General features: G+C 37.9%; 3 protein-coding genes across 39 annotated transcripts in view; 2 read left to right on the top strand and 1 right to left on the bottom strand.

Moving 5' to 3' along the window:
- Positions 1–8,813, top strand: part of LOC114358868 (nucleolysin TIA-1) — a 13,437-nt gene extending 4,624 nt beyond the window's left edge. The window contains exons 2-6 of one of the 2 annotated variants that reach the window (XM_028313008.1): positions 2,299–2,479; positions 3,100–3,229; positions 4,700–4,878; positions 5,799–5,931; positions 6,743–8,813. In XM_028313008.1, the coding sequence (XP_028168809.1) occupies positions 2,299–2,479; positions 3,100–3,229; positions 4,700–4,878; positions 5,799–5,931; positions 6,743–6,784 (665 nt within the window). In that variant the 3' untranslated portion in view covers positions 6,785–8,813. Of the gene's footprint in view, positions 1–2,298; positions 2,480–3,099; positions 3,230–4,699; positions 4,879–5,798; positions 5,932–6,739 lie in introns of both variants that reach the window. The other variant, XM_028313006.1, reaches the window with a different exon arrangement.
- A 6,884-nt stretch (positions 8,814–15,697) lies between these two features.
- LOC114358867 (nucleolar protein dao-5) lies at positions 15,698–59,557 on the bottom strand. 36 transcript variants are annotated; one of them, XM_028312968.1, is made up of 21 exons: positions 59,126–59,556; positions 53,037–53,203; positions 51,853–51,963; positions 48,518–48,631; positions 47,114–47,170; positions 46,455–46,517; positions 42,329–42,379; positions 40,319–40,525; positions 38,091–38,182; positions 36,672–36,756; positions 35,573–35,650; positions 35,229–35,320; positions 34,762–34,903; positions 34,199–34,288; positions 30,292–30,427; positions 27,797–27,876; positions 26,928–27,045; positions 22,402–22,530; positions 19,421–19,536; positions 17,001–17,203; positions 15,698–15,844 (listed from the first exon to the last, which is right to left on the bottom strand). In XM_028312968.1, exons 2-21 carry the CDS (start codon positions 53,179–53,181, stop codon positions 15,767–15,769), a joined length of 2,187 nt encoding a protein of 728 aa, XP_028168769.1. In that variant the 5' UTR covers positions 53,182–53,203; positions 59,126–59,556; the 3' UTR covers positions 15,698–15,766. The 36 variants fall into 36 exon arrangements, with proteins under 36 accessions (XP_028168769.1, XP_028168774.1, XP_028168777.1 ...); XM_028312973.1 differs by having other exon boundaries at positions 42,329–42,376; XM_028312976.1 differs by having other exon boundaries at positions 40,319–40,501; positions 42,329–42,376; positions 59,126–59,555.
- Positions 59,558–63,048: 3,491 nt separating this feature from the next.
- On the top strand, positions 63,049–69,764 carry LOC114358866 (ras-related protein Rab-24). The gene is made up of 5 exons (XM_028312966.1): positions 63,049–63,319; positions 64,417–64,505; positions 66,741–66,867; positions 67,758–67,905; positions 69,147–69,764. Exons 1-5 carry the CDS (start codon positions 63,206–63,208, stop codon positions 69,281–69,283), a joined length of 615 nt encoding a protein of 204 aa, XP_028168767.1. The 5' UTR covers positions 63,049–63,205; the 3' UTR covers positions 69,284–69,764.
- Positions 69,765–72,089: the final 2,325 nt, after the last annotated feature.

The raw sequence follows: 72,089 nt of genomic DNA, 5'->3' as shown, positions 1-72,089 counted from the left end.
CTACCTCACTATTTACTACTATCTACTACCTCTCTACCTATTATTATCCTACTTTGTTATTATAAATGCGAAAGTTTGGATGTCTGGATGTCACGATGTCTGGATGTTTGTTACTCTTTCACGCAAAAACTACTAAACGGATTTTGTTGAAACTTTTCAGTATTATTGTTTATAACCCAGATTAACATATAGGCTATAATTAATTACGATATGTGACAAATAAATTTCAATAAATAAATAAGACGTGTCTAAAAACGCCATCTATCGTCATTGGTTAAAATGTACAGCGCTGGACAAACTACTGATTTTGACGTTCGTAAATATTCATGCGGGGGGAAGCCGTGAAACGCCATTTATCAACAATGATAAATCTAACAACAGATTTTACAAAAGGGGTAAAACGAGGTCCACGCGTACGAAGTCGCGGGCAGCCGCTAGTACCATCTTATAAAATTAGTAAGATTAGGATGTGCTTCAAGTTAAACCGACTTTTACCTCGACTAGAACTCAGAAGTAACCAAATGCATCAATTCGACTACCCGTCGTCAAAAACGACGTATTATGCGAACAAATTGATCCAGTCCCCATGAGACTGGCTTACGGGCTAGAGTCGTTTACTGTGTGCTGTAGATATAGGATGTTAGGGCTGGAACGCAAAGGTAAGTAAGGGTTGGTACATAATTTTATTCTTAAACATTACTATGAGGTCTCACAGTGCGCGTGGACGCACAAGGTGACACATGAACCAATCACAGAGCTCTATTCAACGTTGTGCGTTCGATTTGTTGCTTCACTTAAGCAAGCATCGATCGTTTGTGAATACGGGCGATAGTATGGTAGGGCTGAAACGCAAAGGTAAGTAAGGGTTGCTTGCTACAGATCTGTATATCTATATCTAGAAAAGCGAAAGGTCACTGTCTGACTGACTCACTACTCACAAACTCCAAACCTAAGGAGGTAAAACGGAATTCACGCGTACTAAGTCGCGGGCGGCCGCTAATCTATACTTCTATACTAATATTATAAATGCGAAAGTAACTCTGTCTGTCTGTCTGTCTCGCTTTCACGCCTAAACCACTGAACCGATTTTGATGAAAGGCATAGAGATAGTTTGAGTCCCAGGAAAGGACATAGGATAGTTTTTATCCCGGTTTTTGAAACAGGGACGCGCGCGATAAAGTTTTTCTGTGACAGACAAAATTCCACGCGGGCGAAGCCGCGGGCGGAAAGCTAGTAGTCTATTATAAAAGCGAAAGGTCACTGACTGACTCACTCATCACGAAATCTCAGAAACTACAAGTGCTAGGAGTCTCAAATTTTGGATGGGGGTTCTTTTTAGAATGTAGGTGCTCACTAAGACGGGAATTTACAAAATTCAACCCCTAAGGAGGTAAAACGGGAAATCACACGCTGGCAATAATCATTCAAAAGTATTAAATACTCTTTTGTGTCAGCCCTACACTATCGTATGCAGACGATCCTACAGATGCAATTTCCGAAAATCGATCCACACGTGGGAGGTGAGATTGTGACAACTAAGTTTGAGGTTGAAATCAAATAAACTGGAGACGTGTATCCGATCTTACTTCGTTTATTTATTTACTTGCCTCAGAGCAGTTCAGCAAGATGTTCGATTTTAAGATATGTGGTCATTGTCGTATTACACAAAACGTAAAATCAGCTGTTTCAATGGTGTCACTCACGCACGATGCAATTTAGAGTAAAAATGGTACCTTTCCAGAATTCGTAATATCTTTCCTAGCTTCTCTAACACCACGCTAACACCCTGTAGCTCATAAATGAGCTGTAGTGTGCCAGCATCAAGTAGCAAAGAGTCATCATAAGTCATTTAGTTTTCATACACGACCCTCTCTAATTTGCCAGAGGCAAATGGACGATTTTAGGCGAAATACCTACACTTATCTACCCCGAAACGGATCGAAACCGTATCAACTTATGGCGGTCAGTGTTCTTTGTATAAAACTTCGTACTGCAACGAACACTTACTTATCTGCACCGTAACGAAAACGCCTCGCCTCGCGACAAAAGGCGATGCGGTGTTGATCCCTTTCCAGGTTGATAAGTGTGTTATGACCTCTCACCACGCTAGCGATATCAAATGAAATCAAAAATATTTATGCAGTTTAGACCACAAGTGGCACATGAACGTCACTTTACACGTCTCCTTATCTTTTGGGCCCTACCAGCGCTTCGAGACAAACATTATGACAAACATAAATGCTGAGAAACAAACTACGCATTGGTACATAGATATTGACTATAACTTTGTGTTTTCAGTGAACTCCAAGCCGCTTACCTTCGACGAGGTGTACAACCAGAGCTCGCCCACCAACTGCACGGTCTACTGCGGTGGTTTGACCACCGGCCTCACTGAAGAGCTGATGCAGAAGACCTTCCAGCCCTTCGGGACCATCCAGGAGATTAGAGTCTTCAAGGACAAGGGATACGCCTTCATTAGGTACGTGGAATACTTTTCTATTCAGTCTATTATTGTACCTACTTTGCTGCATGACTGAAAACGTCAAAAACCTGCATTGGTCTCACTAGAATAATGATACAAAAGACCTTCTGGCCCTTTGAAACCATCCAGGAGATTATAGTCTTCAAGGATAAGGGATACGCCTTTATTAGGTACGTGGTCTTATTTGGTCTACCTACTGTATAAAGCACCGGTCTCATTAAAAACTATGATGCAAAAGACCTTCGAGCCTTCGAAACTATCCAAGAGATTAGAGTCTTCAAGTATAAGAGATAGGCCTGTATTAGGTCTTTTTGGTCTACTGTATTAAGTACCGGTGTTATTAAAAACTTTCAACCACGAAGACGCGCCCCACCAATTTTTGGTCGAGGGAAACGCGGGGTGCGGGGAGTTTGATCCGAGCAATCCGAGCGGCATTATTTGTAGTGTGCGTGTGCACTCATGGATCATTTAGCGTGTACCGATAACACTCAAACATTATAAAGAATAGTGGGGCGCGTCTTCGTGGATGTATATAATACAGACCTGAACTCTTATAATTGTTGTATCCTCAAACGTTTCATATGCTCAGTTCTGATGAATATCATGCTTCTTTCCAGATTTTCTACAAAAGAGAGCGCCACCCACGCTATAGTGGCAGTCCACAACACAGATGTCAACGGGCAGCCTGTCAAATGCTCGTGGGGAAAGGAATCCGGTGACCCCAACAATGCTCAGGGTCAGGGACAGGTGAGAGTGACCTTTGACTTACTTGACTTAAGGTCCTATGTCCCCTAGATGGGGCAGAGGGCGTCCACAACAGGTCCTCCATTCGGTTTGAGCTTCGCGTTTGATCTCGCTCCAAGTCTTGCCGATTTTCTTCGCCTCGTCTGCTACAGTGCGCCGCCAAGTTTGCCTGTTGTGACCTTTGGTGAACTTTAATACGCTATACTAAGCCAAAATAGCTGAATGGTGAAGGGGTCGGACTGGCCGACTCGTGATCCGAGGAACGCGGGTTCGAACCCCGTTCGACTATGGTGGTGAGCGCACTCGTAACATCGTTCGTTTCAGCCGAAAGACGTCCACTGCTGGACAAAGGCCTCCCCCAAGGATTTCCACGAAGACCGATCCTGCGCCGCTCGCAACCAGGCACCTCCCGCGACCTTCACCAGATCGTCGGTCCACCTAGTGGGTAGGCCCCACGCTACGTCTTCCGGCTCGTGGACACTCGTAACTAAGAATAATTATTTATAGCACTAACTGAGTTAAATGATAGACCTATAAACAATTACTTATTCTTAGTTACTAGAACCTAACAGTTACTTAGAAACACAAATTCCTAAATCCCTTTAACAACTTTAAAATTAAACAAACATGAAATTCTTGATAACAATTAGTTCAAAACGACTTGATCCTTTTTGATGCAAATTCGTCTAATGGAGAAAGAACTTCTCGTGAATTATGATATTTACATTTGACTTTTAAAGAATTTTTGAATATACTTCATTAGTTATGAATTAATTATGCTACTTTAGCAATATTTTAGGAATTCAGAATTTCTATTTTCGGTAACTCTGTAAATTACAATTTTAGTTTCAGTTCTTTGAAACTCACTAGTCAAAGACAATCTACTTGTCTATGCTAATATAAATTTATTAACTTGGCTGTACTTAAATTCAAAAAGTCAAAATTAAGCCATGTTCGCACTAGTCTATCCTTCGACGTCATTTGGCTAAAACGAACGAACTAAATAAAAGCTTTGACTTTGACTTTCATCATCATCAACAGCCCCCTACAGTCCACTGCTGGACTATGAACCTCCTCCACTATAGTGATTGGAGATCGCAATTTAAAAGATTAAAGTTTTTCAGAGAGCGCTGCTGCCCGTTCTCTGTTTGATGTGAGTCCCTAAGTCGCCTCTTACGACACCCGTGGGAAGTGTAGGGGTTGGTGACAAATGTATTCTATTCTGCCGTCACCACACGGCTTTAATTTGGACTCCAGAAAACTCTTAATATTGGTGTAATAACCCCCATGTTGGTACCCGCTGAAAACCAGCTTCGTGACTTGACGACTTGTGTCATGTCACGATTTTCGCTGAGCGGTCGCCTTTTCAGCATGGCTCGGTAATTTAACTACTGTACATTGTATGCACATAAATGTTAATGCTGAATAAAGGTATTCTATTATATTCTTAACCCTCCCAAATTCTATTCACAGCTCGGAGGCACGGCATACAGTCCATTCGGCGCGGCGTACACTGCTGGAGGAGTGCCCCCAACCTCATACTGGTACAACACGTACCCGCAACAGCTGGGAGGCTTCCTGCAAGGGGTACAGGGGGTACAAGGGTACTCGTACGCTGGACAGTTCGCGGGGTACCAGCAGCAGTATATGGGGTAAGTATGAGCGAAATAAAATCATTTTTTATGCATAACAAGGCAGGTATTTGACCATGGTACATATCTGCCCTGTAAGTGCCTATTAACTCTCGCCTTGAAAAGGTCCGGATTATAGTCTTCGGGAAAGACAGCAGCAGGCAGCGAATTCCAGTCCCTAGCTGTTCGCATTATAAAAGAGTCATCGAACCGCTTAGCGTGAGCTGGTGGGATGCCGACAATATAACCTAAGTACGCTAACCTGCGTCTGGTTCCCCGGTGATGGAAGGGGGCTGGTGGAATTAGCCCGTGTAATTCCTTCGCACATTCTCCGAAGTGTAGCCTGTAGAAAACCCTTAGAGATGCTACTTTACGACGGTGGTCAAGTTCCTGGAGCGACGCTTCAACAAGGGTGGGGCTGTCGATTAGTCTTCTGGCACCGAATTGATTTGTGCAAATGTGGGTAACATTGTCCGTTGTCCCATGTGAACGAAGGAACGCGACATGAAGCGACGCGACCCAACGCACCGTAATGCTATCAATACTAACCGTTCGCGCTAAGTTTGCCGCTCCGTGGAATGCGGGTGTCCCGCAACCGCGATTTAACGCAATTATTTAGTGATTAAACGCAATTAAGTGTCTTATTTTACGCAAATACACAATTTTTATCATTATTAATAAATAAATAATATTTTCAATATAGTTTGCTATAGATATAGACGCTTTCCTTCAAGTGACGTCATATCGCCAGCGGCAAACTTATCGCGAACGGATAGTACTTCATGTGACGACATGGCACGCGATTACCGTACGAAAAAAAGAGGGATAAAAATTAACCAGCTATTCTTAAAATCGTTTTTTTTTTAAGTTCGAGCAACCATTTTGTCAAGTAACCCATTCCCTAAAGTTGTAGTTTTTAATCCTTGTCCATTTCCTTCCAGAATGGGCGGCGTCCAGCTGCCCTGGGCACTGGGCGGCGGCGTGGGCGGCGTAGGCTCAGTCGGCGGCGTGGCGGCCATGTCGCAGCCGCCGCAGGTGCTGCACTATCCGGTACAGCATTTCCAGGTGCAGCCTGTGAGTACCTAAGCTTACATATAGTTTTGGGAAAAATTTCCGGTGGTATAGATTTGGGAAAAATTACCGGTATAATTTTTGGAATTTTTTCCGGGAGTAATTTTTGGATAATTTATGTAGCTGCTTATAAAGTTGGGGGAAAATTGAAATTCTCGTCGTAGTTTTGGAAAATTATTGTAGCTGGTTATAATGACGGGGAAAATTGTAAAGGTTTTTTGTTGGGACAAAAAAGCGAATAACATGTAATAATAGGGGGCATCAAGGTAATAACTGAAGCAAATTATTTAATTTTGTTGTAGATGTAATTTCGCTAAAATTTATAGTAGTGAAATCTAATGTATTTTAAATTGAGTTTTTTTACAAAAATCATTGTTCAAAATGTTCGCAACACGTCTTTGTTACAATGAGGGCTATCGTTTTAGCGCTCACCAGTTAGCGCCACTGTAGAGTAAGGTCCAGTCACTTGCTAGTAGCGAAGACAGTGGCGCCAACTGGTGAGCGCGAAAGTGGGAGGAGGACTATCGCATTTGCACTCATCAAGATGGTGCCACTGTAGAGTAAGGTCCTGTCAATCGCCAGGGGTGCCAACTGTTGAGTATAAAAACGATAGCCCTCATTGGTATAAGGTTGTGTTGTCAACTCTTTGGCCACATTGGGTGTCACAAACTATTTGACATTAACTGTACAGTCGATTGTACTTTAACAACGAAACCTTTTTAATAAAATCGTTACATGTCTAAGATAATGTTTCAGCTTCCCCTTTGCAGTACAAAAGATATCTAAATTCCATTCCTTTTACAACCTCAAGCAGATCGGCGAGGACGAATGGCTGGCTCCCAGCCTCCTGGTGTGAGGCCACCGCACCCTCCCGCCCGACTGCTGCTGCCTCCACAAGGACTGGTAGACCACTGGTAGACCAGCCCACTTCATTTCCAACTTCGTTCAGTTGCAACCCACACCTTTCCAAACGAAGGAGCTCCATGAGGGTACAAACACGGTCGAGTGCGGACAGTGCGAAACTTAGGCTATAAGCCTAGCCCACCTTACAAAAGGTCGAACATTTCAGATCGAAAAAAAATGTGAGTCATTCTTCTCTGATATGATTTCTACTGCTGCTTATGACTGCATGAAAATGCATTAAATTTAACATAAAAAATACTTTTAGAGGATATATAGATTTGGTATAAGATTATTATTATATTACTGGTAAGTTTAGTTTTAAGTTGATGATAATATCAGTTGTCACGCGGGCCAAATGGGATGGGGTATTTGATGAAATACAAGAGCGATTGAGAACGAGGCTATGGTACCAAACATCATGTCAGCACAAGCATAGTATAAGTTTAGTGGAAAAAAATGTAGATTTTTGGAAACATGTTTAGTAGGAATCGTAGAATATTAGGCAAGGTCACATCAGTGAGTGAGAAGTTTTTTAAGACAATTTTATATCCGCTGAGAATGGTAAGAATGTACGAGACGAAATAGAATTATTAACGAATAGAGAAACGCAGAAAATGGATTCTACTTTATTTATTTCTTATTTCATTTGTTTCTTCTCGATGCTAGTTTTTGCCAAATTCTGATCCATAACGAAATCATGATAAACTATAAATAACTACTGTTATAAAAGATGGTTGTGTCTAACTATTAAAGGATACACTTAAAAAACTTTGAGAAAAAATACCGAAAAGTAGTGAAATATTAGATTTATTTATTGAATAGGTGACTAAGTGAAAAGAAAAAATATTTATTGCATAGATGATAAGAAGCATTTAATCTTTACTGTAGTTAGTAAAAATGGGAGTGTGAAATGATGTTTGTTTGGTTTCTCTCAAAAAACGCGTCGATTATGATTTGTGGAAAATTTTGGCTGACTTTTAACTTTGCTTTTTATTGTTTCTATTCAACCATATTGACGTACGAGACTTCATTCGGTTATCTCATTCTGTGTGAGCCCCATATAAGGGGAAGTTAGTGTTCTAAAAAATATTGAAAAAACGTTGTAGTAGTACTACAAAAAATCTTTTTTGAAACTTTTTAAAAGGTGAGGGATCTATCCATGTCACCTGACGTCTATATAATATTTTGTAAATGATGTATTTTATACATTGTATTGAAAGATCTATCGTTTGACTGTCGTAGTTACTTTCATTGTTTCGATTTAGCATTATAATTTTGAGCATGTAGTGAAAAATTGAGAGACATATCGCTAGAAGTTATTATAAGATATTTATATATATAAAGAAGGATAATTATTATATAGTTCATTTCAGCTAAGGAACGAATTGTGACGTCAATTTTGTCATTCAGTCAATCGAGAAATCGGAGATGCGTATTTTGAATTATGCAAAAGAAACCACCGGCATAATATAAGTGGTTTGGAATGCGATAAACGAGATGTGATGTTTGCATATTCAAAAGGCGCGAAAGAGGTTCAACTTCTTTGAAAAATAACTGAATTATATCACAAAATCGTACTACAAACCACTAGATAGTCAAATTTAGTTATAATCAACATATAATGATGCTAGGTTTTAGTAAATGAATTCATTTATGCCTATAATTGCTTGAAGTAGAGAATAATAGTAAGCATACATATATATCCGAATAGTATGTAAGCTACAATGTAACAGTAATATATTGCCGACCGTCTTCTATGTAGGAAAGGGCGTTTCGTCCAGATCTTGGAACTCGACGTGTCGTTGCCTTCTGTCGTTGCTATACTTCCTTCTACTATTTACATAAGTATATGCTACATATAGTTAAGGACGCAGAACGGCTTTGCTGTCTCCATTAATATAAGCTAGAAATATAAGACGTATGTTAATAATCAAATCTCCATTATAAAATGGAGTATTAACTTTAGCTAGGCGAAATTACAAGATATATAAAAGTATATTATATATACAAAATTATTGTGCAAAATAAGACATAAACATTATATCGATATCGTTTAGATAGGCTATTGAAATTTTAAGTGTTGTTTTTGTTTAATTTAGACTTTTAATTTCATTTACATTTATAATTTTCGTTTGTTTTCCTTTTTGGTTGGTCCATTCCATCGGAGTTAAGGTATGATATTATATATATAATTTTAAGTCCCAAAGAATAACACCAAATATTAATAATACTCGACATTAAATTTTAAAATGTAGAATTGGCGATAAATATGAAAAAAAAACCATAAAAATATTGTAAAATCTTTAAAATGCCTTATTCGATCTGTCTCTAATTCTCTATATTATTTTTGGTTTGTCATAGATGTCACAAAGTGTCAGAATTGGTATGTTCAGTGTTATAACTTTTAGCCAACGAAATGCCTTCAAAATAACAAAAATAAGTAACGATCTAGTCAAAACTAGTCCACCAAAAACAAAGTCAATTAGAAGTTTCATTTAATGACACAAATAGTTCATTTAACGGCATAAGTTTCATTTAATGATTCGATGATTGGACATACCGTTTCTCACACCTCAAGTGCCAAACATTTTTCCTTTATTCTTCGTGTTAATATGATCCGTCATTTCCAATTAATAACACCAAATACTCAGACTTATGCGATAAACTTCTAAGACGATTCTAAATCTAGTTTTGCAGTCTTGAAAATGTAAACACGTAAGATCTTACCTAGATAATTAAACGTGGAAAGAGATTTTCCCAAGATTTTCGGAAAATCTGGGAAGTTTTCCAAAAAGTAAACATTGAGGTAAAAGATTGACCCTTCTGGGTTAACATTAACGTTTGATAGCTTTCTAAAGCAAGGATTGGACAAGTAAAAAGGAACTATAGAGGCTGAAGCTATTTAAAATATTAAGTAACTAAAGATTTAACTAAAAAATGCTACAGTATTTTTCAAACCTGTAAAGAAAAATTGAAAATTGATGTTTTATCACGCCCCCCTTAAGCAAATATTATTAACTTCAACAAGTGATAAATTAACTAAATAGCTCAGTAGCCAGATCAGATGCCATGCAAGAGAATTATCTCAGGTACACTGAGGTACACTGAGGTCACAAAAAACACTTAAAACTAGATTCAATATCAGACCTAGACTCTGTCTTGTTATTGGTCTTAATATTAGATCCACCAATCAAAAGCCTCAATCTATGCTTGAAATTTAATCGAGTTTTGAGTAAAATGTACAACTGTGACGTCATAAACGTGTTTTCCCAAATCTGTCACATTTTCCGGACTGCAAAACGCAATGTATAGTAGTTGTGAATCGTGGTTAGTTACTGAATGTCTTTCGTTCGTCGTATCTCGTAGTGATCTTTTTTTTTTAGAAAAATGCTAGACTTTTGATGTGTTTTAGTGTTAAAAGTATCCCAAGATTCGCAAGCTTAGAGAATATTGTTTTTGTACACAAAAAAAAAATATTTTTTGAAACGTGTAAAAATGGATATTTTGTATCCAAATGTGTCTCTGTAGTTTTCCGTTGATTTTCCTTTTTATAAAATACGTAGAGCAAATTTTGATGTTCGTCTGTATTACGTGTCATGTGATGGTTAAAATTAAATTTGGTTTAGCAATATCTATGATAATGTACTATTGAGCGTTTGATATAAAAGTCTACGATCCCAATAATGATATGAAAATGATGGTTGTACATTGATAGATAAAAACAGTGACTGCATTTCGCTTTTTGAACTATCATATTTTTATTTTTAATATCTTTGTTTAAAGAGGGAAATGTGGTGAGTAATATTTTAAATAAGCTAAATACTAAGGCACGAAGCGGTACTCGTTAAATTTTATATCAAACGTGAAAAACAAATGCAAGCAATAATAATGCAATAGATGTGTAGTAGAATTTTTATTTCACTTAATGCTAGTTCATTATTAAAGAATATTTTTTTCTTTGTAACTACGTTAAGTTGACTGTACTATTTAAATAAAAATATTAAAATGGTAACTTAAAAGCCCGACGAGTAACGTAATTTCGCGCACTTTTACGTTTCGGAAATTATAATTTTCGGAAATTTTTTCTTTTTCTCCCCTCCTTTTTTGTACCGTCCATTGATGTTGTCTCAACGTAGATGTAGGTAAGATATTTTGTTTCTCAGCTCAATTAATTTGATCTCTAATCTAAAGTTTAACTTTCAACGCACACTTTTAACTTTTTAGTGGAAAAAAACCAGAGCTTTTATTTTAAAACAATTGTATGTGATCATTCGAACTTACAAAAATTGACCACGAAGTGTTAGTGATTTTACCTTCCCCATTTTTGTATTTTATTAAAAGTAACCCTTACGCTACTTTATATTATAAAATATTTATATCATAGTGATGTGATGTATTTAAGGTATATTACGCTATTATCCGACTTAGACACTTTTAGTTGTGTTTTCCGAAAACTATGGGAAAAAATTGGAAAATATAGATTTCGGAAAATTACAAATGAAACCGTTCAGTTATTCAGGTATACACCCTTTAGTTCGTTTTAACCCCGTTCGGTTGTTATTTTATTTACTCAAGCTCGCATAACGTTAGTTGAAATGTAGTTTTAATGACATAGTGGTTTAAGTATACATAAATATAAGTCTTGGTCGCTTGTCTGTTACTTTAAGACTGTTAACATTCTTGTTTTATTTGAAAGCGATGTTTTTGTTTTGTTGAACTACTTGTAACCGTTATTCTGGTTAGGGGGAGTGGGGGTTTTACCGTGACGTCATTGGAAGCCATAGTTTTATTACGAAATAGGTAGAAACTAGGCACTTAAAAACAAATACAAAACCATACGATAAACGCAAAAAAAAAGATTGAGACAAAAACAAATTGAGCTATGATTTTTTTGAATCAATAGTAAAATTCAAAGGCAAATTAAAAAACGTTTTTAGATAAAATAGATTACTACTAAAAGTAGAGAATACAGATAATTCACTAAGATTACATGCACAAAAAAATGGTCGGAATAATCCTCCCCAAGGACTTCTAAAACGAAATGCTGACTAAACTTTTCCACACACCTTAAAATAAAACAAAATAATATAATAACTCTTATTCTTCGTTCATTTTATAAGTTTCTTAATAAAGAAGGGATTTTACCTAATGGTTTGTGTACTGTACCGAGTTGTTTTTTAAAACAAAGTAAGATTCATCCACAATATCTTGCCTGTACCTACTTTAACCGACACCAATTTTGCCAAAAAAATCGATATTATTGGGAACCGATAAAATCGAAAAATCCTACATCTACAGCGCGTCTAGACTATGTGACATTCGTTATAGAGTTCGAATAAGTAGTTAGGGTGGACATACATCTACTGTTTTGTACGTAATTTAAGGACGAAAAGATCGCGAAGTCGAATCTATCACGAATTGCACTGTCTAGATGCCCTGTTTATTTATGATAAAAATAATATTAGGTAAAATACTTTTATTTAGGGATGATAATTATAAAAAAGCCGAACCTTAACTTCGAACTCCTCCTATGATCTTCTGATTAATTTCGTTGCGGGTCCAATGACAGTTTAACTTCCCCGGGACAAACTTGACCTTTACTGGTTGGGTTATTGGCGGTCAATCTGTAGATCCTGGCTACACAGGAGTTGCAGTGGTGGGAACTAGAGGTGGGAATAGTCCCATTTAAAAATATGAAAATTTGACGGTTAAATTACGAAAATCAAAATGGCGCCGTAAAAACGTCACTTCCCCCAAACCGATCTGTTGATTTAACTCTCTCATTAAAGGTTAAACAATGAAAATGAGATATTATTAAGTAAATAATGATATACTCTGTACCTACCTATAGCATAAAATATAGTATAATACATACATATGACATATAGAGTAAGGATGATATGATGATGCGAAATAAAAAATAAACAAGGCTCTGTGTTTTATTTTACCCTACCCATATGTTTCCTTGTTGCAAAATCATGCTTAATACTAAAGCCCGGTCGCCGAGCACGTATAATTTCGTCCAATGACCCGCTGTCGCGCTCGCACACTCACTGCTGCCGCCCGTTACAGTCGCGACAGGATAAGCAAGCGATAAGGATGGGTAGCTTGGGGTCATTGGACGAAATTCTACGTGCTCGGCGACCGGACTATACTAAGCCTACTGTTTGTCCGTTTTACATTGATGAGCCATCTTGATACCTACTGGGACGGAAAAATAACTCTATCATAGCAGGACGAAGTCTGTTTTAGAATTAATAAGATACTAACATAGCCTAAGTTTTTTACTAACATTATGGATCCCTGTTATCCGAAATAAATACTTTTTATTTTTATTTTATTTATTTATTATTTATAGTATTTATTAATAGTTTTTTTTTTTTTATCTACAACGAGGAAGCTCTTGGCCTGTATCTCACCTGATGGTAAGTGACGATCAGGCCGAAGGTGGAAGCGAGCTTCACCCGGAATCCTCAACCACGGAGGAACTGGCTATCTTACCTCTAACTGCCGGAACACAATAATGCTATTAACATTGTTGTTATGGCGACAGACTTAGGTAAGATGGTGGTAGCTAGCCAGGCGGACTTAGAACAAGTTAACTTACTTAGTTATTTAACTACTAGCTGTAGCCCGCGACTTCATTACGCGTGAATAAATTGTCTAATTTTCCGCGCACTTGTCTTAATTTATTTTTTTCACCTTCTCCTGAGAGTAACAAACACAACAAAAAAACAATTAGCGAAATCGGTCCAGCAGTTCACGCGTGATGTGGTGACCAAAATTAAATGAAATATACATTTATTTTTATAAAAAAATAAAACAGTTGTACATAATACAACTTAGGCATAGTGACTTAAGTCTTATGTGGGTTTTATCCAATATTATTAATTTAATATCTTTATTAAATAAGAATTAGAATATCTTTTTTGATTGGTTATAAGCTTTTTCCGCGGCTAAATCAATACAAATTTATGTTCCTCTAAGGGCTGATTATTCAATCGTCGGATAACTTTTAACTGAAGAATAAGTTTGGCACATTAAGTTTCAGTATGGGAAATATTATGTCAAAATGACAAGTTTATTCTTCATTTAAAAGTTAACTGATGATCTAAAAATCAGCCCTAAGTTGCATACCTAATCCATATTTGGACACAAAATTATGTGTTTCAAAATTGAAATTTATAAAAACATTCACTATAAAGATTGTGAGTAAAAATCCATAAAAGGTAGTTATTGTAATAAAAAACATAACCCTCCTAGTGGCGCAATCGGGTAAAAATACGATATGCCTCAAATTAATTTGATACGCCATCTATTGCAAGTATACGTACTAACAAGTTAACAACCAACGCATCAAAATGAAGAATTAACGCCATCTACCGTAGTTCACTTGTACTACATTGCATTGTAAGCGTTCTTGGTTGGCTGGCTGTTGGCTGAAATTCGCATTCGGGCCAGTGTTGATTCTTATTAGGTATAATTAATTTGAATTATTTATTTCTGGATTTGTTATTGAAACACCAAAACACATTATTGAAAGCTTAAGAAGTAGATCAATCGATCAGATTTACGATGATAGATAATAATCATTATACAAAGTCCGGTCGCCGAGCCGACTGTCGCACAGTCGCGACAGCAATACAGTGTGTCACGTTAAAGTGTACATATGAAAATAGATGAAACTAGACCTATTTTTATCGACAAAAAAGAGGTCAAAAAATTATTGAGATTTTTTTATTTTTTTTATAGAATTTTCTTTCTTCCAATTACTTATTGTAAAGAAAACGTAATAACTTTTAAACTAAGCGGTGTATCTTGATAAAATAAAAACAGTAATAATGCTAAATAATAGGCAATACTAAAAAATACATAAAATAGCCAAAAAAATGCCAACAAATAATAAAAAATGATACTTTTTGAAAAAAATCTGCTTTTAAATTCGAGTTTTTTTGGTTATTTATTACTTTGTATTATTCTCTATCGTATTATCTTTGTAAAACCAAAAATCGCATATCTCTATCCCTATCACAACATTTGCTATGATCGTTTGAACAAAGGCCTGCCACAACATTATTCTCCGCTACAGGTAGAGACAATTTTAATTTTAACTTTTTAGTTAAAATTGTATAATAAGCATTTTTGCTTATTTTACTTCGAAATCTTTTGTTTTTATTTGAAATCTAACTTGTCTTTATCAAAATTACAAATCTAGTGCCATTTTCAGTTTCATTGTTAACGAAGCGTTGAATGCGGGACGCGCCCGGAGAGGCTTAGTTCAAACGATCATTGCAAACGCTGTGATAGGGATAGTCATGCGATTTTTGGTTTCACGAAGGTAATACGATAGAGAATAATACAAAGGCCGGTTATAGGGGCATTTTTTGGAGAAATTTATCAAATAACCAAAAAAACACGAATTTAAAAGCAATTTTTAAAAAAAAAGTATCATTTTTTATTATTTGTTGGCCTTTTTTGTGTATTTTATGTATTTTTTTAGTATCACCTGTTATTTAGCATTATTACTGTTTTTATAGTATCAGGATATACCACTTAGTATAAAAGTTATTACGTTTTCTTTACAATAAGTAATTGGAAGAAAAAAAAATCTATAAAATTTTTTAAAAAAATTCAAAAAAATTTTGACCTCTTTTTTTGTCGATAAAAATAGGTCTAGTTTCATCTATTTTCTTATGTACACTTTAACGTGACTCACACTGTATAATTACGCGCGAGCGATAAGGATGGGTAGCTTGGGGTCATTGGACGAAATTATACGTGCTCGGCGACCGGACTTTATTCAGTATTTTTGGCAAGCAAACTGCATGATGCGTCTTAAAAATGTCAGTCAAAATAAAAGGCAATATTAAATAAAACTCTATATTAATATAATATAATAATAATGAATAATTGTGTGTAAACTCTTGCACGCTCCCTACGGCTTGAGCCGCTTGTACGTCGCGAGGTGGCTGTTCAGGTGTTGGGCCAGCTGGTCCGCGCGGACGAATGACGCCTGTAACACATAGGGAATAAGGGTTATAATCCGTTGAATAAAGTTGTGAGGATAAGGGTCATATTTGGAAGTTTCCGGCGACTGGGACTACTCATAAATTTTAGTACTGTACCGATTTTGGCTTGAATAATTCATTTTTGTTGCTGGAAGAAAAATATTTAATTTTTATGGATCCTCCGGCTGGGACCGCGCGGTCCCAGTTAATTGCGGTCCCAGTATTTGACTGTTTAAAGTTTAAAGACATTCAAAGATATATTGTAACCACAGATCACAGAAACTAAAGGAAGATGTGACAAGGGGGCGGGGCCGGTGTCGCAGCAATATGCCCAAAAACAGAACACATTGCTCGCGACAGCAATGATAACTACAGCGATGTCATAATGTGAACAGTTTACATTGCTTGCGTAGTTCAAACTGTGGACCCCTAGTGTCTTTAGTAACTCCCTAGCGTCGTTAGTGACTCCCTAGTGTCGTTAGTGACTCCCTAGTGTCGTTAGTGACTCCCTAGTGTCTTTAGTCACTCCCTAGTGTCGTTAGGGACGCCCTAATGTCTTTAGTGACCCCCTAATGTCGTTAGTGACCCCCTAGTGTTTTAGTGACATAGATTTAGGATATAGTCTTTTTCACCTAAGATGATCCGTATGACGTTTCGAGTTTGAAAGATTTAGAGATGTCACATAACTAAACCATAGCGATTTATCTATCGATTTTTTTCGAAGAGTTAGTAAAACCTACTTTTAGAGAAATATTATGTATAGGTGTTATTTAACAAAAAACATGTTTTTTTTAATTACAAATATTATTGTAACAATTTTTTATTGATAATATTCAAATTTCATGGTTCGTGTTCGAAAAAACGAATACTAAAAAGTACTGGTTCTGTTTCTTTAAATTAAAAACTATTAATTTATTTTTAATGCGTTTATTAAAGTCAATAATCGAAAAATATAGTTGATTTTTGTGATATTTTTAATAACTAAGTATTCACTTCAATCGATTAATGAACCGCGGAAATAATCGATTTTATTATACAAGAAATACCCCAGCACTAAATCTATTCCGTTTCACACATTGCGTACATCCCCCTAGTGTCTCCCTAGTGTGTCTAGTGCCCCCCTAGTGGCCGTGTGCCCCGCGCGTGGCCCCCGTGGCCCACCTTGCACACGACGCAGCGGTAGAGCTGGCGCGCGTGGTTCTGCAGGTGGCGCGTGAGCGAGTGCGCGTGGCCGAAGCGCTTCCCGCACTGCGCGCACGCGTGCGGCAGCTTGCTGTTGGCGGACGACGCGCCGTGCGCGCACGCGCGGTGCCGGCGCAGCTGGTCGTAGCGCGCGAACATTGCGCCGCAGTCGGCGCAGCGGCCTGGAAAAGAATGAATAAAAATAAAAAAAATGGGTTATTTGAATTGGCTACGGACCACTGTGGACCTCAATCACTTAAGAGTCTGGACCCCCGAACATTCTATGGTATCTATAGACCCCCTAGAAGTCTGATGTGTATAGAGCATAATTGAGGCTATCAGCGCAAAAATGTTGTATTGCATTGAAAGATTATAATTATTGTAACGAATGTATTTTACACCAAAAAACCGTACTATAAAAACTGTGGGTTACACCACTTTTGCGCTGATAGCCTCAATTTCAGGTTGGCTATGAACCCCTGTGAACCCCCGATCAGTCTGGGGTGGCCATGAACCCCTGTGGACCCAGGTACTTAGGGAGTCTATAGACACCCTGACTAGTCTAGACTGGCTATGGACCCCGACCAGTATAGAATTGCTATGGAACCCCGACCAGTTTAGTATGGCTATGGACCCCTGTAGACCCCAGTTACATGAGGAGACTGGACCCCCGAGCATTCTGGAGTATCCATGAACCCTCTAACAGTCTGAAGTGTCTATGGTATGGACCCCAACCAGTTTATAATTGCTATGGACCCCCGACCAGTTTATAATGGCTATGGACCCCAGTTACAGTCGTGGTCAACTAATTAGGGACGTTATATGACTAAAACACAAGACCGTCTCTCCAGTTCCAAAAAAATATCTTCACGAGGCTTTGTAGCTTGTGCCTATTAATAACAAGTAATTTGCCTAGTATTCTAAATATTTAAAGGCCAGAAAAGAAACTAGCTAGTTGCGATCAGTATTTTTAAAATAAATAAATTATTGCCACCTACACATTTATTGACCTAGGGATGGACAACTAATTAGGGACACGTGACACTTTCACTGTAAATGTAAATAAATTGGAAATTATTTAAGTGTTTATTACATAAAAAGTTTTCATTAATAAATATAGAATACAAAACAAAATCATCAAACGTATTTTTATAACCAATATGGTTGGTTTTGTTGGTTATAACCANATACTCCAGCAGTCGGTTCTGGTCCAAAAATCTCGCTCTTGAACAGAACGGAACCCTTAAAGGGGTCTCTCTTTGCGAGAGTGACCATTCTGCGATCATCTTGTGGGGTTGTTTTTATTGGCCTCTTCCTTCTAGGCACATTTTCTGTGGTTTCATGATTTTGAAATAAACATGCATTGTAGATTCACGTTTTTGGAACATTTCAGATGATCTGCAATTTACCGGTATGGTCATTCACGATGATAAGGATTGATTATAACTAATTATTAATTGATGCGTTTTTATCTCGCAAGATAAGAATATCGCTTTTCATATTGACGGCGAAATTACAAATGAACAGTATAAAAGTTATTACTTTTTATTTTTTTAATTTAGAAGGAAAAACTTAAGCGTTCCTAATTAGGTGGCCAGACCGTCCGTACCATAAATACCGATTCATGTGATTTGATTAAGATTCTTTATGAAGTTAGTAAGTTTTTTTGTTGTTATTGTATTCTGTTAAATAGAGTACTTGATAGTCAATATGTTTACAAAGTAACAGCCAGTAATATTGAATGAAGCTCACAATAATAGGATATGAACACTTAGTATTGCTTAGTATTCTATCTGTCCCTAATTAGTTGACCACGACTGTACATGAGGAGACTGGACCCCCGAGCATTCTTGAGTATCCATGGACCCCCTAACAGTATGAAGTGTCTATGGTATGGACCCCAACCAGTTCAGAATTGCTATGGACCCCCGACCAGTTTAGAATGGCTATGGACCCCAGTTACATGAGGAGACTGGACCCCCGAGCTTTCTTGAGTATCCATGGACCCCCTAACAGTCTGAAGTGTCTATGGTATGGACCCCAACTAGTTTAGAATTGCTATGGACCCCCGACCAGTTTAGAATGGCTATGGACCCCAGTTACATGAGGAGACTGGACCCCCGAGCATTCTGAAGTATCCATGAACCCCCTAACAGTCTGAAGTGTATATGGTATGGACCCCAACCAGTTTAGAATTGCTAAGGACCCCCGACCAGTTTAGAATGGCTATGGACACCAGTTACATGAGAAGACTGGACCCCCGAGCATTCTGGGGTCCATGAACCCCCTAACAGTATGAAGTGTCTATCGTATGGACCCCTGTAAGCCCCAGTTACACCCCTAGCAGTCTGAAGTAGTCTGGGGTGTCTATGGACCCCTGTGGACCCCTGTATACATACCGGCTCGCTCATCGGGCGTGTGCGCTCGATCATGCGCCGCTAATTCTGCATCATCTTCGAAACACTTGCGGCACACTTCGCAGCGAACCGTCATGGACCCACGGTGGGCTTCCGCTCTGAAAATAAGGTAGAAGGTCAGTTCCTGAATGGGTCACGTAAATTTTAAAAACATTTCCCGGTTTTTCAAAAAGCCAATCTAACTGAAAACCTAGAATTATAACTTGTCGAAAACCTAACTCTTTGAAAACCTAACTTGTCGAAAACGTCTTTGAAAACCTAACTTGTCGAAAACCCAACTCTAAGAAAACCTGACTTGTCGAAAACCTAACTCTTTGAAAACCTAACTTGTCGAAAACCTCTTTGAAAACCTATCTTGTCGAAAACCTAACTGTTTGAAAACCTAACTTGTCGAAAACCTCTTTGAAGACCTAACTTGTCGAAAAACTCTTTGAAAACCTAACTTGTCGAAAACCTAACTATGAAACCTGACTTTGATAACCTCTTTGAAAACCTAACTTGTCGAAAACCCAACTCTATGAAAACCTGACTTGTCAAAAACCTAACTCTTTGAAAACCTAACTTCTCGAAAACCTCTTTGAAAACCTAACTTGTCGAAAACCTAACTCTTTGAAAACCTAACTAGTCGAAAACCTAACTCTTTGAAAACCTTACTTGTCGGAAATCTAACTTGTCGAAAACCCAACTCTTCGAAAACCTTTGATAACCTAATTCTTGGAAAACCTGAAACTTTTCTGCCCCAATAGTCAGCCATTTTAGTTCGATAATAAAAGACGAAGCACACATCAATCCGGAAACGGATCGTAACCGTATCAACTCAAGGCGGCGAACACACATTTATCCGCACCGTAGCCTTACCGCGTAAAAGGCGATGAGAGCTCGCGAAAGGCGATACGGTGTTGATCCCTTTCCGAGTTGATAAGTCTGCTATGACCTTTAACCTAAAAACAAGCTACAGAACTACACGAACTAGCGATTTGCATAACTTTAATACAAGAAACAAAAATAAACTCGCCGTTCCAAATTTCAGATTGCATAAGATTGGTAATTCATTTATGGGAAAATGTATTAAATTCTTAAATAATCCAAACTGTTGTAGAACTACCCATTCATAAATTAAAAGCACATATTAAAAGTACCATAATGAAAAAGGGCTACTATAAAGTCGATGATTATTTAAAAGATAAAAATGTTTGGGATGCGTAACTGCCTAGCTCGCATAAATATTTATAACTAGGATGGGTGCACCAGTCCCACACCAGGAACCAGTAGTACACCATTTCTAATTTCACATCAAAATATTAACAATCTGTCGAATTTCCCGCCACTTTTGTTACGTTTGGTAGCACTGCCGTACTTCTACCAATCATTAGTCATAAATAAAAGCGACAAACACGACTTTTACGATCTGGTCAACCTTAGGCACATTGCGACTTTCCACATTGATTGTTAAATAAAAATAAACCTTACAGCTATTAAGAAAATTGGAATAAGCTACTTGATTCTATGATAGACAAGGAGTAGTTAATTCTTTTTTTTGCAATGATTGTTGTAATAATTGAGTCACAATATCAAAATTACTTTTAAAATGTCGCTTATTCGGTTTGTTACTGGTACACCCACCCTATGTATATCTTAAAGCCTGTAAACCTTTAAAAAAGAGGCTGACATTAGTGACTGAGTTTCTTGCGCTGCTTCTTCTCAGCACCGGCCCATTTATTGTCCTGAAGCAGTGGTAGGGTGTAAAAGTGCTGTGGGATATGATACTCAACCACAATAAGGAAGCTAGATGTGAGTGCTTCCTTCCGAGCGGGTGTTGTGCTCGGGGACCAAGGTCCAATTTACACCATCTTGGTTTGTCTATATGTACAGTCACGGAATGAAAAGGTTCGTCAGTTTTCAAATTGATTCCTTCAACGAATCGCGAGCACATATTACCTTTAGAAACTATGTTACAGAATAATCTCGAGTTAGAGAAAATAATCTTTAACTGTTCGTCAGTAAAGTTCAAAATTATTCAGATCAAAGTTGTTTGAAGATTTATCTTGTCAAGAAGATTATTATGATTGATAAACTAAAACCTTCTTGTTGGTTCAACCTGCCATTATTATTTCTTATAAATTAAAAAAAAACTATTGTCAATTGGTCAATGTCATCATTGCAGTGCACTGATGGGATAGAAAAATAAACAAGCAAAACCTTATTCGTTAGCAAACGTCATGAATATTTATTAAAATGTTAGCAGCACTGTTTCTTGCACTGTTATGTTGGCAGGTTTGACTCTTACAGTACCTAGTGCAAGCGAAAACCGACACTAAGGTGACGAACCTTTTCATCCCGCGACTGTACTTGGCAGGGTAGAAAACTCCGTCACCGCGATGCAGGTTTGTATGAGCGGCGGAGTGTGCCATAGTGCAGTCGTAACAGCGCCATCTGTTGGTACACGTTTGTAGTGGCGTATCTTAGATGTCGCCACAGTGCTTTTAAAAGCCTATTTGCAGAAATGAATGAGTTTTTCAACCGATTTCAAAAAAGGAGGAGGTTCTCAATTCGACCCGTATGTTTTTTTTTCTATGTTTGTTACGCGATAACTCCGCCAATTATGAACCGATTTGAACAAATCTTTTTTCGGCGTATAGGTAATACCTCAAGGGTGGTCCCATTTAAATTTAATAATAGAAAAAACAACCCCCAAGGGTGGAAAATTGGGGATGAACATTTTTATACGCAATATCTCCGCCGATTATAAATCAATTTGAACGATTATTTTTTTGTTGAATAGGTATTATCAAAAGGGTGGTTTCATGCGAATTTGAAGAAAATATTTCACCCCCAAGGGTGGAAAATTGGGGATGAACTTTTTTATACGCTATATATAATTTTTAGTTTTTTTTTGTGTTCACGCATTTGAAGTCGGTTTTATTTTTTTTTAAAGTTAATTATATGAATTTTTTTTTACTAACTTGTGCTCCCAGAGCTTCTCGCGGCGGCTGAAGGTCTCGCTGCAACAGTCGCACTCGTAGCGCTCCGACGAGCGCGTCCGGGCTCTTGAGTTGGCGCCGCCACGGTTCTGATGGATGCGTCTGTGGATTCTGTGGAAGAAATTGTGGTAATTAATAATGGAGATGTTTCCAGTTTTTTTCTATTAATAAAACGGCTTATTCCACTATTCCCCGTTGACATAAAATTAAAATAAAATAAAATTCATTTATTTTTGCAAATAGGAGTCATCCATAAAGTACGTCACACGTAAAGAGGGGGGGAGGGGGTTGACAAAGTGTGACATGGTGTGACAAGGGGTGGGAGGGGTCCTAAGTTTCGTGACATCACATTTCAATTGTTTCAAATATTTGATATAATGTTGATTTCATAAAAAATATACTTAATTTAAATAGAAATAAAACTAATTTCGGAACTACTGTTAATTTAATAATTTTTTGATGTGAAATTGCAAAACATGTTACGTCACACTAGGGAGGGGGGGGTCTCAGAAATGTGACCACCTGTGACAAGGACGGAGGGGGGGTCAAAAAATCATGAAATTCGTGTGACGTACTTTATGGATGGCCCCATAGGCTTTAAAAAAGCACTTTTACACGTCCCAATATTAACCCTACCACTGCTTCGGGACAATAAATGGGCCAGTGCTGAGAAGAAGCAGCGCAAGAAACTCAGTCACTATTCCCGTTATATTAGGTTTTTATTTTGAACGTAATATGGATTAATGAACTCAATAATAAACGTCGCGTCGCGTCCCGTGTCTTACTATTTTAAATGAACTTTTTACTTCATTATTCCCCATTATAAGTTCCAATTGGCGTTAACGGGGAAAAGTGAACAAAAAGTGAACGAATAGTGGAATAAGCCAATAAAACCAATAATATTTGTGAAAGAATCATGAAAATATGTATATTTTATCTACAAATAAAGAAGTTACAGGGCCCTAAAAATGCGCATAACAAATATTTCGGATAGCTAGGAGTAGGATAGAAACATGGATAGTAAGTCGTAGGGTAGGAAAGTTATAGGGTAGAAGTAGGTTATACATAGGGTAGGAAGTATGGTAGGCACAGGATAGGAGTATATAATCTGGTCCGGGAGTACATAGAATTTTGTCCAATGACCCCAAGCTACCCATCCTTATCGCTCGCGCGTAATTATATTGCTGTCGCGACTGTGCGACGGGCTCCCGCAGTGAGTGTGCGAGCGTGACAGCAACATAATTACGCGCAAGCGATAAGGATGGGTAGCTTGGGGTCATTGGACAAAATTCTACGTGTTCCCGGACCAGACTATAGTCAGATATGATTCTATCCTAACACTCACTTGAGCGTGACCCTAGTAGAGTACCACTTCCGACATATGTGACACTGGAAACTTTTATCGGCCGACTCGTCACTCTCGCTGATCTAGTCGTGCTCGAGTAGTATATGGGGCATTCCACGCGAAGCGGGCAGGTAAAAAAAGTCGATGTTTCCGATTTCAGTAATATTTGAGTATGTTCTACCTATACATATTATTGATACGTGTACCAAATATTTTTGTAATATAATGACTAGTTTAAGAGTTATGGGTCTTCGAAGTTTTCGACAACCGGTTGGCATGCAGTACTTCAAAGCCGATTATGGAGTCATAAAATTATATATTAAAATAATTAAACCACGGGATTTATTACTTCATTTACCGTGCTTTTTAACTGTATTTTTGGAAACGAAAAAAAAATTATTTTTTCCTAAAAAAAATGCAAATTAATTTTTTTTCCTTGATTTTCACAAAGTTCGACCCTTTCGATTTTTTTTATTTTTTTTATTTAAATAGCTAATATTGTGTAGAACATTCATGCCAACTTTCAAAGTTGTCTGTCTGTCTGTCTGTATGTTCCTTATAGAAACAAAAACTACTCGACGGATTTTAACGAAACTTGGTACAATTATTCTTCATACTCCTGGGCAGGTTATAGGATACTTAGGAATTCCCACGGGAACGGGCATTAGCGGGAAAATCCTTTTGTATGAAAAATCTAAACCGCTTAAGTTAGACGCTTGAAATTTGGCATGCAGGTACCTTACTAAACTTAAAGCTTAGTTACAACAGGATATTGCAAAATTCCCACGGGAACGGGAGTTAGCGGGAAAAAACATTTGTATGAAAAAATCTAAACCGCGTAAGATAGATGAAGGGGTTAAAACGGGATCCACGCGTACGAAGTCGCGGGCGGCCGCTAGTTATGAATAAAGACTTTTTTCGTTCGATCTACCTAATAGAATCAGTGTACTAAAATGTGCTAGTTAATAGTACTAGAAGACCGAACTAGTTCATTTGACCGATTTTCGGAGTTCGGAGCGATCCTTTCAGTGTCCGAGTAAAAACAAGCCTGGCCATAACGTATTTTTTAGTATTTAATAGGTACTAAAAATGTATTGGTGTTATTAAAAATCTACAAAACATTCCGTCAAAAGTGATTTTATTTGCTTGTCAGTTTCACTAAACGCGCACAGGCGGCGGGCTTCAGGCGCGGCAGCGCGACGGCGCGGCGCTGGACGCCACCCTTCGGCAGTATTTTCAGTCTAGCTCCGAATCCACTTCCACGCCCACTTTGAAAGTTGGCATGAATGTTCTACACAATATTAGCTATTTAAATAAAAAAAATTAAAAAAATCGAAAGGGTCGAACTTTGTGAAAATCAAGGAAAAAAAATTAATTTGCATTTTTTTTAGGAAAAAATAATTTTTTTTTCGTTTCCAAAAATACAGTTAAAAAGCACGGTAAATGAAGTAATAAATCCCGTGGTTTAATTATTTTAATATATAATTTTATGACTCCATAATCGGCTTTGAAGTACTGCATGCCAACCGGTTGTCGAAAACTTCGAAGACCCATAACTCTTAAACTGGTCATTATATTACAAAAATATTTGGTACACGTATCAATAATATGTATAGGTAGAACATACTCAAATATTACTGAAATCGGAAACATCGACTTTTTTTACCTGTCCGCTTCGCGTGGAATGCTCCATATGATAGCAGGGAGTAGGATAGGGTAGCAGGGATTAGGATACGGTAGAACGTAGCATAGGATAGTAGGATGTAGGATAGGAGTGGGATGTAGGGTAGAAAGTAGGATAGGATCGCAGGGAGTAGGATAGGATAGCAGGAAGTAGGAGAGGATAGTAGGAAGCAGAATAGTATAGTAAGAAGTAACTTAGGATAGCAGGAAGTAGGATAGTGTAGTAGAACGTAGCGTAGGTTAATAGGACGTAGGATAGGATAGTAGGATAGAATAGTAAGATAGTAGATAGGATAGTAGGAAGTAGGAGAGGATAGTAAGATAGCTGGAAGTAAGATAGCTAAGAGTAGGATAGGATAGTAGCAAGTAGGAGAGGATAGCAGGGAATAGGATAGGATAGTAAGAAGTAGGAGAAAATGGCAGGGAGTAGGATAGGATAGTAAGCTAAGATTCAATACTCACTTGAGAGTGACCCTAGTAGAGTACCACTTCCGACATATGTGACACTGGAAGCTCTTGTCGCTGATCTCGTCGTGCTCGCTCGCGCGGGGCATCGAACCCGGGTCGCCTGCGCGTTTCGGGACAGGTCACACGCAGGGGCTTAAGGCGGAGGGTAGATAGATAGGGAGCAGGATAGCACGGAGTAGGAGAGAACAGTAGGATAATTGTCGGCCGTTTGGTGTAGTGGTTCAGAACGGACTACTATGCCGAGAGGTCCCGGGTTCGATTCCCGGCCGGGCAGAAATTGAAATGATGAATTTTAATTTCTGTGACGGGTCTGGGTGTTACTATGTATAATTTATGTATGTATTTAAAAAAAAAGTATATAAGTAATATATCCGTTAAGCTAGCACCCATAACACAAGCATATTAATTGCTTACTTTGGGGCTAGATGGCGCTGTGTGAGATTGTCCAAAGATATTTATTTATTTATTTAACTAAGAGTAAGGATAGAATAGGAAGATAAGACAGCTGGAAGTAACATAGTACAGCTGGGTGTAATATAGGACGATTGGGGGTAAGATATGAATGGAATAGGCTGGGAATAGGATAGGACAGTAGGATAGGATAGCAAGGAGTAGGATAGGATAGTGGGACGTAGGATAGGATAGTAGAAAGTAGGATAGGATAGTAAGATAGCTGGGAGTAGGATAGAATAGTAGGATAGAATAGTAAGATATATAGTAGATAGGATAGTAGGATGTAGGAGAGGATAGTAGGATAGCTGGAAGTAAGATAGCTTAGACTAGGATAGGATAGCAAGTAGTAGGATAGGATAGAAAGTAGTAGGATAGGATAGTGAGACGTAGGATAGGATAGTAGCAAGTAGGAGGATAGCAGGGAGTAGGAAGGATAGGATAGTAGCAAGTAGGAGAGGATAGCAGGGAGTAGGGTAGGATAACGTAGGATATGATAGCAGTAACATAGGATAGTACGAATCAGGATAGTAGTAAAATATAGTACTATTCTAACACTCACTTAAGGGTAACCCTAGTAGAGTACCACTTCCGACATATGTGACACTGGAAGCTCTTGTCGGCCGACTCGTTGTCGCTCTCGCTGATCTCGTCGTGCTCGCTCGCGCGGGGCATCGAACCCGAATCGAATAGGATAGCAGGGAGTAGGATAGGATAGCAGGGAGTAGGATAAGACAGTGAGACGTAGGATAGGATAGTAGCAAGTAGGATAGGACAGTATCAAGTAGGATAGGGCAGTAGCAAGCAGGATAGGATAGTACAATTTAGGATAGGGTAGCGCGACAAAGGGCAGGAAGTAGGATAGTAGTAAGATATGATTATATTTTAGTACTTACTTAAGGGTAACCCTAGTAGAGTACCACTTCCGACATATGTGACACTGGAAGCTCTTGTCGGCCGACTCGTTGTCGCTCTCACTGGTCTCGTCGTGCTCGCTCGCGAATCGAACCCGGGTCGAATGGGATAGGATAGCAGGAAGTAGGAGAGGATAGTAGGAAGCTGGAAGTAGGATAGCTAAGAGTAGGATATAAAAGCAAGGACTAGGATAGGATAGCAAGTAGTAGGATAGGATAGTGCGACGTAGGATAGGATAGTAGCAAGTAGGAGGATAGCAGGGAGTAGGTAGGATAGGATAGTAGCAAGTAGGAGAGGATAGCAGGGAGTAGGGTAGGATAACGTAGGATATGACAGCAGTAAGATAGGATAGTACGAATCAGGATAGTAGTAAAATATAGTACTATTCTAACACTTACTTAAGGGTAACCCTAGTAGAGTACCACTTCCGACATATGTGGCACTGGAAGCTCTTGTCGGCCGACTCGTTGTCGCTCTCGCTGATCTCGTCGTGCTCGCTCGCGCGGGGAATCGAACCCGGGTCGCCCGCGCGCTCCGGGTCGGAATCCGACGCGTCCGACTGGTTGCCACCGCTGTATGACCACGCGCCGAATGATCTGGAAAGATTGGGTTATTTTTAAAGAAAGAAAGAAAGAAAATATTTTATTTGGCCCAACATATTAAATTATTACAGTATACAGTTTAAAATACTTGCACATTTGTGGACCAAAATGGCATCCGCTCAGCATTGTGTCCTGCTCCGAGGTAGACCCAGAACAGGACGCTGTTATTCTGCGGAGGCCACTTTTTTAAAAGAGCGTCACATTGGACGCCATAAACATTGGCATTTTTATTTTAAAATTATACAAAACTTCAACGATTACATAAATTTGTAGGTGTGTGTGCTAGCTGTGTGTGTTAGGTGTGTGTGTTAGGTGTATGTGTTAGGTGTGTGTGTCAACAGAAAGTGCTAGATGTGTCAAAAAGTTATGTTTGTGTAATAAAGGGAAAAGATGCAGAACAACTACTCAGGCAATAGACATTTGTTCGTCTAATATAAATTTCTTTAAATTACGAGTAAATTATTGAAAGTTGCATTTGATTTGGAGTTTCGAATTGGCGGCGGTAAGTTATTCCAACATTTCGTGGCAGAATATCGAAAGCTGCCACGAAAAGCAGCTGTTCTGTGCTCTGGGCACATAAGGCGAGAGGCGAGAGAATTACCATAATGATGATGACAGAGACAAACGGAGGTTTTGGTTTCTGGTCTGCGAGCACGTAGAATTTTCGCGACTGTGCGACGGGCGGCCGCAGTGAGTGTGCGAGCGCGACAGCAACATAATTACGCGCGAGCGATAAGGATGGGTAGCTTGGGGTCATTGGACAAAATTCTACGTGCTCACAGACCGGGCTTTAGTAGCTCACTGGTCGTTCTTAATACACTCGACATCAAATAAATCGCACCTCCCGCGACAAGCACTTTCAAACGTATGCATCCCCACTTCCCACCAATATTGGCACCATTTAAAAGCCTATTTCTAAACTTCATTTCATTAAAGGAAAGGTTTTTATCCCAAAAATGTATCTTTAGAAGGATCCAGTCACTTCTTCAAAAAATAGGTAGTTACGCTTGAGCCAACTTTTATGGCTATAAAACTGTTAAGTTGGGATTAATCGCTATCCATCTGTTAAAGAGAACACGTGTGATCATTATTTGGTTTTATAACCATAAAAGAAGAACGGTCACGCCCCATACAAAAAAAACCCAGACCCGACAGAAACGAGACATACCTCAGTTTTTTTGTCATGTCTTAATTAGTTAAATTATATATTTTTTTATATTCGAAATCTATGTATAACACCAAAATATTACCCTTTGTTTTTGTTCAGGCGTTATACAAAAACTAATACAAAATGCCTATTTATCACCAAAATTGGTAAATGTATGTACCTAAATGTTTATTACAGCTGCTATGGAATGTATCTAGGTGACCTGGAGATACAGCCGGATTATACAGGGTCCGGGCGGTCCGGATAGGTGTCCGGATTGCAATGAAACACTCACTGGTCGTCCTCAACAGATGTGTTATTCTGCGGCGCGGGCTCAGTCTTGGGCGCTTCGTCGTTGGACGACTCGCAACTGTCCGGACTGCTCGGATTCAAGCTGTCCGGGCGGTCCGGATAGGTGTCCGGTATGTAATGAAACACTCACTGGTCATCCTCAATAGATGTGTTGTTCTGCGGCGGCGTTTCAGTCTTGGGCGCCTCGTCATCGGACGAATTGGATCTGTCCGAACTAAAACCGTTGAAACCCGTTGTGTGATTTTCAATGTCCGAATTGTACCTATCTGAATTGTACCTGTCCGCATTGTAACTTTGCGGGTAGTAGCTGTCCGGGTTACACTCGTCAGAGCTGTCCAGATTTAATGTTTGAACTCGTACCACTCAAATTATAACTGTCCGAATATAAACTAGCGACTCACTTGTCGTTTTCCAGAGTGTTGTTCGGGCTGTCCGGATACCTGTCCGAATTCGACCTATCCAAAAATTCACTATTTATTTATTTATTTATTATTCATTATTGAGCAATTACATATTTGATCCAAATAGCGTCCTAAATCCTTTTTAGGTTTGTCTAGACACTATTGTTCTCTATACAAATAAAAACAAACGTTTTAGTATAAGCATTCACAACACTTTCAGATATACAAAATATTATTTTACTAGTGATATAGTCTGGTCTGTGAGCACGTAGAATTTTGTCCAATGACCACAAGCTACCCATCCTTATCGCTTGCGCGTAATTATGTTGCTGTCGCGCTCGCACACTCACTGCGGGCGCGCGTCGCACAGTGGCGACAGAAATATAATTACGCGCGAGCGATAAGGATGGGTAGCTTGGGGTCATTGGACAATATTGTACGTATAATATTTTAAACTATTATGTTGCATTTTTTACTATAAAATTATCACACTGAAGTGATAATTTTATAATATTGTACGTGCTCACAGACCGGGCTTTAGTAACTCACTGGTCGTCCTCAATAGATGTGTTATTCTGCGGCGGCGGTTCAGTCTTGGGCGCTTCGTCGTCGGACGAATCGGAACTGTCCGAAGAGCTGGAGCTGCCGGAACTGGAGCCTGAACTAGAGCCAGAGCTGGAACTGCCTGTAAGAAGAATGGAGAAGATTGTGAGAAATACGAAAGTGCAAGACTAGGTGGACCGACGATCTGGTGAAGGTCGCGGGAGGTTCCTGGATGCAGGCGGCGTAGGACCGGTCATTGTGGAAAACCTTGTCCAGCAGTGGACGTCTTTTGGCTGATACGAACGATGTAAGACATCCTTATGTCTTTGTTTGATTAAAAACCGACCAAACCGCTTGTGGAAAAATTCCATTAAGTCACACTGTTAGAATAGATCTGGCGTTTGACTAAGTCAGTGCCTGAGGTATGGAAGCGGCACGGGAGGGTGATGCAGTGATGTCAAACGTCAGCGAGACTTCAGATGTGCTTCAGACTTGTATCACAGAATAATAATAAGTACTACGTACAGAAGTTTTACTTCGCGAAGGTATTTAAAAAAATGTATGCTCAATGTCATTAACAATATGGTGTAATTTAGCCTGTCTCAAGAGTCAAGCACCATTTTGTTGACAAACGTCAGTGATCGGCACTGCGCCGAAGCTATAGGGCTGACAACAAAAATGTTATTATAGATTGGAAGATTATTTTAAAGATAAACTTTGACATAGTGGTATCTACCCAATTTATACAAATTTTATTAATTTTTATTATTGACATTATACTACAATTCCATGACATTATGCAATTATTTTTAATAATTTTTAATTTATTATCTTTGTTTAGACATGAATATTATTATTAAGTATTATTATGACTGTGTACTCAATATTGTATAATTTTAGCAAACTTCCACGTAAATTCTATTATATTGAACATACCTATTATTATACACCGTGTTACTTTGCATTCTTGCCATATTCACAGAGTTAAAAGTAGGTAACAATACCTATTATTTAAGATAAACAAGAGACTCCCATAAAGAAAGTACACTAAGATTTTAGTAAATTTGGTTTTTCAGTACAAATTGGAATAAACCAATTTTGCCTCGCACGTTCTACAGGTGCAAGTGGAATAAACCTAGTGGGCGTGGCCTAGTTCTCAATTTTATGGCTTTGGGTACCAGCCTTTTTATCCATTCATAATAACTATTTTAAAATACTCTTCAGTTGATTTCAGATTTTCCTTTGAATGAAATGAAATCACCTTATTCACAATTAATTATTTATTTATAAGTTCCTACTTACAAAGTTTACGTACTGCGAAGCAAGTGTTCAAAGTGTCCTCCGTTCTGATGAAGGCACAGTCTAGCACGGCGAAGCGTAGGTTTTTAGCTTTAGTTTTCGCAACACATAAACGTTTTGTATCACAGTTTCACTAAAACAATCCTTTCATGTAACGCGTTTACACTGTTTATCTCTTCTGCGCATACCAGTCGTTTCGAGTCACTCCAAAAATCCATTGGTGTCAGGTCCGAGGATCGTGGTGGCCAAGCTACTGGACCCCTCGTCCAATCCACTGTTCACCAAACGTATTATTCGCGCACTTGACGTCCTTATTGTGGGGGAGCACCATCCTCCTGGTAGTAGATCATTTGGTGTAACGCTAAGGGTACGTCATCAAGCATTTCGTCTAAGACGTCTTGCAGACACTCCAAGCACCATTTTGATTAAATTATTCGTTGTTTGAATACACTTCAGTCATTTTGGTATTATTTATTGTGTTTGATGGATTTCTCAGTTTTTTACAAGTGTCAAAAAGACATTTTAAAGACAATAGATTGCAATAGATATTTAAAAATACAATAAAAAGTAAAAAAGTCTCCATCGCCATCGCCAACAAGTGATGTGCATGCGTTACGATAATTAGTGGTGTGTTTAACAGATTGTCGATAAAATAAAATACTGAAGATTAAAAAAAAAAATTTTTCGGGCATTATTTTTTTACGGATTTGTGTTCAGTATCAGTAATATAGTAACCTCTGTAAATATGGCAAGAATGCAAAGTAACACCCTGTATAAAATATTGACATTGTAAATTGACATCGTGAACTTGACATCTTTAAAATTATGACATCAAATATTTCCAGTTAATTAAGATTTTTTCAATTTAATAGATTCTGGAATTGTTAACATTAATATGCATGCCGAATTAATAAATAAATGTTTGTAAAACACAATGTTGCTGTGCCCAAACCGGGTCTATGTTTGAGACTATACAATATATTGTTTAAGACCTTATGTACAACATAGAATGCAATAAAGATTTTGAATTTGAATTTGAATTTGACTTCGGTAAAATGATGTGACGTGAGGTGCCAAACTGCGAAAAATGGCGGAGGAAATACATGATTTAGCATGAATTATCATGAATAATATTAACTACTTATTTACCTCTCAGTGTCTGGAGGCTACTTAAAAAAGTACATTCTGTGTTTTTATTATTAGGCAGTTAAATACTGCACAGTATTTAGTACACCATTATCTTTATTTTCTTCCATCATACACAAGAATACGCGTGCGAGTCAATGTTCGCTCGTATGTGAGGCCTTGTCGAATAGTATCCTGTAGGGTGCCATCGTGCGTGTTTTGTTTTCGATGTAAATTCGCGGAGATGAACAGGCCTGCTTGTATGCTCTGTCACGTCATGTCACCCGTCCCGTGCCGCTCCCATAACTCAAGCACTAACTCAGTTATGCGGTAGACTTATAATAAAGAATCTGACTACTAAGTTTTCTAAATGCATACTACCCAATAAAATTCTCGTGTCAGTTTAAAAAATACTCCACTGACGCTTTTTTCATTAAACACCGTGTTATGTATTCAATAAAGTGATTGATGATAAGGGTTTTTTCACGAGTATGAAGTCGCGAGCACAGCTATTATCTAAAATAATTGTATGTTAACTAAAGCCCAGTCTCCGAGCACGTAGAATTTTGTCCAATGACTCCTAGCTACCCATCCTTATCGCTCGCGCGTAATTATGTTGCTGTCGCGCTCGCACACTCACTGCGGGCGCCCGTCGCACAGTCGCGACAGCAATATAATTACGCGCGAGCGATAAGGATGGGTAGCTTTGGGGTCATTGGAAAAGTTTCTACGTGCTCACGGACCAGGCTTTACACAATAACATTCTCGTGTCAGTTTTTAAAAAAACTCCACCGAGACGGCTTGACCGATTCTTGGGCCCAGAACAGACGGTGAAACGCAACTGCAACGAAACTGCAACTGCTAGTTACTTTTGAGTTGCATCTAAGTTTCTACCGTAGCGTCCGTTGAGAGACCACACATGACGCGACCAGTTTGAAACTTTCAGTGTCAGTTTCATTCATCAGAATCATCACAAAGTTGCAGTTACGTTGCAGTTGCGTTTCACCGTCTGTTCTGGGCCTTAGTGTCTAACACACTTTTTTCATTAAATACCGTGTATAATTATGTATTCAATAAGGTGATTAATGATAAGGGTTTTTCACGAGCACAGCTATTATCTAAAATAATTAAATAATAAATAAATCTTTGGACAATTTCACACAGCGCCAGCTAGCCCCAAAGTAAGCAACTTAATGCTTGTGTTATGTTATGGGTGCTAGCTTAACGAATATACTACTTATATACTTTTTTTTAATACATAAATATTATACATAGTCACACCCAGACCCGTCACAGAAATTTAAATTCATCATTTCAATTTCTGCCCGGCCGGGAATCGAACCCGGGACCTCTCGGCATAGTAGTCCATTCTGAACCACTACACCAAACGGCCGACTGATTTTGTATGTTAACTAGGCGAAAAAGTCTTTGTGGTGCATAAAAGCTTTTACAATAAATAAATAAATGGTGAATTTGAATTATTACTTACCAGATCCAGAACTGCTGCTATCGGAATCCGAATTGGAGCTGTCTTCCAGCTTCTCAACTCTTGTGTCAAGTTCTTTCACTGATGCGTTACCTGGAAACAATATTGTAAATCGTATATTCTGTGACGAGAAGTTAAGGTTAGGTTTAATTTGTATGGGGACAAGTGACAAGTGTTATGGGGACAAGTGACAAATGTTATGGGGACAAGTACAAGTGTTGTGGGGACAAGTGCCAAGTATTAAGGGGACAAGTGACAAGTGTTATAGGAACAAGTGACAAGAGAAGAAGAGGGCATGTGACAAGTGTTATGGGGACAAGTGACAAGTGCTATGGGGACAAGTGACAAGTATTAAGGGGGACCAGTGACAAGTGTTATGGGGACAAGTGACAAGTGTTGTGGGACAAGTGACAAGTGTTATGGGGACAAGTGACAAGTGTTATGGGGACAAGTGACAAGTGTTATGGGGACAAGTGACAAGTGTTATGGGGACAAGTGACAAGTATTATGGGGACAAGTGACAAGTGTTATGGGGACAAGTGACAAGTTTTAAGGGGACACGTTACCTTCGGAACTCCTCACGGAGAGAACCTCGTCATCGTCGCGAATCCGCTGCGTCTGCTCCGACAGCGGTTTCTTGAAGTTTGCGGGTAGCAGGTGCGCTTCGAATAAGTCATCCTGGTACAAAGAAACTTCGTATAAGTCATCCTGGTACAAAGAAACTTCGTATAAAACATCCTGATACAAAAAATTAAAGATATAGACGGTAGATCAAGTTCAAGACGATGAAAGGTACCTACAGTGGATAGATTAACGCCCGTATTCACAAACATTACTATGAGGTCGCACAGTGCGCGTGGACGCATAGGGTGACACACGAACCAATAACAGAGCTATATTCAACGCTGTGCGTTCAATTTGCTGCTTCACAAAAGCAAGCATCGTTTTTAAATACGGGCGTAAGTTAAAATGTGTGGTAAATCTTATGGTTTTTCAATATAATATTTTTTTACTTAGTATTTGAACGAGTTACCTTGTCAATATTCGCGTACTTTTCGTGTATATGTCGCAACGCGCGCAGATTCTCGTCTAGACTTAGCGAGTCAGACGCTTGACTCGGTGACCCTGTGGACGGATGATTTTATTAGTAACAAAAAGCCTAGAACATCATTTTTTAATTAAATTCCTGAAATCCCCTATAATCTTTCCAGGGTTCACAAAGGGGAATTTTGAACAATACTTTTCAAGAAGGGGATTTTCGAACAAAAGTTCCATGACTTCTTTTAAAACTCTGAATCATTATCGAATATTATTTATTTGTACGCTTTGACTAGAAACTAGATAATATGTTTCAATTAAGTTTAATTAATTACAAACCTAAGTCGGGCTCGTCGTCGCTGTCAAGTGTGATCGGTTCCGTGTTGACTGGCATCAGGTTACTTCTGACACGAATCTCTGGAATAGACACAATTCTTTTAAAATAGGTACCTTTTGTAGCATCAATTTGTGTGCGCCAATTGGGAATCGAACCCAGGACTGCACAGGACTCCAGGTTAACTTAAAGTGATACTATTCCCACCGCTGCAACTCCTGTGCAGCCAGGATCTACAGCTTGACCGCCAATAACCCAACCAGTGAAGGTCAAGTTTGTCCCGGGGGAAAGTTAAACAGTCATTGGACCCGCAACGAAATTAATCAGAAGAACATAGGAGGAGTTAGAAGTTAAGGTTCTACTTCTCACAAGTCTGCCTGGCTAGCTGCCATCGTCTTACCTAAGTTTGTCGCCATAACAACAATGTTAAGAAAGAAAGAAAGCAAGAAAGATACATTTATTACAACGGACATCACACAAATACAGGCAATTACATAGACATGACAGTGGCACATAATAATAAAAGAAGAAAAAATAAAAACAAGAGCAAACTGAGCAGTGCCACCCATTCACCAACAAGATGCCCACTGCAACGGGACCCCACTCAGCATATGCCGTGGCCCACGGTGACGAAGGCCACGGCGCTGGTTTTCAGTGTGCCCCATGCCGAGTGAGGGTCACGGATCATTGATAAAATAAATAAGATAGTGAGCTGCATAAAATTGTCTAGATAAACATACATAAATAGTAATATTAGTGCAAAGATAAATACAAAAGGCGGGAAATCGTTAATAGCATTGTATGTTCCTGTGTTTTGACAGTTGGTACTGGTAGTAAGATGGCCACTTCTTCTGTGGCTGGGGATTCCAGGTAATCTTCGCTTACAACTTCGGTCTCATTACCTTTTCATTGTGGATTAAAAAAAACTCCGGGTTTACTGGATTATTGGTGATGATTCTACAATATTAATAAAATAAGTAGTCACATTTGTTAACCTGGGTGAATCTATTCCTAGGTGAAATGGGTCCGAGTTGATATGAGGACACTAAAATTTCACTTTCTTCACCCAGGTGGACAGTGGGTGGAATAATCCGGTTTACTTACTAGGCTGTTGCCCCTGCTTGTGTGTCATTTGGTCCGTCTTACGAGGCCGTCCTCGTTTTCCCTTCACTCGCTCTGTGCTTCCTCCCTGGAACAACAATTTTATCATAAAAAGATTTGGCTTGAGGCCTTTGTTCAGCAGTACACGTCCTGTGGCTGAAATGATGATGATGAAAAGGATTCTTGGAGATATTTTGTTATTTAGTCATCAAGTTACTTTTAGACATAAATAAATAAATAAATAAATAAATAAATAAATAAATAAAATAAATTTAGGGGCTATTACTAGTTGACAACTTCCCACCAATGTCAACTCCACTGAAGGCAAATGGGAATTAGAATATCCAAATATCAAAATTTAACAAACATATTTCCATACGATTTTCATAATTTATTCATCTATTTGATAAAAGATTTGAGAGACTATTTTTTTTATTATTTTTTTTAGGGACAATAAAACAGTTGTACAAACGGTTTTACAAAAAGTCTTACAGATATATCTTAAATAAATGCACAACCAGCACCGTCATCCACGAAAATAACAAATAGAACAGCTACTAAGATCGCACACGTCTGAAGAAATTATTAAATTTTAAGTTTATGACAATAAATTCCATGTAAATTTTAAGTTTGGTAAGTTAAAATTGACAAATTCTAAGACAAAAGATAGGAAACAACCGTATTACCAATCATTTAAGTTGGCTTAGTAGTGCCCGTTTTTACCATCAATCCCAAATTTTTAAGCGACCCCTATGGTAACAAATAACAGGAATTGTGTTTAATAGGGGTGACTTAAAAATTAGGGGTTGATGGTGAAAACGGGCATAGGACTTGTTTTAAGAAATTCCCAATTGTCCCCAGTGAGGTTCCTGGAGGGGACAACTGGGAATAACCAACATTTATTGGTGGTACTGAAATATTTAGTAACCTATTCGACCAAATTATTTGTGTTCAAACACGCTGCCAACCAGAACGTGGCCTCCATTCCTTGCTGCCCCATGGGCCGTCAGTTCTGCGTACTATGTGCCCTGCCCATAGTGCCCATTGCCACTTCAGCTTGCTAATCCGTCGGGCTATGTCAGTGACTTAGTTCGTTGCGGATCACTCATTTTTTTTAAGCTTAACAAGGCAGGTATTTGACCGCAATCGCACCTGGTGTTAAGTGAGATGCAGTATAGGATGGTAAAGCCTGGTCCGTGAGCACGTAGAATTTTGTCCAATGACCCCAAGCTACCCATCCTTATCGCTCGCGCGTAATTATGTTGCTGTCGCGCTCGCACACTCACTGCGGGCGCGCGTCGCACAGTCGCGACATCAATATAATTACGCGCGAGCGATAAGGATGGGTAGCTTGGGGTCATTGGACAAAATTCTACGTGCTCACGGACCAGGCTTTACATATCCTCATTTCTGAATACTTACCGCGTCATTTTTCTTGGCGCTTGGCGCGCGTTTTGTGTATTTGCGCTTAACACGCGGCGTCGTCTCGCCAGCCGAGGACGACGCAGCCGAATCTGCAAGCATCGAGTCGGTTAGATAACTTTAGGGATGGGGGTTGGGGGGATATCGATAGAGTTGTAGATAGTTTGGGAGTCGAAAGAAAATATTTTAGTTGCATTATCAACCACATATTTATTTATGTATTAAGTTCGAAGTACTCTGTTAGTGTGATATTATTGAAGTGACAAAGTAAAATACTATTCGGCACAGGTGTAAATAAACTATTTGAATTTGATTTTTTTAAACACGTTTTTTGAACTATGATTAGGATGTTATAATAGTCTTTTAATTGAATAATTGCGTCCAACAATAAATAAAAACCTAAATTTAGTATTTTAACTTGGTGAAAATGAAGGGGATCGAATACATACACATTTGTAAAATAATTTCATCTCATCAACATAAACTATTAACAATGAAACGCGTGCTATTCTATCAACCACATTTAAAAAACTACACACAGACTACCATGCATTTAATTAGGGTCTCTTAAGCAAATCTATGGACCTCCGAGAGTTCCATGAAACTCTTGCTTTTTTTTTTGCCTGTGATTACAAAATGGTTAAGAAACCCTGAACTAAATTTTGTCATACGCTAAATAAATACAAATAAAATACATTTAAGTAATTACACAGAAAAATGTATCATATTTCTTATAAGACCTATTTTATTTTATTTACTTAAAAAATATTTACTTCATGCATTTGTTTTTGGAATTTTACTAGTACTTTTCATAATTTTTAATCGTCTGATTTAATATTTGTAGTTCATAGGTACTTTTCAGAAACAGTCATGCAGACCAATTTTTTTTACAACATTCAGTAGTTTTTTCAAATTTGCCTACACAACAATACACATTTAACATTCGAGAAATAAATAGAGATGCCCAATAAATAATAAAAAAAAACCTCTATAATCAAATCCAAACCTTCTATACTTATAATAAATCTGTAGAGAGGTCAATTCTGTATATGAAATATATTTTTAAAATAACTATCAGGGGGTGATTAGTGATTGATACTGATGCCAAAAATGCAATCAGTAAAATTTTTGTCTGTCTGTCTGTATGTTCCTTATAGAAACAAAAACTACTCGACGGATTTTAACAAAACTTGGTACAATTATTCTTCATACTCCTGGGCAGGTTATAGTATAGGTACTTAGGAATTCCCACGGGAACGGGAATTAGCGGGAAAATCCTTTTGTGTGAAAAATCTAAACCGCGTAAGATAGATTAAGGGGGTAAAACGGGATCCACGCGTACGAAGTCGCGGGCGGCCGCTAGTATATTATACAGGGTGTTAGGTAAATGGGTATATGAGCCGACACTAGCCCATGTTAACATGGTCATATAAATGGTATGGTGAAGTCAGAAAATTGATATCTTCATTTTGATTATTTTAATTTTCATACAAATCGGATTTATAAAATTTATTTTGTATGAAAATTTAAAAAATTAAAATGATGATATCAAATTTCTGACTTCACCATACCANATGGTGAAGTCAGAAAATTGATATCTTCATTTTGATTATTTTAATTTTCATACAAATCGGATTTATAAAATTTATTTTGTATGAAAATTTAAAAAATTAAAATGATGATATCAAATTTCTGACTTCACCATACCATTTATATGACCATGTTAACATGGGCTAGTGTCGGCTCATATACCCATTTACCTAACACCCTGTATATTTGACATTCCATATCTTAGTCATGTAACTTTAATTCGGGAATATGTACTCAAGCTATGTAGTTCTGTCACCAAACCAAGCTTGGCTCGCCAGGTATCGTCGCTGCCACAATACATCGACATTTCACTTTATTGACAAAATAAAAAGATGCACTAGACAAGCACTGCCAGAACCGGTGCACTGTTGTATTCAATCTTCTTTGATTTCTTTCCTATACATTTTCTTTAACAGACAGGACGTTCTATTAATTTTTTTAGGATTCTTGGACTACGAAAAAGTTTTTGTCTATTTTTTTCTATATCTGTAGGTGTACACACCGAGACACGTGATACCATTGAGATAAACATACCGATATATCGATAAAAAAATCAAACGTTGGGCATCCCTAGACTTGAAACACAAACATACCCCCTAACTACCTCTATCTACCTTCATGCGTTCGTTCCAAATTACCTTTTCTTTTTATAAATTTAGCATTTCGCCTGATAATGCTCATAGCTTGTTTGTCCACCACCTTCCTCGCCCCTAATTTAGGGGGCGCTTTCCTTATGGGGGTCGCGATCGGTTTTTTTGCCGTTGGCAACTTTTTGACCCGGTTACCCCCCACTTTGAGGGGCACTACTGATACCGGTTTCGCTGTTGGCCGAAAATGTTCTCTTGCTAATTTTGTTAAGCCAAAAAAAACATCCGTATAATTATAATTTTAAATTTCGAAAAAATGTACTGCATCAAAAAAATAAAAAAAGAAGACTTTTTTTAATAAAAAAAAATACAAGTTACGCTCGTTTGGTTGGAAAACGGCGAATCTATCATACAGGGTGGAAACGATAAGTGATCTCACTCGATTATTTCTAAAATACAAGATACAAGATATCAAAAAACTGATTACTGATCCTGAAAGTGCTTCACGAGCTCTTTCAAACGATATCAGTAATAGGTTACAGAATTAACTGGATCTATTCGAAAATTCAATGTTTTCAGCCTCCATACTAAATGTATGCCACTATGCCAGCCACACAATATTAGAAGTGTTATTTTTTTATTTTAAATAATAAACACTTAAAATTAACTCGTAAATTGTTTATTCTAATATATAATTATTCATGGAAAACATTGGTTTTAGACTTTACTTGCTATAATATTATCAACCCATGAGTGCCATGACTGTGTCAGTACTAAATGTATGGAAGCTGGAAACATTGAATTTTCGGATAGATCCAGTTTATTTTATAACTTACTATTGGTACCGTTGGATAGAGCTCGTGAAGCACTTTTAAGTTGCCAGTTTTTGGATATCTTGTATAGTTTTTAATATTATGTGGTTTTACTAAATGTATGGAAGCTGGAAACATTTAATTTTCAGATAGATCCAGTTTATTTAGTAACCTATTATTGGTACCGTTGGATAGAGCTCATGAAGCACTTTTAGGATCAGTTATCAGTTTTTGGATATCTTGTATAGTTTAGAAATAATCGAGTGAGATCACTTATCGTTTCCACCCTGTATATCTACTGTCAAAATATGACGTCACTTCTTTTGTCTGTGCGTCTCCTATTGATACTACATCAAAAACTACTGTTGTAAAATAATGGACTTAGAAATATCATTATGTAGTTAAACCTACTAGTGACTTATAATTAGGTACATAGTTTCATGATCGACAATTTACTATAATAAAGCATATTATACTGTTTTGTGTCACGTAGTGTGGTTATTGTTTACTTCAAACATTTTAGTGACATAATGAGTGTTTGTCAAAAAGTCCTCCAATACATAATATTACTGTATACCTAATTGGAGAAATTTTCAAAGGACAATGCTCACGAAGTATGGAAAAAAAACCCAGGCCCGGCGCAAATGAAATGTATCTCAGATTTTAAGTATTCATATGTGACAAAATATTCAGTAGGGGGCATTACCAAAATCTTTTTCTAAATGTCATAAATTGCTAGTTGTTTTTTGTATGGAGCTTTATTTAAGTTTAAAAATGTGTTTTTTTTTAAATTCCTTTCTTTACTCTTGTATGTCGGATATGTTTCATTTCCGCCGGGCCTGGGTTTTTTTAGCATTGTCCTTTACACCAAGGAAATATGTTCAAACAGTGTCCATTATTTGATGAAAAAAAAACACATTTCAACGTTAGTTCAAGCATCAAACGGTGTTATAAGAGTGCTATAGTGACCCTTCCGTGGCACCTATAAAAATGATTATTTACATTGTTAAATTACTTATATCACTCGTATACCGCCTTGAAATTAAAAAAAAAGCTTTCTCCAACAGCAGTCTTTAAAGACTTGAAAATATGTAAGTACTATTTGATTAAAACAATTTATAACAAACCGAAAGGATTGTTATTATAACCTCTTTATAGACTGCTTTTTTTTCTTTTGAGTTATCAAGGCGGTAAACGAGAGAAGACTGTAGGGATTGTTATTGTTATTATAACCTCGTCACTGACTGACCTGCAGTCCCGCGCCGCTTATACTCTCGTTTCGCCTTCCGCTCCAATGCTTCTGTGGAAAAACGTTCATGTAATATTACTGGGAAAAGTATAGAATAAATAAAACTAAATCTCCAGTAAATATCAAGCAAAAAAAAATTTATATTACTGGGAATTTTTTGACCAAAAAAGGGACATTCCCATCTTACCCCGAGTCTTGCCCCGAATAAGAAAAAAAAAATAATAAATCTTCGCCTGTAAAAATCAAGCTAGAAAAATGTTGTAATATTACTGGGATTTTTTGACCAAAAAATCCCAGGGGCATTCCCATATTACCCCGAGTCTTGCCCCGAATAAGAATAATTTATTACCCCCAAAAACTTATTAATATTGTAACTACCTGCTTCCTAACATATAAGCGACGCCTGTATCGTAGGAATTAAGCAGTAATTCCTAAAAAAATACATAAGAGGGTGAAATTGGTAATTTTCATGTGAAGATTTTTTATGCATAACAAGGCAGGTATTTGACTACAATCGATGAAACTTAAATTGTCATTTTCTCCATTTGGAGGAAGCCCACCGGGGAAAGATACAAAAAATCCTAGTGGTGGAGCTTCTTTTAAACCCGCACGGCATCCACCATCTTATCTAAGTCCGTCGCTTTGTATAACTATTGAAATTCAACTAATATAAAGCGTCGATACACTTTTAAAATTGAGTATTTCTTAGCTGCGATCTGTAATACACACTTTGTACTTGACAAGGCACTAAGCTACACTACATGCCACCAGGATTATAAGGTCTATTCCACTTTGATCACCTGTCTTTGATCACCCAGATGATCAAATTCCACTTTAGATCACCCAAATGATCAAAGTGGACTCCGAGCCACAATTTGGTGTCCTTTGATCACTCATGAATAAGATTACCTGGGTGATGAAAGTGGACTCCAGTTAAAATATTATTTTAGTTTCTTTTGATCACTTATAAATAGTCACATACATGTCCAATTTGTTTGTTGCGGTTTTTAGAAAATATCAAAAATGTTACAAAACAAAATATGTAAGTACAACAATTGGACATGAGACTATTCAGATGAGGTGTGATTTATTTAAAGGTGATCAAAGGAAACTAAAATAATAATCTAACTGGAGTCCACTTTGATCACCCACGACATCTTATCCATGGGTGATCAAAGGACACCAAATTGTCGCTTGGAGTCCACTTTGATCATCTGGGTGATCAAAGTCAGGTGATCAAAGTGGATTAGACCGATTATTACGGCTAACACAATAAAAAAAGATCTATATCTCATGCTGTACCAGAAAATCTCTTTAAGGACATAGCAATTAATTTTTATTTTTTTGCCTCAGCACAAAATATACGGTTTATATTTATTTGGTGATTAAAATGTGAGAACCTTTTCAACATTTCATGGTTTTTAATATTTCTTGATTTTCATTTCCACTTGAGTTTTTGCTATGAATACTGTGATACTGAAATGTATTTCGTTTAGAAAAAATCTAGTTCGAATATCTAAATATTGTTTTACGCCCGTATTCACAAACATTACTATGAGGTCTCACAGTGCGCGTAGACACTCAGAGTGAGATTCGAACCAATCACAGAGCTCTATTCAACGCTGTGCGTTCGATTTGCTGCTTCACTTAAGCAAACATCGTTTGTGAATACGGGCGTTAAAGTCTTGGCCTTTCCTGGAACATAACCTGCTATCCACTTGAGTATTATTGCCTAAAGAAAAAGACATAACCGATAGGTATTGACTAGCGCAAAACGTAGACAAATTTTGACAAAAATGGGTGAGAAAGACATACATTAAATTACTATCTTTGGAAAGGAGTATCGATCTCATAATGAAAATAATTTAAAGATCTTTCAATGGCTTTTGGACGGGGCATATATCTCGCAGGACAGATGACCATTGGGACAGAAAAGTTCTCGAGTGACGACCACAAACCGAAAGACGTGCCGTGGACAGGCTTCCCACTCGGTGGACCGATGATCTAGTAAATATCGCGGGAAGTGCAAGACTGTCATCTTTTATCGATATGATAACTTTAGTCGCTTATGAACGTAACCAACTTAACGAGTCATGGACAACTAAAGCTTAGACTTATAAAGCCCGGTCTGTGAGCACGTAGAATTTTGTCCAATGACCCCAAGCTACCCATCCTTATCGCTCGCGCGTAATTATATTGCTGTCGCGACTGTGGGACGGGCGCCCGCAGTGAGTGTGCGAGCGCGACAGCAACATTATTACGCGCGAGCGATAAGGATGGGTAGCTTAGGGTCATTGGACAAAATTCTACGTGCTCGCAGACCAAACTATAGACACTCAAACAAAGACAAAAAAACTCAGAAATGCTAATGGATACCTTAGAACTAATGCAATTTCACCCATATAAAAATGCACACACTCAAATGGCAATAAACAAAACACCTGAGACCGAATGAGAATTTACTGGCACTCACTTGTTTTTTTTTTTAAGGAAAAAGTATCCTACTCCGACCTATTGAATGGACAACTCAGACAGAACTAATGAAAAGTGAAAACGTACTAACGCTCACTCAAATTAATAAAAATCCCAATGGACAACTCGTAACTTTAGGTTGGTGGTAGGGCTTGTTCTAAGTCTGCCTGGCTTCTGCCACCATCTTACCCAAGTCTGTCGCCATAACGACAATGTTAACAGCATTGTTGTGTTCCGGCAGTTAGAGGTAAGATAGCCAGTTCCTCTGTGGTTGAGGATTCCGGATGAAGCTCACTTCCACCTTCGGCCTGATCATCACTTACCATCAGGTGAGATACAGGCCAAGAGCTTTCTCGTTGTGGATAAAAAAACGAATAGGTACTTGCTGACACACTAATGGACATGTCAGAACTAACTAAAATTTACTAAAAAATCTAACTAATATTGATCTGACACTCACCTGAATGGACACATCAAAACTAATGAAAACTTAATGCCACTCACCGTAATGCTAATCACACTAATTTTGACAACTCAGAACTAATTTTGAAACTAGGTAGCAATCACTCAAATGACTATGAAAACACGCCACGGGAACTCGCTCAAATGAATATTTAACTCACTCAAACGCTATGGACAACTCACAAAATCACTACCACTCACTCAAAATACTCCTAGACTCAACACTCACCCAACTCCCTAGCCCGCTTCCTGGCCAGATACTCAGGACTGGTCTTGTCAACTCTAGGGCGGCCTCGCTTACGTTAGAATCGAACTAATGGAAACTTATGAACACTGAACTAAATGAAAAAACATACTGAAATGCAAATATACAAAATTCAGAACTAATGAACTTACTGTCACTCAAATGGACAAGTCAGAACTACTGCAAAACTTACTATATTCGGCATGGAATCTATCTGACGCGACAAAATGGAAACGTCAGAACTACTAGGTACTTACTGAAACTCACCCTAATGGACAAATCAGAACTAATGAAAAATCACTAACACTCACAAATGACTAAAGCCCGGTCTGTGAGCACGTAGAATTTTGTCCATTGACCCCAAGCTACCCATCCTTATCGCTCGCGCGTAATTATATCGCTGTCGCGACTGTGCGACGGGCGCCCGCAGTGAGTGTGCGAGCGCAACAGCAACATAATTACGCGTCAGCGATAAGGATGAGTAGCTTGGGGTCATTGGACAAAATTCTACGTGCTCAGAGACCGGGCTTTAACACTCACAAATTACTATAAAAACTACGGAAACTCACTCAAATGGGTATTACGCTCACCCAAATGGACACGTCAGAACTACTGGGTACTTACTGAAATTCACCCTAATGGACAAGTCAGAACTAATGAAAAATCACTAACACTCACAAATGACTATAAAAACTCTACGGAAACTCACTCAAATGGATATTACGCTCACCCAAATGGAAACGTCAGAGCTACTGGGTGCTAACTGAAACTCACCCTAATGGACAAGTCAGAACTAATGAAAAATCACACAAAAATGACTAAAAACACGCAACGGAAATTTTTAAATGAATATGACTCACTCAAACGATGTGAGACTCACCCAAATGCTATGGACAACTCACAAAATCACTACCACTGACTCAAAACACTCCTAGGCTCAACACTCACCCAACTCCCTAGCCCGCTTCCTGGCCAGATATTCAGGACTGGTCTTGTCGACTCTAGGGCGGCCTCGCTTACGTTAGAATCGAACTAATGGAAACTTATGAACACTGAACTAAATGAAAAAACATACTGAAATGCAAATATACAAAATTCAGAACTAATGAACTTACTGTCACTCAAATGGACAAGTCAGAACTACTGCAAAACTTACTATACTCGGCATGGAATCTACCTGACGCGACAAAATGGAAACGTCAGAACTACTGGGTACTTACTGAAAATCACCTTATTGGACAAGTCAGAACTAATGAAAAATCATTAACACTCACAAATGACTATAAAAACTCTACGGAAACTCACTCAAATGGATATTACGCTCATACAAATGGACACGTCAGAACTACTGGGTACTTACTGAAACTCACCCTAATGGACAAGTCAGAACTAATGAAAAATCACACAAAAATGACTAAAAACACGCAACGAAAGTTTTTAAATGAATATGACTCACTCAAACGATGTGAGACTCACCCAAATGCTATGGACAACTCACAAATTCACTACCACTCACTCAAAGCACTCCTAGGCTCAACACTCACCCAACTCCCTAGCCCGCTTCCTGGCCAGATATTCAGGACTGGTCTTGTCGACTCTAGGGCGGCCTCGCTTACGTTTCTCCCCGGATTCGATTGCTGGCGAGCGACTATTCATCACGGCCGCTGCAACAATATCGCTGGTTTCATAAATAAACCAAATTACCCAAGCTTTTTGATGGTGGTGGTTAGAACGATGCCATAGCATGAGGTAGTTAGTTTGGTGTTGGACAATTCTTGAATAAAGCACCCCAAAGTACACAGCATGAGGTAAGTACGGTAGTGCGTTGAATCAGACACTTGAAAAGCAACTCAATGTCTTTTGCTTAGAGTACACAGTGCTGTGATTGATGAGGCTTGGTTAGTTTTTATTTCGGTACAAATACTTGAATCAAGCACCTGAAAATCAACTCTATGTGTTATGCTTAAAGAACACAGTGCTGTGATTTTTTGATTCGTATTATGAAAATAACTTTCGAGACTAGTTCACAGTTACTTTCGCAACGGCAAAAAAGAAAAAAATGTAAAATATGGATAGCATGTTCAAAAAGAGAGAAGAAAATGGATGGATTAGTCTTGTAAGTGATGCATTTTTAAATGAAAAATGATGATTTGGCGAAAAAAAAAAAAACAAAAAATAAGAAAAACCACATACAACATTAATGAAAAAAGAAATATACACTACAACAATAAAGAAGGAATAGAAAGGGGAAAGAAAAAAGTCGTAGAAATCCTGAAAAAACATCAACCATTCAGCTTTTAACAAACAGTCTTTTTATATCTTACCTACATTTATGGCCTAATTTCAGACTTTATTTTTTATTTTATTCTTTTTTATTTATCTTTTTCATTAGACTTATTCTTGAATGCAACCATTTATGTTGGATACTATAAAACACTATACTATCATCTAAAAATTACATCCTACCAAAAAACGTATTTAACCCAAACAAAACATTTTTAAAATGGGATTTTTTTAATTTTTTGCACACAATATCACAGCCTAACTGTTAACAAACTTCAAAGGAAAGTTTTATGATCCAATTTTCAGTCTAGTGGAGATAGCCACTATATCTGAGATATCAACCAATTCCTCACACTAAGTAACACACTTTTTTCAGTCGCATTCTCACTAGACCGTACGTAAAACATTTTTATAGAGACTGAAGAATGACTCACTATTTCTGAGTTACTACATTCGTGAAAGGCACTAAAACTTGTCTGTCCATACATCAACTAAATATCACAATCTTTTTTTTATCATCCAAAGTACAAAGATAAAAAAAAAACTTTTTTTGGTTAGTTACTATTTTCAGTTACCATTTAATTCCATACTCCTCTCATAACACATTCTCTTTCTGACATAAAATCAAAGATTGACCTTTTTTACCAATTTTAGTAGAGTTAGTCACTATTTCCAAGTCACCACACCCGTGATAGGCACCATAACCTTTTATTTATACACCTACATACCCATCTCTTTGGCCTGCTTTCTCGCGGCCAGATTGGCCAAATATTCTGGACTGGTCTTGTCTACCCTTGGTCTGCCCCGTTTACGCTTGATCGGAGTTACCACTGAAGGCTCTGCTGAAAAAGAGGCGTGTAAAAAAAGAAAGGGTAAGAATACATGCAAAAATAATCGAAAACAACTTAATACTAACTACTTAACTACTGAAAAAAGCTGAAAACAAAAAAATAATTAGGAATAAAAGTATTTATACAGGGTAGAGGGAACGAGGTGGAAAACTTAACGTTTGAAATACCTGTAGCAATAAGTTACCACTATATTTTAAAGCTTATTGCTTTATTTTAAGGTCCAAAACTGGTTTTAATGATTTTTTTAATTATTTTCATCTCTTATTTTATCGCAATAAAGTTCAAAATATGATAGCACCATCAAGTAAATCTATTGTTCCGTACACCCTGTATGTATGGCAAAATAATTGCAGAAAACTTAAGCCATGCAACAAATCTAAATACTAAAATAAAGACTAAATACAAACTACCACACAAAAAAAATGGAAACCTATGAGAAACCAGTTTTCTATGAACATTTGTGTATTGTCTTCGTACGAGGACTTTGGTAAGCAGTAATTAATTATTATTAGAAGTCGTCAAATAAATCTCCACTGCCTTTCCTTTTCAACCTAGACTGATGGGACTAGGACCTCTCGCAAGGATTTTCCAATATGACCAGTCCTGCGCTCTCCGTGTAGGTTCCCGGGACCTTCACCAGGTCGTCGGTCCAGCAAGTGGAAGGCCTCGCTACATTAGTGTATATCTTCTGATGCCTACAATAGCCTAGTGTTTATTTAGGTGCCCGCGAATTATGTACAATATGAAACTAGCTAAGTGCTTTCTGAAAAAACCTGGAAAATGCTGCTTTTAAAAGCGCATAAAACATACACCACCATTTACAAGAAAGTTTAGTTACTTTTGTGCATAGTGCAAAATTGATTCCTCTAAGCAAGTGCCCTGCTTTATAAATCTGTGACGCACTGGCTTGACTACTGAACATACATTCAGTATATTGACGAAATCTTATAACATCTTAAAATTCTCAACTAATGAGGGTTTTCGCGAATGAAAAATCCGCCAGATGGCAATACATAGACGCGAGGTCCAAATGTGTCAAAATCCACCAATCACGCAGCAGTCAGACCCCACATCCACGTCCCGCCATCTAGCGGATCTTTCATTCGCGAAAACCCTCATTGCAATGTGAGTTTCACTGTGCATCTACCGAATGTAGCAGATGGTACATCAGTACGACGATCATAGTTCGCCTCCGAGTAGTGATTTTAAATTACAACAGATGGCGCTAAACAACCTGTTTGCGTGTACTTCTTGAATGGTGAAACTAAACTGCGATAGATGGCGTTAAACAACATTAAAAACTCGCGTGTACTCCGTCAATATAATAGTGGTAGTGAAACCTGCACTAAGATATCATGGTTGCGACAAAAGCCTATTTACAGACATTGTATTTACATGGTTTTCATTCAAGAATAGATTAAAATCTTGTGATTGGTCTAAAATCTGAATTCCCTTTTTTACCCGACTGCGCCAGAAGGAGGGTTATGTTTTTAACTGTCTTGCCTTTCCAAAAAGAGCTCTCTCAGAGGGTCCTACAACAATTTTGTCGATCACAAAAAGCGTCTGCACGTGTGTAGGTTTCAAAGTTCCATGCGCTATTTTTTCTCAGCACTGGCCCATTTATTGTCCCGAAGCAGTGGTAGGTTTAAAGTAAAAACAGGACGTGTAAAAGCGCTTTTTAGAAGCCTATTCACAGAAAATTAAAGACTTTCAAACACCACAAGATGCCTCGAAACTTTGGGAATCTCTGGTCTAAATATTGGAATTCAACCAATCACAGACTCAAATCTACGCTCGAATTTCAAGTGCCATTTTAAAATACAGGCATAGATCATCTTTTACTGTGTGGGGTAACAACCCTGGTGTCAAACTGTATGAGCTATAGTGTTGTGACATATCGTTTAAAATAGGGGATAAAGGCCCTCGCCCACGGCGACTTTTTGTAGCGATGCAGTCGCGCTGCTGTAGCGCTGGTACCGCGTTGGCATCACTTCTGTAGTGCGTTGCAAATGCGACTAATGCGCGTTAGTAGCGATGCTGTCGCTCGTTTACGAAACGCGCGACAAAGTCGCCGTGGACGAGGGCCCTAATATACAACCAAAATGAACCACAAAAAGACTCATGAATTTAAATAATGCAGTTTTATACGATTAGCCAGGGTTTATACAGTTCAATAAAGCTCATGAACAAAAATAAATGTACTTCACTCAATTACTCAGTATCTATCCCCTATTCTAAAACTGTGTTAGTTACTTTACAGTTTATACAATTAGTACATTCTGAACTCTTATGCCCATTTTCACCATTAATCCCTAATTTTTAAGTGGCTCCTATGAAAACAAAATTCCTGTTGTTCGCGCAGTGCGCTTACAACCTTTTTTCACCCCGCGCCGGACGTCACTGTCGCCAATGCCTCCAAACAGGAAGTAAAGAACATCACTAGCGCGTCGTCCGGCCATCTTTGCCTTTGGATTGAATCCTCGAGCGCGGATTCCGGGTGAAGCTCGCTTCCACCTTCGGCCTGATCATCACTTACCATCAGGTGAGATCAGGCCAAGAGCTTCCTCGTTGTGGATAAAAAAAAAAAAAAAAAAAAAAAAAAAACTCGTGTTTTTTTCTACATTTTACCATTGTAAACGCAGCACATATGAAGATTAAACTAATCCTTATGTAAAAAAGGACTTTTTATTGAAATCCTGAACACCTGTTGTTACCATAGGGGTCACTTTGGGATTAATGGTGTAAACGGGCATTACTCCCTTATCAAAATTTTCAGTTTTTTAACACTGTTTTTAAATGATATTCCATACTAAACGTCACTTTAAAACACTGTTCAACGAGCATGTAATTTTTATTCGTAAGGGGGTTAATTATTTAAAAACCCATGAATAAAAATAATGTAGCTTTATACATCCCCGATGTTGATCCCTTAGCTACTAAATTCCAGTGACCGATCCCCTGAACCCTTAAATGTAAAAAATGAGCCCGTGAACCACTCACGCGGACTTTTGAACCCTCAAATATTAGTTAGTGTACGATCCCCTGAACCCCTAGCTATCAAAAATCCCTCGAACCCCTAACTATTAAAGAATCCCCTGAACCCCTGGCTGTTAAAGGATCCCCAAAACCCCTAGCTATTATAGAATCCCCAGAACCCCTAGCTATTAAAGAATCCTCTGATCCCCTACTGTCAAAAATCATGAACCACTCACGCGGACTGATCTGCTCGGGTTTGTGTCTTGCCGCGTACAACTCGACAGCTGGCGGCACAAAGTGGGAGACCGGGGATCGGTAGTCCACACTCAGGGGTAGACCTCCAGGCACTGTGGATGTAAAAAAGAGGGTTAGGAGTCCCCATAAATGTAGCAGGCGCTGGATGCAGGCCGCTAAAGCCTGGTCCGTGAGCACGTAGAATCCCGTCCAATGACCCCAAGCTACCCATTATCGCTCGCGCGTAATTATATTGCTGTCGCGACTGTGCGACGGGCGCCCGCAGTGAGTGTGCGAGCGCGACAGCAACATAATTACGCGCAAGCGACAAGGATGGGCAGCTTGGGGTCATTGGACAGGATTCTACGTGCTCACGGACCAGGCTTTACCGACCGGTCATTGTGGAAATCGTTGGGGGAGGCCTATGGCTGAAATGATGATGATGAGGAGTTTTTATGTTTGATTCAAGCACTGTTGAATATCGTTCGTTTTAGCCAAATGACGTCCACTGCTGGACAAAGGCCTCCGCCAAGGATTTTCATAACGACCGGTCCTGCGCTGCCCGCATCCAGGCACTTCCCGCTGTTAGATATAGAACTGTTCAAAAACCTAAGTTTGAAATCCTAATTGTACAAAAACCTAACTTTGCGAAACATATTCCAAAACCTAACTTTTCGAAAACCTCACTTTGCGAAACATATTATTCCAAAACCTAACTTTTCGTAAACCAATTTTTCGTAAACCCAAATTTTCGTAAATCTAACTATTCGTAAACCTAACTTTTCCAAAACCTAATTGTTTAAAATGTTGTAACCTACCCACTTCTTTGGTCTTGTGGTTTTTTTTTTATGCTAGACAAGGCAGGTATTTGACCGCAATCGCACCTAGTGTTAAGTGAGATGCAGTCTAGGATGGTACATATCTGCCCTGTAAGTGCCTATTCATTCTCGCCTTGAAAAGGCCCGGATTATAGTGTTCAGGAAATACAGCAGCAGGCAGCGAATACCAGTCCCTAGCTGTTCGCAGTATAAACGAGTCGTCGAAACACTTAGTGTGAGCTGGTAGAATGTCGACAATGTAGGGCTGGTACGCTAGCCTGCGTCTGGTTCCCCGGTGATGGAAGGTGTTATCTCTTATGTGGAAAAATAATGAAATTCAAATGGTCTTATGGTGTTTCTCTGGTTACCTTGGTCCAGCCCGTAGATGTCCCCATTGGGCTCCATCGTAGGCTTCTTGTCGGGGCTCTTGCACTCGTCGCTGCTGCCGTGGGAGTTCTCCTCCCGCTTCAACTGAGGTAGTGCTGAATCGAGCTGGCTTTCACAGAGGGCCATCTTCCGTCTGTGCTAACTGAAACTAAATAAATAAATATAATATAACTCAGAGGTGACTGACTGACATAGTGATCTATCAACGCACAGCCCAAACCACTGGACGGATCGGGCTAAAATTTGGCATGCAGGTAGACGTTATGACGTAGGCATCCGCTAAGAAAGGATTTTACGAAATCGGATTTGAAGCAGTGCGGGTCAGTTGCAGCGCGGCAGTAGGCACACTGAACGCAGCGCAGTTTCAAAGCAGTTGCAACGTGGGCGGTTGTCAAAAAATTCAATATTTGAAAACCGCCTTCAACGCGCTGCTACCGCCCTGCCTCCGGTGTGTCATGCTAATATGGCCGCCATAGTAATACAACACCGCGGGCCCGCGCTCGCACCGCTTCTGTCTCGCTCCCGCGCCGCCTCGTTTGTCGTTCGGCAGTAGCAGTGCGGCGCGGCGAGAAGCGGTTTGAGTGCGGGCCCGCGTTCAAATTTGGTGTGACACACTTCAAAGAGTTTCTTGTATTACAACTTGCGCGGGCCCACATTCAAACTGCGCTGCTACTGCCCCGCGTTTGGTCTGCCGAAGCCTTTAAGCAGTATAGGGGGGCCGGGGATCATTGGTTTACTATTTTTTATGACATGGGGGAGGGTAGGAGGACGCTTTCAACTAAGGCAGTGCCGAGTCGAGCTGTGTTTCACAGAGGGCCGTCTTCCAACTGAAACTGTTGAAATGTACCATTTAGGGCCCATTCAAGTTTTTAAGCAATATAGGGAGGCGGGGGGATCATTAATTTGCTATTTCTAATGACATCTCAGAGGGGATGGGGGGGGGGTCTGAATAGTAATAGTAACGTTATACCACAAAATATAACAGAAGGTAAACTCCATACTAAGCGCGCTCGAGCCACGCACACATAGACACCGCTCACGTACGCGTTATCAAGACTGTCTTGGACGAATGCGAGGCGCGACTGCGTTCGCTTGAGTGACGCTGCTCACGCGTTTGTGAAATTATTTTGTTTGTGCAAAAATGAGTGAACAACAAAAAAGGGGTATTATAACATTTGTTAAGTAGATGGTTGCTTACACTCAACATTAAGAACTTAATTTTCGTTTTTTAAACTACCAGTTGATTTCGGGAAGTAAGTACCTAAGGTATTTATTTGTATTTCAATAGTTCGTTTAACGTTGACAAATTGAAAGCCAACTCAATTATTAGGAATATCGAAGTGTTTTAAAGAGATTTATAGAATTATTGGATAATAGTGTCAACCACCCAACTACATACTACATAATTATTACTATAATAACGTACTAAACATAACTACATAATTATACGTGGATATCTGTTATTATCTTTCTTCCATAGTATTAAGAGTAACATTTTTCTATCATAACGAAATAAACGCAACACATGACAAGACAACCCTAGCGCGACGGCCGAGCGCAGGTATGCGAAGCGAGGTACATACATGAGTTTACCTTCTGTTATATTTTGTGGTTATACGGTTCAACTGAGGTAAGGCTTTCACAGAGGGCCATCTTCCGTCCATTTAAAAGAAATCTTTATTTGACTGGGCTAGTTAAATTGGGTAAAACTAGGGGTTACAATATTTTCAGAAGCAAATTCCTGTACTGACCACGCATCCTCATTGATAGAAAGTGGCTATAATTAGGGCTCATTCAAATATTACATTAGCTAGGGGGCGGGGGGATCATTTCTTTGCTATTATTGGATGATGGAAAATTGAATAACATTTCATTACAGATAAACTATAGACAACAATCAATTAGCGATGTAAGGCTAGTTGCACCATGTAAAAGACAATGCCGAAAATTGGCGTCTTTTTTTTTTTCGCGCGGCCATCGACCAAACTTTGTTTTTTGATTACAAAATAGTGTAATAAACCAAACTTACTATGACTTGTATACCTCTAAACTCAGTCTGAACTGAGTTACGAGCATTAGAAGTTTGATGATTTTCATACTAGATTTGCTTTTTGCGCGCAAAGTTTTGTAAGAAATTGCAACAAAATAGTGAGATTGTATGTGTAAACAAACAATATCATCCATTAAAGGCTCCAGACATCAGTATGGAGCAGAATCAGCGCAATAAAAAAATAGCGCAATATTTTGTTGCAATTTCTTACAAAACTTGCGCACAAAAAGCAAATCTAGTATGAAAATCATCAAACTTCTAATGCTCGTAACTCAGTTCAGACTGAGTTTAGAGGTATACATGCCATAGTAAGTTTAGTTTATTACACTACTTTGTAATCAAAAAACAAAGTTTGGTCGATGGCCGCGCGAAAAAAAAAAGACGCCACTTTCCATACAAAATCTGGCATTGCCATTTAAGCGTTTTATAACGATTGACCGGTGTATTTTATATGGAATTTGTCAGATTTTTGGCGTTTGTTATTGTTATAAAGTAAAATGGTGCAACCTAGCCTAAGTTTCTTGCCTTGAAGTTAACTTAACTCTTAAATCAGCATAATATGAAGTTCAAATTATTCATTTATTACACTAGAGAATAAAAACATAAAAGATGATTCCAACTGGCTCATTAAAGGGTTAAGTACAGTTTATCATCATCATCATCTCAGCCATAGGACGTCCACTGCTGAACATAGGCCTCCCCCAATGCTTTCCATGTTACCCAGTTGGTAGCGGCCTGCGTCCAGTGCTTTCCTGCTACCTTTATGATGACGTTGGTCCACCTTTTGGGTATACGTACATTTAGTACGTTAAGTACAGTTACATGGTATTATTGTAATGAATGTAATTAATCACCATTTAAATCTAATTTATAAATGAGTTAATTTTGGATTGAGTAGTAATTAATTATTTAATTAGGTATTTAGTCTATGATTGTACCTTAGAAGCAGAAATGGCTTTTTAAACCATATTTATGTTTTTCTATGTTCCACAATAATAAAAAAATACTGAACAAAATCCATATTCAAGTAAGAGTAATAGATATTTTTTTATAAAATAAGCCTAAAAGTAAGATTTTTAGATGATTGGAAATTCTAAATTTTAGCTCACAAGAAAACTGGTGATCCAGTAGGTGAGAAACCAGAGAAATTTTACTGAATTTAAATAATTTGTTTTTCAAACTTAAAAAAATAGGTAGGTCTCCTACTCAGTAAAGAGCAAATATGTACTACAGAAACGTAACTACCTGAGACTTGTGCCCATTTTCACTACCAATCCCTAATTTTTAAGCGACCCCTATGATAATACATGACAGGTAAATTGTTTTCAAAGGGGTCACTTAAAAATTAGGGATTGATGGTGAAAACGGGCATTAATCACTTACCATTAGGTAAGTTTAAGATGCATATGTCGCAGGCAAATTGTATGATTCTGCATTTTACAAACGGCGTCGTCAATTTACAAACGCTCGCTGTTCTATGAAATGCCGAAGGCAAATTGGAAACTCGTTCAATTGATAAAATTTCGACTATGATTGTTGCAATAGGGTGACCATCATAAAACACATGTTGGACAAATCAGACATAATTTCAAAAATCAGGTAGGTATCTATTCAAGTAAGAAAAACCTAAAATACTTGCTACTCCTAAAGTAATTAAAATATTTTCGTAACAAAAACAACACTAGACTAATTTTAACTATTGACGTACCTATAGGTAGGTACATAAAAATATGACATTAAATAAGTTTCGATAGTCAGTCCTTTAAATAAGTCTTACATTTTAATTATACCAAGAAGAAATCTAGAAGACATAACACAATATTTTTTATACCAATATATTCCGCAGCAGTCCTCCGAGCACCAGATTCCATTGTCACCTTAGCGTGTTTTACGTGCCGGATAACCTCAAAAACTATTTTATTTTTCCATAGCTTTTTCACTGCTCCTACTTGTGAATCGTAAATTTTTATTAATTCACTAAGTATAATAAATGTCTTTTTTTGTGAAAAGTCCTTTGAATACGTAGAATTTGCACTGTTTTCTGTATCACAACACCACTATCCGACGCCATTTTTCTTGTTTTGATTAGCAGCGCCTCGCGTGGTGAGAAAAAGAACTAAATACTTCAATTTGCCGCGGCATTTTGTAAACAGCGATTGAATTGGCTATCAAATGTTTTGGCATATTATAAAGTGCCAAGGCAATTTACATTTTGCCTTCGGCATTTCATAGAACAGCGAGCGTTTGTGAATTGACGACGCCGTTTGTAAAATGCGGAATCATACAATTTGCCTGCGACACATAGACAATGAATAAGAAAAAACTAAATGCAACATACACAGTAAAAGTTACCAACTGAGACTGGATAGTCACAGAAACGAACTCGCCTCTCAACTGCAAGGAACTGGCAGTCTCCACTTTTCTAGACTGAAGAGACATAGCATTCAAAACCTCGCGAAAAGATTCGCAGTGAAAGAATAAGAGATGACTCACTGGACTAGTCTCTTACTGAACGCCTCAAGAACCAGATTGGAATCAGACAGATGATTGTATTGTTTAATTGTTTTACGGAAACAGATTGCCAAGTAGCAGAATAGAAAAGGAAAAAAAATGCAACATGAAATGAAACATCACCTAAATTAAAGAAAGTGGATTCAACAACCTGTCAGAGCACCCTTAATCCTAATTGACAGGTTTGCAAAGCAAAATGATTTAAGTCCTACGACTGCACACCCTCCGTTTTGTCACGGTAATACTATCATACAGTATTGTAACTTCATACAAACGGACGAAACTCGAGCTTTCCTTCGAAATTCAAATCTCGGTATGCGCTCGACATGCAAAAGTCGGGGGTGTCGCGAATGTGCCACAGTAATAAACAGACGATGTGTTTTTTAAACATAGTGTTTTTTTTATAAAAATAATTACAAGTACCTATTTATACAGGGTGTTAGGTAAATGGATTTATAAGTCAACACTAGCCCATGTTAATATTTATGCATGAAAATAGTATGGTGAAGTCAGTGAATATCATTTTATTTTTATTATCATTCAAAATAAATATCATGATAACAATTTTCAGACTTCACCATTGTAAGCATTTTTACTGTGAAACAGATGTTAATTGGAAATTAAAATGTATATTGTTGTTTTAATAATTAAATGCGGGTAAGCGAAATAATAAGAAAAAAAAATTACAATCACAAAATACATTTACAAAACTAGATAGAAATTCAAGAAGGCAGATGTAATGAAAACAGGGTGCGCAGGTGGGCAGCCCTATCGCATGTTGTCAAACGGTGACGTACCGCGCGGCTGTTGACATTTATTTAAAAAATATGACCGAGTTGGAATACTGTATAGATAGTATTACCGTGGTTTTGTTTACATCTTTTGAAATGTCAGTCACAAACAGGAAGTAGAGGGGTGTGGCCTAAATAGCCATTGGTTGGACAAGTGTCATAATTTTTGAAACTTTAAGATCGGAACAGTTTTTGTTGATTGGTCATTTCAACCTGTTGAGAGACTTCTGTCGGCAAATAAGACCTTTTTAGGACTGTGGCAGGTCGGTGTGGTGAATATTTATTTTAGACGTATTGTTAGTCTGATTGTTGACGTTTTAAATTTAAATTACCATAGAAATAAAGGATGTATGATGCTGTGAAGACTGTTTAAAGCAAATGTGATATGGTACCTATATATGTATACATAATAAAATGGGTTAAAAATATAGGACGGTTCTGGTGATTAATTCTCATTAATTTATAGGTTATAGAGAATGTAATATAGAATGTATGATAAAATTGAAGTTAATAGTTTTAGTTGAAAAAAATTACCATGGATAGTTTCCAAAATAAGTGTCACCAAAATCAACAAATTATGGGTACTTCTAACGATTGAACAAAATGAAATTGTCGCCAACCCACAATATTACGGCTTGGAATTTAATTACAAACCTTATCAACAAATAGGAGAACAGTAAACAAGTTTCACAATACCAAAACGGCGTAAGTAACTCACCTTACTACAACTCCGAAACCATTTTGTTGAAACACACTAAAAACGCACTTGTACAACATCTAACGAAGTTAAACTTACACTATAACAGTTACTTTACACAACTTAAGTTCATAAAAACATAATTCAACGAGTAAAAACGATTTTAAAACATCATACGAAAGCGAAAAATTACTCTTCACTTCTTTAGACCAATCAATTATCCAAGTTGGTACTAGTGTGAAGCAAAGACACGGAAAAATACACAAATAACACTATCCCGATCAATTTTCTATACGCGCACTACATCCTTGTGCAGTGTAAATGATTTTAAAAGTGATTACAAAAGTTTCCTGTGCTGATTATCGAAGATATAAACAAAAATCGCAAATCTTAAATACTAACGCGACGTCCATTTATGTTCCAATGGAGTGATGCGACTGCCTACGAAATGTGCGAAGAAGACGAAAATATTTTTGATATGGCAACATTTTGTATAACCGTGCCATTTTCACTTGGGCAGCGTCATTATGTATGACACGGTCCGAATCAAACCCTTACCATCTCTTATGTCATTATTTTGACATTACTCATACATTCATTTGACGTTTATGCTGTCATTGATAGGAACTCGGACGGAGTTAAGCAGTTTTGTCTTTCGGAGTCCATAGCCTATTCAAATTGGTCGACTTATAAACAGATTTTCAAAAATCTTTTCCAGGCCTTAAAAAAATATTTCCTCAACACTAAGATGTTTCAAAAAAATGGAAATAATAGTAATTTTAATCCCAAAATTATCTGGCTCAACTTTTTTTTACTATTTTTCATTGAATGCAGTAACATTTTGTTGGGTGTGTGAGGAGCGTTCAGAGGAAGACAGTGTGAGCAAGCGGTAGTTATAGGTAGGTTGGGTGTCGAGTTGGCACTGTATTATTACCCAGTCGCGTTATCGTGTCCTGTGTTATCGGTAGTCGAGGTTACTTCTTTTGTTGTATCACCTTGTGTATCGTTTGTTCGACTCGAACGCTCGTTTAAAATTCATTTGCTTACGTAAATTGACCCGCGTTTTAATTTTATTCATTTTTAAGTGGATGGAAAACTAGTTACTAAGACGAGATTAGTTTGTTTTGTTTTTAGGTCAAATATATTTAACTCACAAGAGTCACAAAAAAGTTTTCGTTTTTAACAGTCTTAAAATGTAATTAATAACTAAGTAGGTAGGTACTCATGTTAAATTTTAACTGTAATGTGGCTAAGTGATTAACGTATTACGCAAGATAACCAGTTTGATTCCCGATTGGATCAACTTTTTCAACCTGTTTTACGAACTTTCTTTCCAGTGAACGAAATGTCGCGTTTTTATACGTTTGCAAATGGATTATTAAGTATTTCCATTTGAATTTAACTAGAACTAAAAGCTTCTTTGCAGGTAATTAATCGACACAACGGATTCGTTCCATATATAGAAGGCCGTTATTTATTATCATTGTTATTATTTTGATTGAGTTTATCTACTGGTAAAACCGGACTACCGAAACGGGTAAACCAATGGGAGGAATGAAACAAAAAAAAATACTTGTGTATTAAGTTTTATTGCATCATGACCAGAAATACTGTTTAAAAAATAATTATCAGTGGATTGCAATTTACATACCTATTATTGCTCCTTATTTTATATGACCTTAGTTCATACTCCAGAAACTTGTTTAACGTACTTATTTAGAGGTATTAAACTAAATTATTCCAACAAAAATTAATGCAAATCTATAGAAGGATGGTAACAAAAGAAAATCGATTGTTATGACCTAGAGAGAATAATCAATACTTTTGCTAAGGGGAGGGGCTACAGATTATTAGAAAGAGACATCGGCACTGCTATCAGATTACAACCAGCTTATAGTGGCGTTGTACAATAATCGATCAATATTCGCTCTGTTTGTATTATGTTTATGAGTTGTTTACAAAGTTCATACACCTCTGGCCGATAAGTACGGACGAACGCACATCAAACTAAATTACTTAGTAGGTACCTACTGCATCTATGTAAGTTTTAAAAGGTGCGATTATCGTATAGTCTAATGTGCTGGCGACTATATTGCCAGTTAAACTGAAGATGATCTCATACTAGTCCTTCATTCATCCTCTGATCCTCTCAAACAACTCAACAACTTTTATGCTACCTACTTGTAATGAGCTTCTGAAAGCTGGGGAAACACCAATACCTACAAATGACTATTTAGAAAAATAAAAAATAAATTCGATTCTATCTTACTCGTGAGACAATCGGCTACGAGATGGTGCAGAAACGTATTGCATACTTTTCTTGAGAAATATAGCAAACCTCTTATTAAAAAATTAAAAAACTCATTTCACATTTTTGAGAATTGTTTCTCTCTTAGGCTTATCGGCTATAGGCACTGTTAGACAGTCTTAGCAAGCAAAAATACCAAGCCAGGACATTAAAGTAAAAAACTGCCACGGCTACGTACTTAGGCAGTTGTACAAGGTATGGTAAGTAAGGTGAAGCGTGTGGCGACCACCTGCTCGACAGATGGACGACCTATCTGAAGTGTCTGGAATTTAAGGATGCATATACCTAAACAAAATTCTTCCATTAAAATTTGGTTCTTTCATGAATTTAATCAGCAGCGGAATGATGAGGATGGAATTTAACTTTCATTATTCATTCAAAATTAATCAGACGTGTGGTCAGACTCAGTTTAGTCTGCACTTGAAGTGAAGACTCGATTTGATGCGATGAAACTTGAATTTCACATTGTAATAATTATTATTTATGGTTTGATATTTCTTTTGAGGCTATAGATTTTTTGTATGTGAAAAATTGAAAATAAAACATATGCTTAAAATAAAGAATGTATTACTTAATTTTATTTTTATTTTAACAGTGAAAACACTAAAATTCGTAGTTTATTACCTGTTGAATTTTTATTCAGAATCAATATTATAAATAGAAAAAGCTAGTTTTTAGTTCCTTTATTAGCATATTATTATGTACTTAATTTAATTTGATAAAAATATTATTTTATACTTATCTTTACAAAACATTAACCCTCCTGGCGCAGTCGGGTAAAAACGCAGTGATCTTTGTACTCTGTGTGTGACGAAACAAAGGATATGATTTTTTTTTATATGGCAACATTAAAATGTCATTGACATTGAGTAATAGTGCAGTGCCAATTATAAAAATTGAATAAGATACTTTCAATTGAAAATGATTAATTGATTTTAAAAATAATGTAGCCAAATTTTAATTTGAATAAAAAGAATTTCACTTGAGTCTACGATTCTTATAGGAGGATCAAATGTTCCACACTAAAAAACCCATCCTATAAGGAACCTACCTGCCAAATTTCAAGTTTGTAGGTGTGAGTTAGTTTCTGAGATTTCGTGATGAGTGAGTCAGTCAGTGATCTTTCGCTTATATACATTATATAGATCTAGAGTGCTTTTAACTATGTGAAGCCTATCCGTGACAAATTAAAATATAAAACACGTAAGCATGCATCAGGTAGAATTTGTTTTAGTAATTATCGACTATTCAATTAACATACTTATTACGATTGAAAATTTTCAATTATATCATAGCACAGCACTAGTCTGTCAGCTGTTATTAAAAAAAACAGCACCAACAAACAACAGCAAATAGCGCCATCTGCAAGTTATATTGTTGAACACGAAGTAATCTTAGTTGTAAAATTAGGTGTACTAAATTTTTACAGTTTTATTCAACTTTAGCTATCGCAATAATTAATTTGTTTAAGACAAGACCATCAGGCTTTTAATTATTTAATTCGTGTTTAAAAGTTTTATTACTGATTCAACGTTTACGTTTTAAACTAATAGATGGCACTGTTTCGCTTTAATGTCAAAGTTGTCAATCAAATGCAATTTTAATCAATTTGTTTTTTTTTTGTTGTTGTTTAATTTTTGACACAAGAGGCGGGCGTGTGTTGTTGAAGTAATCTTTTTCAAATTAAATTAATTGCTCTTTTCAATGTCCTGAGTATTACCAATAAACAAGAATTCGTCAGTAATGAGTTAAAGTTAATCTCTATTTCTAGAGACGAACACTTTATTCCCAAAATGAGTAGGTGCGACTTTAAAATAGTTTTGCTCGGGAGCGAGCATGTAGGCAAAACTAGTTTAGTTTTAAGATTTGTGAACTGCAGATTTAACGGAGGCACTCCTTACCAAAACGTAAGTGTTCCTATTTCCTACTGATAAAAAAATCAAGGGCATTAAGACATTAGAGGTTAATGTTCTTTGTATCCATTTGCGCAGTAATTCCTAAAGCGTATGTAATTACAGGAGTATTCGCAAGCGATATTGACCTCTATCGCTTCCGTGGTTGATGAATCATTTTTGTATTCTATTACTTTGATTTTGTTAATATTGTTTAAGATAAAGAAAAGCATTATGTTGCTATAGCTCTAGCACTTAACTCAGTGCCTGAGGTAGAGGAGCAACATGGAACTGGTAATATTGACTTAATATTACGTGAAAGTGCATACAAATCTTGAAATCTGAAATTTCATTGATATTTGACATCTTAAAAACACCCGAACTCCTCCTTTGTTCTTCTGATTAATTTCGTTGCGGGTCCAACGACAGTTTAACTTTCCCCCGGGACAAACTTGACCTTCACTGGTTGGGTTATTGGCGGTCAAGCTGTGGATCCTGGCTACACAGGAGTTGCAGCGGTGAGAAAGAGAGGTGGGAATAGTCCCGTCTCAAAAACACCGACTGAGTTAACCGCTAGAATAAATAAATATTAGATTTCATATGAGAAATACATACAATGTCAATGTCATAGAGCCTTGTTTACAAAAACTTATATCTATATAAATAAAAATGAATTGCTGTTCGTTAGTCTGATTAAAACTCGAGAACGGCTGGACCGATTGAGCTGATTTTGGTTTTAAAATGTTTGTCGTAGTCCAGGGTAGGTCTAAACAGTGAGCAAATAAGGAAAAATTGCGATGGCTTATTTATTGCCTTTAAGGTGGAACAGAGTTCGCCGGGTCAGCTAGTAAATAAATATCAATTTGCACAAACAAGTTTTTATCTGTAAAAATGCTAGATTACGAGAAATATACATATAATTAAAACCTGATACTAGGTAAAACAATTTTATTCTACGCTTGGGTGTGTCAATATTAGAGGACGAATGACCTCATAATGTCAGGAAGGCACTCGATGCAGGCTGCTGCAACCAATCCTGAAATCAATAGGGAGGCCCATGTTCAGCAGCGTACGTCCTGTGGCTGAAATGATGATGATTATTATTGTTTCAGACGATCGGGGCAGCGTTCTGTGCAAAAACGATGCAGTCGAATGGGAAAGATTTCAACATTGGCATCTGGGACACAGCCGGCAGTGAACGGTAGGTTAAGTTTAATCCATCATGTAACGCATCCAGTGTGGCAATTCCTTCCAAGTGTGTAAGTCGTTTGAAGGCGTATTGCGAGAAACATCACTCATCGTGATTCACAATGATGACCACGACCACTCTGACAAGAGTGTACCAATTGAGAAGAAGAAGAAAGCGACACACATAACGTCGCTTGCCTCTCTAACTGACGTATCTGTAATTTTTTTCGAAACTGAGTTATCTATACCATCTTAATCAATTTTGCAAGACGAATCGATCTGTCTAATCGCCTGAAAATTTTGCAAAATGTCAGTTACGTCAGTTAGAGAGGCAAGCGACGATAATTTAATTATTACTGATGCAACGAATACGAATATTCGTATTCGCCGAATAGTAGACATTTACCGAATATTTGTATTCGGTGAGGTAATAATCACGAATACGAAGACCTATCAACTTTTTTAAATTTTGTCACGCACGTGTGTGTCTCCGAACACTATAGCCACAACGACACGACGGGAAAACCTCGGTCAGTATGTGCTGAATGTATTCTTAGAGCATTGGTTCCCCAACTTATTCGAGACGCACCCCCTTTCTACTATACAAAAAATGCCCCCCCTCCTCCAATCAAGATTATTTATTGGTCGTATCGAGCAGTCTGGACCATTCTCGCAGCGGTCGCAGGTTTTTTATACTTACGTACACCGATGGCCCCCGCCCCCCTTTAACCTCGTAAGACCGAAGAGCAAATTTTGTGGACTTCTAAGTATCGCCGAATGTGCTTTCAGAAGAACGAACAATTTGAAGTCGTAAACGCCGAGCACTTCGAGTAAAAAATTTTCTATGTTAGAGATTTTCTTTTGCACCCATATTTTCAGGGACCCTATATAATAGTGCATAGAGCTTATTTTAGGTAAAAAATAATAAAAAAATGTTTTCTCTTAAAAGAACATTCGGTATTACAGACTTTAAAAAGAAAAAGTAAATAAATTGTATTTTATACTTTAAAGTAAAACATAAATGTAACCTCCTTAATAAATTAATACTACATAAAGATACAATAATGATATAAATAAATGTAACTGAAAAGGCACAAGTATTTTAATTTTATTTAATGTTTCATTATTAGTACTTTTAAAAGTACTATCGGTTTTATAACATACAATAATGATAGGTTAGAATGTACAAGAAGTAAAGTGAATATTCATGTTAATTATAATATTTCTTAAACTAAAAATCAGAACGTTCTCATGGTAAATTTTCTCAATCATATCATAATTTTAAAAGTCCAATATTCAATCCATCTTAATAGAAAAAATATACAAAAATAAAACTTTCTCCATCAAGACCGAATGTTCCTTGCAAAGAACTATTATTTTCAAACGAAAAAAAATCTTACAAAACTTCTTCGAATTGGTAAAAATTTTTTTTTGCTTGTTTAGCAGTATTTTAACTTAAATTATACTGGTTAGTTTTCCAATAAAACTACGTTTACGTGAAGAAAAAAAATTAATTGTACATCACGTCCTCTCGAAAGAACCACCTTGTCAGAGAAAAATGATAATTTGACAGTGACATTTTGTTTTTTTTTACATTAATAAGTTCGGATACCTGATTTTTAATACTTTACGCCATAGACTATCACTCATTTTATTTAACAGGCGCGAATTTTTGAACTTAAAATTATCGCTAAAGTTTTAGTTCCTCTGAGGGCACATCCGGCGATACTTACAATTCACCTCCGAAAATGTCTCGGCGTTACTGACTACAAAGTTTCAGTTCCTTCTGAGGCACATCCGGGCTTACGAGGTTAAAGGTCTTTGCGCCATCCACTTTGGGAACCAATGTCTTAGACAGATTGGAATGGAATGAAAAAAACACTGTTCACTCATTGATTGATGTAATTTTTCCTGGATGATCGAATCAGAAATGAGGAGATCCGTAGGAGAACCAGAGTGACTGACATAGCCCGCAGAATCGCTAAAATCAAGTGGCAATGGCCAGGGCACATAGCTCGTAGAGCTGACGACCGCTGGGGCAGGAAAGTTCTTGAGTGGCGACCACGAGCCGGAAGACGTAGCGTAGGCAGGCCTCCCACTAGGTGGACCGACGATCTGGTGAAGGTCGCGGGAGGTGCCTGGATGCGGGCAGCGCAGGACCGCTCATTGTGGAAATCCTTGGGAGAGGCCTTTGTCCAGCAGTGGACGTCTTTCGGCTGAAACGAACGAACAAATATTTCCTTTCCAGGTACGAAGCGATGACGCGTATGTACTACCGAGGTGCGCACGCGGCGATAGTGTGCTATGAGCCTTCCTGCTTAGAATCCTGGGCACGACTAAGGCATTGGTTGCAGGAATTAAGGACTGTTGAGGAGGTAATCTTATCATCATCCTTAAACTATCAAGAAATGCTAAAGGTTCGGCCAAACGCGATGGCGATCAGATGTCGTGAATGGATTTGGCTGAAGCGTTAGTTATTTTGGTACCAAAATAATAAATAGACAGACCACTGGACAGATAACCTAAAGGTAGCGTTATTGATACGTTTAATTTAATTGCTAGTAACCTATAATTAACGGTAAACGAACTAAAGTCGCTGACACAGCCTGACGGATTAGCAAACTGAAGTGGCAATGGGCAGGGCACATAGTACACAGAGCTGACGGCCGATGGGGCAGCAAGGTTCTGGAGTGGAGGCCGCGTACCGGAAAACGCAGCGTGGGACGTCCACCCACAAGGTGGACGGACACGACATCATAAAGATAGCAGGAAGGCGCGGCCAATCTGGAAACCATTTGGGGACGCCTATGTTCAGCAGTGGGCGTCCTATGGCTGAAATGATGATGAATACTCATCATGCGCTGAATAGTGACTTGAGTTTCTTGCGCTGCTTCTTCTCAGCACTGGCCCATTTATTGTCCCGAAGCAGTGGTAGGGTTAATACTGGGAGTTTTTACGATTTTGGTTCCAAATAAACCAGTCTTTCCCAAAGTGGGCGATAACGCCCCCTTGTGGGCGCTGCAGGCTTAAAGGGGGGCGGTAAGAGACCCAGAAAAAAAATCGGGTCGTTGTGTAGAGGCTTGGGAGGCGTCATCTACTAGGAGGACTCTTAGACACCGACTGAGCTCGACTTGACTACAAAAATGGGGAGCGCTAAAAAATATTTTATTCTCAAAGTGGGCAGTAGACTAAATAGTTTGGGAACCGCTGAAATAAACCATTGTTTGCTTTCAAATAATGATGACTTTCTTCTTGCCCATTCCAGGAGTGCAAGGTCTACCTCTGCGGTACCAAGAAGGACCTCCTAGACTCAGGACTGGTCTCCAGGGAAGTGCCAGAGGATATAGTCGCCACTTACTCTCAAGGGCATAGAGGGCACTACTTGACCTCCAGTAAAACGGGGGAGAATGTTGGTAAGTAATACTTTAGCCAGCAAAACATCAGCCCATATGTTGTCCCGAAGTGGTGGTAGGGCAAGCTATTATTTGTATGAAAGACTAGCTGACCCGGCAAACTTTGTTCCGCCTTAATGGCAATAAATAAGCAGACTTTTTTTATTATTTCGAACGGGATAAAAAGTATCCTATGTCCTTCTCCTGGCTCTAAACTACCTCCCTGACAATTTTCAGCTAAATCGGTTCAGCCGTTCTTGAGTTATAAGTGGAGTAACTAACACGACTTTCTTTTATATATAGACTAGCTGACCCGGCGAACTTTGTTCCGCCTTAATGGCAATAAATAACGGGATAAAAAGTATCCTATGTCCTTCTCCTGGCTCTAAACTACCTCCCTGACAATTTTCAGCTAAATCGGTTCAGCCGTTCTTGAGTTATAAGTGGAGTAACTAAACTAACACGACTTTCTTTTGTTATATAGATTACGCGGTAATAAGCGGTTTACGATTTACGAGGTATTAAAAAAAACTACTGACTTAATTTTCGTTGGTAGTTTTTTTTATAGTAATGTACCTACATCATATGTTTCTTTTAGATTTTTCGTTTTCTTATTTTAGAAGTTAGAGGGGGGGGACCAACTTTTTACCACTTTGAAAGCGTCTGTCACGCAAACTATTCGGTTTAGAAAAAAATATAGATAAGATAAGATACCCCACACGTATGTTTGATGAAAAAAAAATGTTTGAGTTTCAGTTCTAAATTATGTGTACCTATCTTCTAAAATAATTTTTTTTGCATCAAAATCTTTATGCGGTTCACAGAATACATCTACCTACCAAGTTTCAACAGTATAGCTCTTATAGTTTCGGAAAAAAATGGCTGTGACATACGGACGGACAGACTGACAGACAGACATGATGACGAATCTATAAGGGTTCCGTTTTTTGCCATTAGGCTAAGGAACCCTCATTCCGTTTTTTGCCATTTGGCTATGGACCTTAACTTCGAACTCCTCCTATGTTCTTCTGATGAATTTCGTTGCGAGTCCAATATCAGTTAACTTTCCTTCGGGACAAACTTGACCTTCACTGGTTGGGTTTTATTGGCGGTCAAGCTGTAGATCCTGGCTACACAGGAGTTGTAGGTGGGAACGAGAGGTGGGAATAGTCCCGTCTAAACCTGGAGACTAAATGACCTTATGATGATGACATTTAGATGTTTAGTTTCTTTGGTTTAATACAATTTATTTTATTTTCCAGATGAGTTATTCCAAAAGATAGTAGACGATTGTGCCGCAGACATGCGATTAATGAAAAACGTAGAAGAATTACGACTCCAGCTGTTGAAGGATGAAGCGATATACAAGTCCAAGAGGAAAGAGTTTTGCTCGTGTTGATACTGCTTGATGGACGGACGACCTTTTTTTAACCACAACTGGTAAGCTGGCCTGCATCTCTCCAGAAGTCGTGATGGTCAGGTATAAAGATTTTTGCGTGTGTTAATACTGCCTGATGGACGGACGATCTTTTTTAATAACAACTGGAAAGCTGGCCAAAGCACGATCTCACGAGTTTATTTCATCCAGTCGCTAATAGCTATCTTACTGAGGTCATCGGTCCATCGAGCATTGCGTCCTCAAAATTAAATGCAGTAACTTACCACTCCGACTTAAATAAATATTGTTTTCAACGTCAACGTTAATTTGCTGGCAAAGTCTGTATTCTATGTCTGTCTTTTTTTCTCACTATACCCCATTGGTAGGTGTGAAAGAGACAAATATATGCGACTCAATAGGGATGATGATTGGGTAATGAAATCGAAATTCTATTTAGTCCGTCAGAAATATAATAAAAAAATTTTGGACACATTTTTTTTTTCATAATCGAATAGTTACAGTATTATATTGAGTTGAAATGTCGCGAGACGTCACTTTTGAGTAAAAAATCTACTCAAGCGTGACGTAACGCGCCATTTCAACTTGATGTAGCACTGTTATTATTTAAATATGAAAGAAAATAAAAAATATGAGTCTAATATTTTCTATTTATCTGTCTGACGGACAAAAATGAGCCTTATGAGACAATGCATGAGAGTTTTATTTACTTTGATCTCTCAGTTTGTTCTCAAAAGCTTCCAAAGTTGTATTTAATATTAGTCTGTCTCTATCTATCTTCAAACGAACTGCAGCGATAGCATATATTTAATGTGTTCCTAACCTAACCTTAACACCACGTGTTAAGGTTCAAAATATGGTGGTTAATATTTTCCACCTTGAAAAATAGTACCTTCTGTAATGTCATATCATTTTGCTTGTATGTGTGCTAAATAAATAAAAAGACTTAAAAAAGTATTTATACAGTGTCCGGGCATGTAGTGATCAAACTTTAAGGGCGTAATCTATGGACAATTTTATCGATGAAAATACTTCAAATGGCAATGCCAGATTTTGTATGGAAGGTGGCGTCTTTTTTTTCGCGCGGCCATCTACCAAACCTTGTTTTTTGATTACAAAATAGTGTAATAAACCAAACTTACTATGACATGTATACCTCTAAACTCAGTCTGAAGTCTGAACATTTTATGTGTAAACAAACAATACCATCCATTATAGGCTCCTGCCATCAGTGTGGAGCAGAATCAACGCAATAAAAAAAGACGGCACTATAAAGTTAAACCCTCTGTAATGATATAAAATACAGTGAGTAAACTTATTTTAAAAGGATGCCAACGATCCAACGATGCAAAATCAACTTAAAAGAAATACTATAATGCTTTCAATTTTAGGGAACAGTATGTTGAAATGTTTGTGTTTTGGACCTTATTGTTAGTGATTAAGGTTCAAATTATGGTGGCAGCATATTGAACAGAGCCATATAAATTAATTTTACCCTTTTGTAGTCTCGGGATCGATTTTTTGTAAAAATATATTGCTCTATAGTCTGGTCCGTGAGCATGTAGAATTTTGTCCAATGACCCCAAGCTACCCATCCTTATCGCTCGCGCGTAATTATGTTGCTATCGCGCTCGCACACTCACTGTGGGCGGCGCCCGTCGCACAGTCGCGACAGCAATAATATAATTACTTGCGAGCGATAAGGATGGGTAGCTGGGGTCATTGGACAAAATTCTACGTGCTCACAGACCGGGCTTTAGGTAAGAATCGGTTCTCATTTTAAAACACGCTGTATTGTTACATTTATATTTAAAGCTTTAATTATTGACTAATTTTAACCTTAAAAATAAGCTTGGACTGTAAACTTAGTTCTAAGTACAGATATGACTTAAAAAAACTTAATATAATATCTAAATGACCATGCATAAGATTATACAGGGTGTCGCCTTAAAATCATAATACACTTATCAACCCGGAAAGGGATCAACACCGTATCGCCTTTTGCCGTACGCTACGAGGTAGGGCATGTAATATCGGAAGGTTTTCAATTCCGATATTGGATTCCGATATTAGATCTCAATATCGGAATTCCGATATTAATATCGGAATTGAGTTCATGTGCTATAAAATTAATATTTGGTTATATTCGTAAGAATTATGGATTGTTTAAAATCAAAATCAAAATCAAAATCAAAAATATTTATTCAGTTTAGACCACAAGTGGCACTTATGAACGTCAATAGAAAATAATAAAAAAAGAAAAAGGTAGCCCTTATGGGGCACTTTACATGTCTCCTTATCTTTTGGGCCCTACCAGCCCTTTACAATAAAATAATGATTTTAATCAAAATCTTTAATTTGGTACAAAACAGCACTTCATAAAATTGAAGTATTTTATAACCATTTTTACGTTATGGGTATCCATTGCATTTGGTTTTTTATGTTACAAGAGGCAAACGAACAGACGGATCACCTGATAATGAATGGTTAATGGTTACTGATAATGAGCCTATAATGGACTAGCAAATAATTAAAGTGTTTTTGTAAAATCACAGGTATCAAACAAACTTTTACTCCTTCATTATATTACCCTGTTTAATGTTGGCGGAACGAATTTAAGAGTCATTCAAATCACGTGTTACAAAAACTTGAATATGCTTGTAATTCGTTCCTTTTTGATTATCGATGTACAACTTACAAAACCACGAGCCATCATCATCATCATGTCAGCCATAGGATGTCCACTGCTGAACACAGGCTCCGATGCAGATTTTCACAATGGCCGGTTGGTGGCGGCCTGCATCCAGCG

Source organism: Ostrinia furnacalis, unplaced genomic scaffold (assembly GCF_004193835.3).
Source record: "Ostrinia furnacalis isolate ACB-3 unplaced genomic scaffold, ASM419383v2 OfSCF4123, whole genome shotgun sequence".
NCBI classification, from domain to species: Eukaryota; Metazoa; Arthropoda; class Insecta; order Lepidoptera; family Crambidae; genus Ostrinia; species Ostrinia furnacalis.
The sequence above is the reverse complement of the archived record's forward strand: the minus strand, read 5'-3'. Positions and strand labels throughout refer to the sequence as shown.

Excerpts from the sequence above, each read along its gene's own strand:
- LOC114358867 (XM_028312970.1), bottom strand. The coding sequence starts at position 53,181 with ATGGCCCTCTGTGAAAGCCAGCTCGATTCAGCACTACCTCAGTTGAAG. Across the intron at positions 48,632-51,852 it reads ACCCGAGCAGATCAGTCCGC|CAGAGCCTTCAGTGGTAACT; the intron begins GTGAGTGGTTCA and ends CCTCTTTTTCAG. Across the intron at positions 35,321-35,572 it reads CGACGACGAGCCCGACTTAG|GGTCACCGAGTCAAGCGTCT; the intron begins GTTTGTAATTAA and ends ATCCGTCCACAG.
- LOC114358866 (XM_028312966.1), top strand. The coding sequence starts at position 63,206 with ATGAGTAGGTGCGACTTTAAAATAGTTTTGCTCGGGAGCGAGCATGTA. Across the intron at positions 63,320-64,416 it reads GAGGCACTCCTTACCAAAAC|ACGATCGGGGCAGCGTTCTG; the intron begins GTAAGTGTTCCT and ends TTATTGTTTCAG. Across the intron at positions 67,906-69,146 it reads TAAAACGGGGGAGAATGTTG|ATGAGTTATTCCAAAAGATA; the intron begins GTAAGTAATACT and ends TTTATTTTCCAG.